The 72,089-nt window shown below is 39.8% G+C and overlaps 2 protein-coding genes across 2 annotated transcripts; one reads left to right on the top strand and one right to left on the bottom strand.

Annotated features, from left to right (window-relative positions):
- Positions 1 to 519: 519 nt before the first annotated feature.
- Positions 520 to 5,127, top strand: LOC104278490 (beta-mannosidase-like; the record flags this gene model as incomplete). Its single annotated transcript, XM_009875482.1, has 3 exons — positions 520 to 662; positions 2,452 to 2,709; positions 4,903 to 5,127. Coding segments are annotated over 3 exons (626 nt in total), but the record flags the coding sequence as incomplete, so codon positions are not given.
- A 9,662-nt stretch (positions 5,128 to 14,789) lies between these two features.
- Positions 14,790 to 60,688, bottom strand: NFKB1 (nuclear factor of kappa light polypeptide gene enhancer in B-cells 1). Its single transcript, XM_009875470.1, has 23 exons — positions 60,639 to 60,688; positions 59,555 to 59,639; positions 51,722 to 51,762; positions 49,171 to 49,269; positions 41,840 to 41,988; positions 40,148 to 40,311; positions 39,252 to 39,410; positions 37,882 to 37,986; positions 35,926 to 36,017; positions 35,206 to 35,344; positions 32,712 to 32,831; positions 31,577 to 31,666; positions 30,462 to 30,656; positions 27,672 to 27,813; positions 24,275 to 24,389; positions 22,736 to 22,937; positions 21,381 to 21,550; positions 20,428 to 20,530; positions 19,041 to 19,168; positions 17,579 to 17,645; positions 17,111 to 17,283; positions 16,796 to 16,973; positions 14,790 to 15,645 (listed from the first exon to the last, which is right to left on the bottom strand). The coding sequence occupies exons 1-23, from the start codon at positions 60,681 to 60,683 to the stop codon at positions 15,458 to 15,460; spliced, it is 2,949 nt and encodes a 982-aa protein (XP_009873772.1). The 5' UTR covers positions 60,684 to 60,688; the 3' UTR covers positions 14,790 to 15,457.
- Between the last annotated feature and the right edge of the window lie 11,401 nt (positions 60,689 to 72,089).

Below are 72,089 nucleotides of genomic sequence, written 5' to 3'. Positions count from 1 at the left end.
TATTGATGTTCCTCTAAGAAAGAACTGAAAGATGAGGACTGAAAAAAGGGAAAGCGAGCACTTTGTACAAGCACCAAAAGTCAGGCTGTGTTGCCTCTCGACAGCGGTGGTAGTTTGTGGCAATGCCCATGTGCTTGTCTGGATTCTCAGCAACACAGATACTCCGGCTGCTTGCTTAGTATGTAGGACACTGTGTCAGTTTTGTTAATGTCACTTGTGCTTAAGGCTTTTTTAAAACTGAGTAACAGCATAGCAATGGTAGGGCCAACAGTTAAAAAATGTGACCTTTTGGTGGAGCTCAAAAAAAAGCTTGAAAGACCATCAGATTCCTTCCAGAGCAGAGCTTTGGCTAGAAGAAAATAAGAGTAACTTCAGTCATTTTTTGCACCTGATAAAGGTGATAAAGAGTGGAGGGGGATATTATATTGCCGTAGCAGGACCAGAGAACACACAGAGGGATTCTGTGCCAAGGCCATCTTGGATTCAGTCTGAACCTTTCTCCCTTTTAACCCTTATCAGAGTATGGTGGCAAGTGGAAACTGCTTCATTATTTTGCCCAGAAATTCTTTGCACCACTGCTGCCTGTGGCCTATGAAGACGAAGGCGTGTTGCACATTTATGGTGTCTCAGATCTTCATGCAGACCACAAGCTGACTTTGAAGGTAAGTGACACCTCTTGCCACATTTGGCTTTGAGGGTAAGTGACACCTCTCTCAGCGCCTTTGTGTGTCTCCCACAAAAATGAGAGAAGCTGGATGAGCACATCTTTGTACAGATAAGCTTCAGTAAGTCCGTGCTTAAACACAGCGAGGTGCAGTTCTTGTCTTGTTAGGAGCAACACTATCCTGTATTATAGTAGTGTGGACTGCTTCATGGAACAAGGAATTAATTGCCTTGCTTATAGCCTGGAGGTATAGGCCTGAAATTAACTATTCTGTGGAAATCTTAAAGGGGTTGATGGTTAAATAGATCAAAGTGTAAAAAATGGTACCTCCTTCCTTAAAAAACCTGTTCACTGGGTGTTAGAACTGAGGAAAAAAAGGAAAAGGGGGGGAAAAAAGGATTCTACCATTTCTGGCCAGTATTCAAACTACACTGCTTTGGGAAAAATAACTAAATTATTTTCAGAAAAATCAACAAAACATCTAAGTGTACTTTAATTGGAAGGTCACCTATGCTATGTCACTGTTTTACAATTGATGCCTTAACTATTTTCTGATAATGCTATAGAAACTGTTAGAAATTCTCAGGCAGTATTTAGGCTGCTGAGTTCGTCTTGTAGAACACCATTTTGCTTTTCAAATTGTCACATTTTGTTAACTGTAGGGCAACCAGATCCCAAATGAATGTTGTACTACAAGATACAATTCCTGATATAAGGAGTGTCCCATGTGAAAACGCTGGGAAGGATAGAAAAATAGACCTGGAATGACTCACTAGTCATTTGGGGACTAATAATATGAATAAGTCAATTCCTAGTTCACTACTTTGTCTGGTGGGCTGCCATGAAATTTCAGATTTATAAGGTTACTTCTATATAGTAATATATAATATAGAAAACAGTTGCAATTTCTGGATAGTCAGTAGGACTGCACTTAATGAAATTTTTTCTTTCCTCTCTGAGTTATTGTAACAATCTTATATTCAGATTTTCTGATAATGTCAGAGAAGCATTGGCAGTAGGGTAGTTCTGACGAACACTATATTTTGCACTTCATGAAAATTTGGAACTTAAAACTTTTGAAAGGAGCTAAGTTCTGTTCCTGACTGCAGACACTCGTTAAGGTCAGAGATAACCTAAATTGTATGAAGAAATAGAATGTTATAATTCTCATTGAATGCCTGTCTTCCAAATTATGGTGTTTGGGGTTTATTTTATTTGTTTGTTTGTTTTAATGTAAGAATGAATTCATAATGCATGTGTGATCTCTGGGAATGTATCTTTTACTGTATTAACTTCCATAATGCCTTTTAGGATGATACAGTTTGCTTCTCTTTTAAGCAGAAGCTCTCTATTAAACAGCTGGGTTATATCAGATAACACAGAGCAATCTCAAGAAAATCCTTTGTGTAACTTTTTTTTAATTAGGGAGAGGAGGAAAAAGAGTCAACAAATTAGTCACTTACTAATTCCATTTCCCAGCACTCCCTTGGCAGGAATTGGCAACCCCCTCCTCTCAAGGAGCCTGGAGAAAACAAAAAGCCTAGCAGATCAAGAAAAACAACATACCCAGCCGGTTTGGAAAAGACTTCTTTTTAGGTTTATATACTCTAATTTTTATGCCATATTGATTGTTTAAATCTTTGTGAAATTTCTTGCGAGGTGGCAATCAGCTGGTTCAGTCAGGAGAACATCTCTTGCAATGAGTATTCTGAAACCTAGGAAGCCGGCCTGTTTTCACAGCTCTAACTCTTGTTCTAAGCTTTGCGCTCTCTCAACATGCTTTGTAGGTCGTTGTGCACACCTGGAGTTCTCTGGAGCCAGTATGCACCCTTGCCAAAGAGGGTGTGACTGTTAAAGCACAAAGTGCTGTCCCCATCTACAAGGAGTCCATACAGGGCTTGCTGGAGAGATGCAGAAACTGTACCAGGAAAAGCTGCGTTATTACTTTCTGTCTTGTGGGAGAAGGTGGCTTCCAGAGTCCTACGAACCATCACTTCCTTTCATCATTAAAGGATGCTGTAGGATTAGAAAAGACCCAGCTTAGTGTAAGCATCAGTCATGCTAAATTACTGTATTTGGGCTTGCTAATCTTACTGTTTTGAGTTGCTTGCCTTCTGTGCGGTGTCTCATTCCACCTAATGTTTTTTCCTTAGCTGTTGCAGTTCTAGCTTCCATGTTGAGTTCAAAATCAGATTTACTTTTTTTTTCCTGTGTCACTGCATGCGTATCTAAATAGTACTGGTGAGTTTTTTGTGGGGTTTTGTTTGTTTACTTAGTTTTAAATAGTGAAGTCTCCGTTTCATTTGATTTGATTGTCTTTCATGTGACTGCTGCAGCATTGCTCCTTTCGTTCTTTGTGTTCCTAGATAGCAAATGGCATCGTGGCAAATGTTCTGGCTTGCCAACAGGACACTATGACAGTACTGGGTGATGCTAGTTCAGTTGTGTGTGGGGTGCATTGCTGTCAGCAGTATTTCCTCTTGAAGTGCTCCCACTGTCAGATCAGTGCACCATTGCTACCAGGCGATATCGCATGCTCCTTTCCTCCCCCTGCAAATCCCTGCCCTCTGGCGAAGGGTTCTGATTTGCATAACAGTGATTATTTCTTAATATCTGATAAGTGTGTCAGTGTTCTGAACAGGCAAAAAAAAGGATCAGCGTTGTGTAACACTGTCATTTAGTCCATTTGCTGCTTTTCCCTAGATTTCTTACACTCCCAGCAAATGTGCTCTGTATAGAGAGAGCAAGCATACTCTGTGTGTATGTGTACACACACGCATTTTGTACTCGCTTCTTAGCATGTAAATCTTACTGCAAAATTCTTAATCAGCAGGTTGGCAGCACAGGGACCCGTGTGTTCTCACATGTGGCTTCCAAACTGCAGCTTTGTGCTTTAGAGCTAAACTAAACAAGGAGGGGAATAGAGGTCTTTAATCTCTTTGAATCTGGACCAGCATAATTGCTTTACAAAAAGAAAATGGGCCAGATTTTCCCCTCTTATCTCTTTCATGGTAGCGTGGTCTGCCTCCTGAGTATACAAAGGAAAGAAATCAGCCTGTTTTTATTTTTTTTTCAGCTGGTGGCACAATCTGGAGTCTGAGTCATGCTGGGTTTTTTTAGGTTGGGGGTTTTTTTTGGTGGATGACATCATCAATAATAAAAGCTCTGCAACTAGAGCATCGGGAAATTTCACTCCTTTTTCCCATGGCTGTATAGTCTCCACAGTACTAACTAATAAGGATAGCTAGCAAGCATGAATGTAAAGTGGTTATTTTAAGAAAGTGTGCAGTTGTGGTTTAAAAAAATATTCTGTTTTGGAGAAGCTGGTGCTTCTATAGGTAGCTACTAGTAAACTAACTAGACTTTCAAATACATTACTAATCCAAGTGCTACTCTTCATAGTATTGCTTTTAAAAAACATGAAGACTTTAGTGTTTCTTCAGAAAACACAAAATGTAAAGGTTGTATGCCTTTCCTTAAAAATGAAGTGTGTTGTCTTCTAAGCAGGGCATGTTTTTTGCACTTAATATAATTTGTCTGCTTTTAATATGTAGTTAATTAGTATTTGAAAATGAGGTAGCATAATATTTTGTGATGGTGAATGGAGAGTGCTGCATGAAAATACATCCTGATTGTGCTTTTAAGCCTCTCAGATTAACTACTGATAGACATTAATATAAAACATTATATCTTGTCCTGATAGTTCACAACACAGCTGCCTTCTAAATGTAATACAAAGACTTCCATTAAGATGATGTGACCTCCAGTCTTACCGTGATTTTTACCATCTTACACTTCTGTGTATTTCTATTACTGATGTAATTGGAAGGGCCAGCTACTCTAGTAGTTGTGAATTTATAGGCTGAGTAAGGTATATTGGTGACAAATTTCTTTCACTGCAGTAAGTATAGGATACCAGTATTAGGTATAAGTCAGATTACCATTTATTCAGTTATTTCCCTAAGAAGGTGGTAGAGGAAATAGCACTTCATGGCAGTTTTCCACAATCCGTAGTATTCTGTAGGAAGTCTATAATAACATCTGCAGGCTTTACACGGTTCTTACATATGAATCCAGTTAGTTTGACCTTTTGTTCCAGAACAGAATATTTATTTTGATCAAATGTGGTTGTTCAGTCTGTTTTACTGATAAAGAGGTCTTTCCCAGTTTGGGTATAACTGGCTGCTTCTTTAACATGTATATGTTGTTTAATTATTTTTTTTAAATTTCTCTTCTAGGCCTCTGTATCTCAACAAGATGACATTTACAAATTTGTTCTTCAGACCACTGCAGTTGCTCCTTTTGTTTCCCTGGACGTAGGGAGTATAAAAGGCAGATTTAGTGATAATGGTTTCCTCATGACCGAAAAAAAGAAAGTAGTTGCATTTTACCCATGGGAGCCTACCAGTGTTGAAGAACTAGAAAAGTCGCTAACCTTGACCTCTCTGGTGGATGTTATCTGAGTATGCTTCATTTCCTTTTGGATAAGGAGTGAAACAGAAGGAGGAAATAAATTTTAAAAAAATTGATTAAAGTTGAAGTGAGATGACTGGAGAACATACTGTCTGTTCCTGTCATGTGAATTTTAACTGCTGGTTCAGTGTAAAATTACCAACAGCAAAACTTGCTTATATTGTATATGGAGTGCTGAAAGTAACGCATTCTCAGGTAATGGAAAAAATATATCGTGTGTATGAAATGTGAGGGGTGACTTGGTTCAAGAGAGCTGCTCTGGGTTCTCCGATTCGCATGAGATTTAAGTTGTGAATTCATCCAAAGAAAGAGGCAACACAAAGCCATATTTTTTCCAGGTTTGGTATGCTGTAAGTGGAAATTCATCTCTGGGAGTAGGGAGAAGGGCAGAGAGTGAAGCTGGGACCAGCTCCATAGATATATCCCCCAAGAGTGGTTTGATCTTACCAGCACCCAAATCGGGGGAGCACTAGTCCTGCTCTTTCAGATCTATGACTGTCACTATGTCAGGTGTTCCACCTGCCTTCTGCAAGGTAGGCTTCCAGATAGACATGAAGCCTGGGCTGTCCAGTCAGACATCAGGCAGATCTGTTCCCCTTCCAAAAGGGAAATTGTGCAGGAGATTGTTTTCTTCTCTCTTCTCATTGAGCTCTCCTTGAGAGCTCTGCATCTAGCTTTGTCTGTTCACAGAGGGCTGCAGGTACAGTCACAAACTTTTGCTGTTGCAAGGGACCCTGTGGAGTATGACAGGTGCCTGGCTGGGGAGAAGAGTTCACCAAAGGTACAAAGTATGGAGAAGAAATTGTTATATAAGAGGACCACAGCGTTGAAACTGATTGCATTTTCTCTAGTGCATCCATAGACATTGCTGCACAGCCATTCTGTTGTCCCCTGGCATTCCTCATGAGTGGCCCTGGCCTCCCCACTGACCATCTTCTCTTTCCAACAAGCAAAACCTCCACACCTTAATTTTGCTTCTTTATGCGTGAGTTCCCCATAGAAGACACCGTTGACTGATTATTACATCTGGCAGTGTACGGAACTCCTTAGTGCATACCAAGTAATGGGGCTTCACCTTCTATTCTGTTTCTGAGTTGTTTGTAAAATGCTTAGGTTTCCCATAGAAATGTCATCTCACTTTGGCATTTGATACAAAGGAAATAAGCTTGCTTCAGCATGAGGGGCTACTCTAGCCTGTGGAGCTGAACGCCTGACAGCTTGGTTGTCAGGAAGTCCAGGCCACTGACCCATGCTGTTGGCAGGCTGCTAAACACTGGGTTTGCCTCTCGGATGTGGTTTGAATTGCAGTTGCGATCTTGCAAAGGATCCTCTCAGAGTCCAAGCAAGTATTATTTTTTTTGCAAAGCGCTTAGCAGAATCAGCACTTTACAGGAGAAGGTGTTTGAAGAAGTTCTACTGGTGATGCCCACCTTTGTCATGAAAGTACCATGGATGTGATGCTTGCTGGGGGTCTGGAGAATGTGTTGGGAGAATGGATGTGTGTTCCACTGGTTGGTTAGAGAACTTGGAACTGGGGATTGCTATTTGCAGTCATCATAGTTTTAATGGGCAAAGAGATGAGCGTGTTGACCAATGCTTGGCAACCTCAAGTGGTTTTTGAACTGGATGTTAACCAAAACTGGCATACCATCAAGCAAGAGGAAAAGCTTGAAGATGAAGGAGAAATAAGTGGAAGTTGCTTACAAATGCTTTATTAGGTCACCAAAGCAGCAAAGTGCAGTTGCACAGGAGGGCATTTCTGATTCAAAACTTGTCGCAGTGGAAAGAAAACATGAAAGCGATCACGGTACGTATGTGTCAATGTTTATGTAAAATAAATAGGTAAAATGATAGTCATCTATAAAACTTAAGAGTTAGAAAATGCAGGCATTGATAAAGGAATTTAAAAGTTACCTGAGAGGCATCCCTGGCCAACAATACAAGAAAAATCTGTTATTTTTTTCAGTGCCGTGGAATACAAGTGAAATGAAAGAAGCAATGGAGTACGTATAAGGTAAGGATGAAAAAAATGTGGAGAAAATGTGGAATAAATACGAATAATAAATATTGCTGCAGTGCATTAGGAAAAGGGCAGGTTGGTTGGTGATGTCTTTCTCTTACAATGATGTAAAAATGTCTCTTGCAGCAACTTTTAGAAAGGATTTCAAGACGGCAATTAATAGTGTTAAATTAATAAAAGTTTGACAGAACTATTTGTTTCAAAGACAGTCAAGAGGACTACCTGAATGTCAGTGACATTTGTTCTTAGTGCATCTCAGAATATTAGTGAAGTTTTAGAGATGTAGAAATGAGCTTTTGGATTGCTAGAAGCCATAAATCATGATTTTGGAGAACTATGACCTTGTTTAGCCTGTCATGAATTTTAGGCAAAATCATGAAAGAAATGATGTGGTAAATGATCAATAATTGATGAAGTGGCTGTACTATTAATGCCTATCAGTGCTGTTACACAATTGTTTTCTGCATGTCCTGGTTTCATCTAAATGGAACCAGTTCTGTGCAGTGATTTTACTGTTCAGCTGAGCCTCTTCTAAGAGACTGCACTTTCTGAAGTTAACAGCATGCTTTTGCAGACAGTGTCTCCTTCTAGAAGGGAGATAACTCTTGATGTTTATAGTTACTACCAAGGATCACTATGCAGAAAGGCTCGTGCTTATACTTGCTTCTCTGGTAACCAATCACAGAATCATAGAATGGTTTGGGTTGGAAGGGATCTTAAAGATTGCGCCTCCAGGGAGGATCGGACAGGAGAGGTGACCCAAAACTGACCAACAAAGCTATTGCGTTCCATATACCTCATACTCAGTATACATCTGAGGGATCCAGGGGGGTTAAGCCCTCTTCTTCAATTGCCATCCTCCAAGAAGAACACAGTCCATTCTTCTGACCTTGATCCTGATCCATGAGTTCCCAAATGTAGCTCCTGTGTCTGGTTTCCTTCTGCTGCTGAGCCTGGCACTTTGCTGGTGCCTGCCTGCTCTGCAGCATCAGTGGTGATTGGTATCGGGACGGGGTAGTTGGGTTTGATACTGGGTTTGTATATATTTGTATGTATTTCTATTATTTTCATTATTTCCTTATTAGTACTATCATTGTTTCATTCACACTGTTTTAGTTTTCTTTTCCAATCCCTAAGTAAGTCCCTTTATTCCCTTTACCCTTCCTTTTTGGGAAGGGAGAGGAGTTAGAGAGGATCTGTTACTTGTTTAGTGACCAGACCAGCCCTAACCCTTGACACTGCAGTTACAAGATTGGCATAAAAAGGCTCAGACAATTTTTAAATTATTGTTATTTTTGAAGGTCAGAAGCTCCTTTAAGAATGGGTCCATTCTTTCTCACTGGAAAGCTTTAGTTGAGCACTAGGTGCTATTGTGAAGGATTAGCAATTGCTTAAGCCAAATGTTTGAGCTCAAAACAGAATTCAGTGGGGGAGGTTCACTTCCGTTATTGTCCTGATATCTTTATTATGTTCTTTTGGCTTCCTGGTGTTGTAATAGGTACATACTTATAGATGCTATTTTCTTCTCTCTGCTGTGCAGCAGTGGCTGTAACATGCACCTTGCTTAACCATTTCCCCTTGCGTATTGAGCTCTACTTGGTTGAGTTGTTCTGCCTTTGTCTTAGGTCAGGGCGAAGATAGGAATGCAACAGTGAAGACATCTTCGGAGTATCCATCGCTCCTATTCACACATCCATCTGTAGCCAGCTGTGTTGTTGCAGCTACTTGGCAGCACCTTGATTTCCAGTTGTACCAGATGGGCTGGGGATCATCAGCAGGAGCATTTGGTAAGTACCATGGTCACTGTCATCAAATTGTTGGTGGCAACAGTAGAAGTGAATAGCCTCATCAGTATTTTTTCAGGGTGCAGCCTTGCAAGGTTCTGTTTGAGGGCTCACTGGGTTTGCTTGTGCTGATGGCTTTTGCTTCCAGGCTCCCAGCTAGGTTCTTCTCCACAGGTAAAAAAAGCAGCAGCGTTCCCCTCGTCAGGAGCCATGACAAATGCTCTACCAGAACAGAACTTGAGAGCAGGCTTTGGGAGAAATCTGTATGGCATTGGCTAATTTGTTGTCCTAAAACTGGACTCTGGCAGAGATTTGGCTCTGAACACATTCAGGACCTGCAGAGACCATTAGAGGGCACTTCTTAGTTGCTCCTTTCTGCCACACAAGGAAGAGTTATTTTGCTCCAGTTTACTCTAGTACTCCCTTTGAAGCTTTTCCAAGTTCTACATCTTTTTCCAGAAAAGCAGCAAGTGAATGTACCTGAAGTGCTTCTCTAAGAAAGTGTTCATAACTCTTTGTCAGTCTTTGTTGTTACCTGCTGTTTACATACCTTGGGGCATGGATAATTTTTCTGCCTCAGAGTCGTGTCTTTTTTCAGTACTTTTACTTCTATTAGTTCCCTTTTGTTTTTGGAGACATGCAGCAGAGACCACTTCAGCAACCTGTAGCTGTGCCAGGTGCAGAGGAACAGGACAGCTTCTTATTCTCAGTAAAGGACAGTTTGGTTTTGTAGCTTACAAGCCAGCCTGTATGTTGTCAGAATTGCAGTTTTCTTTCTTATCCTCCAGGGGGGTAAGCTGAGTCATCCAGGAACTTGTGGTTTGAATGTTTAAGGACATGTTCTAGTCAAAGAACCAGGTTTACATAACTGTTTTCCAGTCAGATGTTACAAGATAGAAAAATGAAGGCCTCAGTTCTGTTAAATTAGGGTAGAAAACAAATCTTAAGTGAAAAATACAGGACCTTAATATTGCTTGGGTTTTGCCTCTGCTAACATTGAGGAAAGGTCATTTTATTGTGGGAAGTAAAGTCAGTTAGTAAAGACCTATAAATGTCAGTTTTGATTATTAGTGTGCATCATAGTCAAAATAGAGGTGTCCTTGGTCTAGGCCATCACAGCAAAAGAAATGTGCTGCAGCATGAACTGAAACAACACCCTGAGGACTAGTCAGGAGGAAGGTGCTGAGTCTAGTTGCTTGCCGGGACCTGTTCTTGGGGGTCTGCTTTTGGAAGTTGATCTTGAGATTTCCTGATGGGGTCTCTAAGTGCAAAGTGGCTCAATATTGCTCTTTCTTTGCATAGTTTTTAATTTTGCTGCTGCTGGGGACCTGGTTGACTCTGTCAAGGGGAATGGCTGTGGCAGAAGGGGCTTCACCTCTGTGTATTAGAACCACTGGCCTGTGGATTGAGCTAGGCTCTATGCCCAAGTGAGGAGTTGGGTAATCCAGAGCAGGAGCTCTAAATATGAGACCCAACTGTCCAGCTAGTGGCCAGGTGGGGAAGCATGCCATTGTCAGGTGCAGGAGCTGAAAGTTTCAATCCTTTTCCATGGTGGTGAAAAATCAAAACCTTAAATGCGGCCGTCTGATATCTCTTTGCAAACGTTGGGATTGCCAGGCTTTTTCTTGTTTCCTTTGCCTGTTGTAAACAAGCTAGATAGTAATACTCTGGCATGCTGGCCCTGTGATTTTCTTACCAACTAGTATGTGATACAGCAGGATTTAAGCATTCAGCACTGCAGGCTTCAGCTCACTTCCCCAGCAAGTGTAAAGGAGTGATGGTGTGAGCTGGCCCTCGGGTGGTTTCCTGTGAAAGTTTGATCTCTTAATAATAAGAGTTCCATGGTACTGGTAGGATGGTAGGAAGATGTAGTTGGGCTGCCCAGCCTGAGCACTGTTGAGGAGCTGAGGATAGCAGAGGAGCTTCCATGAAGACATAGACCCTGTGTTTAGGACAGTGACATGCTTTGTATATCCAGCCATCTGCTACCCATCTGGAAGGGCTCTGACCACAGCTTTTGGTTTGTACTGGAGCCAAATGTAGTGTTTGTTGCCTGAGATGCTGAAAACAAGAAGATACTGAGGTGATTACACATCGGAAAGAGCAGTGAGGCACTGATCATGCTCCTGTCTTCCTGGCCAAACGTCATTGTATTAGCTAGCCCAGAGGGCATGATATATTCTGTGTGCGCACACGAGTGTATGTGTGTGCTGACTCAGCTGGAACATTGGCAAGTGCTGCTGCAGGGTACAGGTTAACCGATGTTAAGTCAGTAACAAATGTTTTTTCCCTCGCAGTGCATAATGAATTTCACTGATCTGCTGCTACTGCTCTTCTGTACCATGAAAACAGCAAGGGCAAATGGATGGCTGAAAAACTTCTACAGCCATTAGTTTTAAATGAGTCCATGGGGAAACCTCTGCAGGCTTTGCATAATGTACATACTAGAGCCTCGCCCTAAGTGGGGCATCAGACTTCTTTATAATGCTGCATACAGAAAAGCAACTCCTAGGTAACTAACTTGAGCTGTCTTTTGCTTGTAGCTGTAAGAATCCTTTGAAGCCAGCAACAGTTCAGACCATGCCTTTGGCAATTATTCCAGAACTGCTCCTGAAGAGCCAAAAGCTGTAGGTGGTTCGTAAGTTCTGACCATTGCACCCTAAGCTAATGAATGGGCACCACCATTCCTGTCACTTGATTGGGACGAGGAGAGTTGCTCTTTTTCCTTAAACACAGGAAAACAACATTTAACTTTCCCAGAGAAGGGTAAAAGACACTTCATACACCACTACGTACAGGTACAATTTTTATCATTCCTGCAATCCATAAAATCTCTGAATGTAATACTGTCTAGAAGTTCCCACTATCACATTGATTTCCAAGTCTATAAATGCATCCCAAGTTGACATCAGAAACTCAGAGCTGTGGGAGCAAATCTAAAATCAAGGGCAGTTTAATTTTCTGACCAATCTGTTTCATATTGTGTATAGGGAAGATGTGTAGTGTTCTGTTGTCACAACTTTTGCTGCGTTCCACAAGTTTCTGGTGTTTATTACTGCAGTATAGTATCACAATAATGTAGCAAGTTTAAATTACTGCAAGTGCAGATTAAGTTTAGAATTATTTCAGATCTTGATCCTCACTGTAATTAGTTTAAATTGTAATATTAAACTTGACTGAGGATGCCCAAAAGGTTACACTTCCCTATGTTCCAGGGAAAAAAGCTTAATTAGATCACCTTTCTTACTTTAATAATGATCCATATGATTATTGCAAGTGTTTCCAGATAAATCTGTGCTCACAGGGACCAAGAAGGCCAAACCCATTAAATCAGCTTTTAAGGATCAGTTTGAGGTGGTTGGTTGATGCTTTTTCACCAAACCTCCAGCCTCAGTGCTTTCATTGCTAATGGAAATACACACCAGGCTTCCTGCAGTTTGATGAGAAGCGTTAGAAGAGCGTGCCATGGTGTGGGCCTAGTCACTACTTCTGTTCATCCAGCCCCAGTGCAGAGATGCCCTGCTCCAAGTAAATAAAAGCTTGACAGCTTGCTGAGGAAGTTTTAGGAAAACTTCTGATGGAAAAAGCCTATGTCCAGAAACTCTGTTCTTGCTGTTCATGCCTCACAAGTTAATCCTAACTTTAGAGAATTTAGTGAATAATACCCTTTTCAGTTTTCCTCAGAGGTAATATGGAATAGAATGGGGACAATACCTTATGCTGCAAGGTGTAGTGAGGTCCACATGCTAATTTACTGTGCTGAATGAAAATGTAAGACTGAATTAGTTACACCGTTATTACCCTCTTCTAGCAGTTAAGTTCTCTTTATAAGTCAGGTGTACTGCTGTAGTGAATTCCTTGGTTCCTGCAGGACTAGTTTTTAGTTTATTCCATCACATCTGTGGAACAGGAGTAGCATGTCCTTTCTGGGCAAGGATAAATCCATATCTGAGCTGAGCAAATACAATGCTGAGGCACGTAAATATATTTTGACAGTTACCTGTTAGAAAGAATACACCTGCTTTAAATGTTTCTGTTAAAACTTGTCTGCATCATGCTTTCTCTTCCTGAGCCAGGTTTCTCTGTATCCAGCCTTCATCCTCACACCTGCAAGGAGCCTGGCCTTTCCCCAGGTGCCATCAGTACAAGACAGTGTACATCCCTGTACAGAATGACCACCTACTCAAAAGGAAAAAGGTAAAGCGGACAGAGTAAAGCTGTGTTTTTCTTTTCATTGAACTGCTTAAGGTAAACACTAGGCTCTCCCTCTGCCAGCTGAGAACCATGCAAGAAGACAAAAATGGCTCTTACTAGCTGTTGTGCCCCTTTCTGTAGTGTGTTCTACTGTCACCTAGTTCTGACAAACTGTGTGGCATGCCTGCAACACATAGTTAAGATGCTAATGGTTAATACAGATGGGAAAAATTGTCCGATTATGTGACTTGACTGTAAAAACTTAAGTGTTCCTGTTTGAATTAGTGAGAATATTTCAAAAATATTGAGGGGGAAAGAAAAGGAGTAGTACCAAAGTCTCTTTTGCTAAATGGACTGAAACTGAGGAGCTGCAAGGAAAGATGCTGCCAGACTGCCCTTTAAAAGCACTTGAATACACAGGGCCTAGGGCAGATGTCCTGCTGTTCATTGCATGATCACTGACCTGATGAATGGCTATTATGCAGCATTTGATCATGAAACACTTAAGGAAATACACCCAGGTGTCTTTTGGTGGTTTAAAAGCAGAATTGGTCAAAAATAAGGCTCAAAGTGTGAATCAACAGCCAGGGTGCCGTGGTGACCTGCAGGATTGTAGAAACCTCAGTCTCTGGGAGCCCCTTGAGCTGTGCTGGAAATTCTGTGGCTGCAGAAGGTGCATTGGACTTGGAGAGCAGGATCTGCTGGAGCTCGGAAAGCTCCTCTGGCCCCAGAATATGAGAACCTTTGCCTGTTGCTGTTGCAGCTAGAATGCAAAGAGAACACTGGACAAATACATTAGTGGAACAAAAAATCCATATGCCTTTGACACTGTAAGTTATATACACAAAAAAGTGAAAGAATGGCATTTTTATTATTAGGCATTTATTTCTCTGGAAGTAATTAACACACTCCGTAACTCAGCTGCATGTAAAATTATTTCACGAATGTTTCTTTCATTATTCATAATTCAATGGATTCCAGTAACTACTGCTCCAAATGTAACAATTCTCAGGGATTATCTTTATTCGTTTCCTCAGGAGTGACGCCCAGGTTGCTGAAGACTGAGCTGAGCCAAGAACAATGCTGTGAGGCTCCGTTTTTGTGCCAAGAGAACTGGCTGCAAGCGAGCCACAACGGTAAGATGCTGCTCTCAGGTTTTTTGTTGTCATGAAATTTGATACCTGCTCCATATAAGACTTAGTAGGACCAACATCTGTAACAGTTACACTCACCAGCTCAGAACTGACATGAAGAAACACTTGCTCAGGAACAATTACTAGAGGAGTTTCTATATAGCTCAAGGGAGAGCTGTCTCATCAGAGTTCTGCTGAGATGCTGAACTGTTGGTTTCAGTGTAAATGATTCTCTGCTGCCATGATTAAGAGAAGGAACAAAGAGACCATGAATAAGAGGCTTTTAGTTCTAGAGCACAGACACAGCAAGACCTGCTCAGCAGTACCTGATGTTCCTGGTCTCCCCCCATAAAAGATACTTAAGTTTTAAGACAGGTGGCTTGCAACCCTTTATTTATTTTAGTACTTGGAAATCAGCAGGATCTTGTATCAATGCCTAAAACTGAAATGATAAATTTCCAATAAAGCTACTTGAAAGTTATGTAAAAATTTCAACAAGCTTAGACAAGAGATTTCATTTTTGGGTTTTTATTATAAAAGTAAAATAAAAATAAGCATTTAAAAAGCACATTTTTTTAAAAAGGAACAGGTATTAAAAAAAACTATTTACAAATAGGAAAATGCCAAACTTGATTTTTTTTTTTTTGAATAAGAGACACCAAGGTTAAGTTTAAATACATTATGTGAAATATACAAGATTTTTTTTTTTTAGGATTTTCTTTTCTCTGAGTTGTCATGGTTGTGATTAAAGTAATGATTGTTCTTTGCCAGCTATTTTATGAGCTTTTTCATGCAACTGTGCTCCAACAATTATGAAGAGAGCAGCTAGAAACTGTTTTTTATTGCTCTGTGTGCCTTACCACTTTTTAAGTGAGTTGATAATACACGTTAACAAGGAGTGATTTTCATCTCTAAAGAAAATCCTCACAAACCAGAAAAGCTCAGTCAGTCCCAGTGTCCAGTCCTGTGTATTAATATGGTGGTAGAACCCTGGTTATTGTATATGGCTTGTAAATGAGTAAAATTAAGTGTACTTGTGGAAGGAAGCAATGGCTGAAGTTGTTGGTTTGGGTTCGCGTGCAGTTCCTTCAGCGTGCTTTTGGTTGGGAACTTGCTTTCCTCTGGCCAGGATGACACTGATGTTCATTTTAAATGTCACACTTGTTCCTGTAACTGCAGGTTGCTGTTACTAGTTGGCTATGTAATTGCTTTGCACTGAGCTTTCATGTCCATAGCCCAAGGTCACTTTGTTAAGTCTTACTGATGACTTGCTGTTCAGAGAGTCTGAGTAACTAAAGCTCAGTTTGCGGAAGGAGGTCTCCACACCACTGTCACACGTGCTTTCGTTGTCTTGAAATTTGCTATTATAAAACTCACCTGAGGGAGAGAGAAAAGGGAAATATATTATTGTTTTATATGTTGCTTCAGTCATGTTGCTTTCAGAAAAACCTAAGGAATGGAAATGAGTAGAGTTAAAACTCTTCTATAGGAAAATAGCTCTAACTTCAGATATTATAATGAGAAAAGCTGCACTGAATGGTTTCAGTTGACCAAAGCAGGTGATCTGCTCCCAGAGATCGACTGCAGCTGGAGCTTGGATTGTCTGAGAAGCCCAGAGCTTTGCTGACACACGTGCTGACAACGCACCAAGTCAGGATTTGGCCCCAGTGTGGTAGTACCAGGGTAAAAGATTGTCAGATTCACAGACTCTGTGGAAGTATACAGCTCCAGGATGATGCTCCTTCAACAGTGCATCAGAAAAAAACAATGCTTTTTGTTACTTAACACAGCCACGCAGCGACTGAACATCCCTGATGACTTACTGCCTTCTCACAGCGTCTCTTTTTCTGTTAGTAGAGTCCTCTACCCAAAACTACCATAGGACCTCCATCACTGAAGACTGGACATCAACTGGACCTGACATAGGCAACCTCATGTAATAGTACATTGGGTCTACTCTGAGGAGGCAGTTGGACAAGCACGACTGTTGGAGGTCCCTTGTAACCTAAACCATCCCTGACTGCTCTGCCTATAGAACACTAGCTCATTCCAAGGTGCCCCACATTGCGGAAGGAGAAATTTAATATTAAAGTCTTACTGAGAAATTTATGACCCCAAATAACTTCTGGTTTATCTGAGGGGAGGAAAAAAAAACATCAAAAGGTAATGGTACTAGTACAGGCCTGGGTGATCCTTGCCTAGTTTATCTTTTGAAACTTATCCCCAATATATTGAAGCAGTTACCATCAGTAAATAATGGCCATGTTTTAGAAGAGAGAGGCGGTATCATCAATGCTGTAATGTAGGGCTACTGATTCAAATGGTCCATTTTTTTCCCCCTTCTTCTGGGCATAGCATATGTCTATGACATGAAAGTCACGCTGCAGTAAAACACTCCTGAAGCAGGTAAGCAGCTCAGGCATTGTGTGTAAGAAACTATGCAATCTATCAGTTGCCCAAGGTGGGGGGTGGAGGAATTTTAAAAACATCTTAAATAGAGCTCTTGATATGTTCCTGTCAATTTTACCTGTCTCTCCATCTGCAAAGGCAGGTGGTGATGATGATGGAAGAGCTTTTGCTGCGTTGCCCTTCAGGTGGGATGGGCTTTGTGAGATGGATAGCGCTTTCTGAATGACTTCAATGGCTTCTGTGTGATCCATCTGTCTCAAAGCAGTGATCAGCTCTTGAACCGTACCACCAGAAACCTAAGAGAGAAGACACCAAATGCTCGCCATCGTCCAGGCTGGCTAAAACCAAAGGGCTGCACTGTCTCGCTGTGCAGGGGGACAGCTTTCTCTACATGTCTCTGAGGGTTCTTTATAACTTGTTACAGCCACAGTACCTCATAGTTATCTAGCAGAGTTTTCGATGGAGAAGGGCTCAACCTGAAGGCATTATTAAGTATGCCAAGACCGAGTTTTTGTGCCAAAGTGAACCAGTTTTTGTTTGGACTGGGCAATTCCAGTAGTTTGTAAAGCTGCATCTTGGAACTTTCATTCAGCTCCCTCAAATGTCCTGGGGAACAGAGAAAGATGTCAGTTTATTATTTATACAAAACATGCATGAGTTCATTTCTAAGCAGAAACACAGCCAAATTAAAGAGTATTTTATGGTCCATAAATCCCTATGTTTAATAATATATTGCAGTAATATTGAAAATGTACTCATTCTATGAATGAGAGGGTGGGAGGGTGCCTCTTCTCCCTCCCCATGTCAGCTACAAGCTCTTACAAGGCAATGTCTTCTGCAAGTACAATTCTAGTGCTCTGTTACTAGAGAGGTATTGTCAAGTTGTTTTTATAGATGTTACCTTGTGCCAGGAAGTCCTCCGAAACCACTGCTGACTTGTAGGGTTTGCCATTTAGTATGTCATACACCTAAGAGAATACATTAAAGTCAGTATTTGGCAGAAACCTGGTGTCCTGGTTTCAGCTGGGATAGAATTAATTTTCTTTCTCGTGGCTGTTACAGTGCTGTGTTTACATTTAGTGCGAGAATGATGTTGGTATCACACTGATGTTTTAGTTGTTGCCACGTAGCTCTTATTCTAAATGAAGGCCTTTTGAGTTTCTCAGGCTCTGCCAGTGGGCAGGTGCACAAGAAGCTGGGGAGGTATAACCAGGATGGCTGACCTGAACTAGCCCGAGGGCCAGTCCCTGCTGTACCCCTGAGCATGATGCTCAGTACGTATAAACTGGGAGGAAGGTTGGCTGGGAGGGGTGGATCACTGCTCAGTCAGCAGGTGGTGAGCAATTGCATTGTTTATCACCTGTCTTGTCTTGGGGTTTATTTAGCTGTCTCTTGTGTTTTGTTAAATTAATTTTCATTCCTGTTACCTATTTTATTTTAGTTATTAAACCACTCTTATCTCAACTCAGGAGTTCTGCTTTTTATTTTTTCTATTCTCCTCCCTATTCCATTGGGAAGGCAGAAGGAGGGAGGGAGCAGCAAACATGACACCTGGTTAGGGTTCATTATCTTGACAAGTCTCAGTAGTATTGAATAAAGCCCTAATTCATCTGTAAATGGGCAATATTTTTAGTCATACTGATCCTAGGACAGAAAAAAACATGAAGACATGTGCAAAGCTTGAGGGAGAAATCTTGAGAAGTTAATCTCCCTTGCCTGTTTGCTATGGCATCTGGCAGCTCTGTTCAATATACAGAGGAAATCTTTGCAGTAAATAAGTGGCTGTAGCAGTGGCTAAAGTGAAGAACTGCCTGTCTGCAACTAGTAATTTAAAACAAAGCCTGGGTTAGATGTTTCACTTGAGGCAAGTACCATTCTCCAGCTCCATGTGATGAGAGACACTGACTGCTTGTACCACACCTCTCCATCCCAGACCAACTGCACATAATTGGCAACTAAAGCATGGATGATGCAGCCTAATGTCTGGGAAGGACACAAGAGTGTATTTTCACTACATGCAGTCTGCAATTTGGAAGAACAGGCAGCAACACAACCCCCTTGAGTGTCTCTGAGGCTGAGCCCTCAACCACATGCTGCACAACAAGCTAAATACTTTTTCTTACTGAAGAGTGTAGTACCACTATTTCAAGAAGTGCCTGGTCAGTCCTAGTTAGCAGAAATAGTCTGTTAAGTGGAGATTTCTTCCAGTGCTATTTCACTGGGGAAGAGGGGAGCTGTGGCTGAATTAGTTTAATTTTTAATGGCAAAGTAGTAGTTTGTCATCATTGAAGTAACTGTGGATGCAGTGAAAGGGGTAAAAAAACCCAGCAGAAACAAACCCAAAACCAATAAAGACCACATACCTCACAGGTGGCTGCCATATCCAGTGGTGTCGTTCCAGGCACAATCCCTTCATCATCATCGTCATTATCATCTTTCACATCTTCTAGATCAAACAATGGCTCAAAGTTCTCAATGTGAGGATTTGCACCTGGAAAACAGGTATGCAAAAAAATTCCTAAAAAGACCGCTTCAAATTGCTTTTCAACAATATTTAAAATATGTATGCTAACTAAGTCCTGAATGGCAAATCTGCTAATTCAGAATCACAGAATCATTATGGTTGGAAAGGACCTCCAGGGTCATCAAGTCCAACCTTTTTCCCAGCATTTCTCTAACCACTACACCATATCCTCAAGTGTCACATCTATTCGTTCTTTAAACACCTCCAGGGATGGCGACTCCCTGGGCAGCCTGTTCCAGTGCCTAACTACCCTGTCAGTGAAGAATTTCTTCCTAATATCTAATCTAAACCTCCCCTGGCGCAACTTGAGGCCATTCCCCCTCATCCTATCATTACTAATTTTAGAGAAGAGACCAACACCAGCCTCACTACAGCCTCCTTTTAGGTAGTTGTAGAGGGCAATAAGGTCTCCTCTCAGCCTCCTCTTCTCTAGGCTAAACAAACGCAGTTCCCTCAGCCGCTCTTCATAGGGCATGCTTTCAATTGAGCTACTCAGGCTGAATTACATTTTATATAAAGTCATCAAGTAACATTATCACCTAAAGTTAAATACTGGCACATCACTGTATAATGCTGCTCTTCATTATAAAGGGAAAAAATGAGAAGCAAAGTAAGTATTAGGGCCATAAGAACAAGCTCTGATTCATATCAGCATAGCATGTATGTGATGAAGCAATGGTGTGGTGCTTCTTTTTATGGTGTCAGAGGAAGTGTGAGCATTATTAAAAGACCAGCAACAGTGCCAGAGCAATGGGAGGCTTGAATTTCTCTTTCAAAGGAAAAAAAAGCAGGTTTAAATACAAGTGAAAAGATGTTCTGATAAATATTCAAAACTAACTTCCACAGTGATGTGAAATAGGAGACACTAATAAGCTCATGTTTCAGTGACCTATTTTTTTTGTTTTTTAAAGGAGTCCAACACTTATCCCAACTATGTAATGAGGCCTCTTCTCTGCTTCTTCAGCTATAAAAAACCACCAAACCTACAAAAGCGCCAAGAGTGCTCGAGATATTTTTTTCTTAACATAATTTGCTTTTTTAGCCATTAGATGGTGCTAAAACATAGCGCAGCACCTGAAAGTAGCCTTTCCCGAGGAGAAACAAACTCTTACGCTTTTAACATTGGTTTCTTCTGCTCATTAAGCAAGTTCATGGGCACATTCTTCTCTGCTTGCAGCCTTCTAACCTGACCTGTCACTGCAAAAGTAAAATATCTGTTTTCATACCTGCTGCTTTGAGAACTGCTGCCAATTTTGTAGAGCCCCTTCCAGCTGCTATGTGAAGAGGAGTGGTCCCATCATAGGTAGTGCTGTCCACATCTGCATCACCCTAATTTTTTGTCGAACAACAAAAAAAGAAAAGCATTATTAGTCTATACAAACCAGCTGCAGAGAGCCATGCCTGCAGAAACATTGCTACTGTGCAAATAAGCACCCTTCTACACCCATTTGCCTAAAAAGTTTTATCATTGCCTGGAAACAAGGAATTAGTAACTACAGCTGTCTGCCAGCAGGAACAGATGGTGGTTGTGTGCCGCAGTGCTACAGCAGGAGGCACAGGGTATCAACCCAAATCGGTCAGGTAGATAAAAGCCCCGTTGCAGCCCACGTAACAGTTCTGCCATCCGACTGCCTGCTGCGGTTGCAGGCTGACCTGGCGTGCGCGCAACTGCCTTCCTGCTGCTCCTCAGGAGAGAGAGCAGGTGGGTTGGCGACACGCTCCCGCACGGCCAGCGAAAAAACCTACTGCGAGCTGCAGGAATGTACAATGGAGCACACGAGGATCGAGGTGCTAAAGCGATAAGACAAGTGTTTATAGCTGTACGCAACTATGTCTTTACGCACATTGGTACACACATTCTGCTTCACACCGATGAAGTGATTGACTTGTTTGTGAGCAGTTTCCCTGGCTCCTGAGATTACTCAGTGCACATCAAACACGGTCTAAGCAGTCAGGTCAGGGTCACAAACTGTAAATGCCTCAACTTGGGCTAAAGGTTCACCAGCAGTGCTGAGCAAGTAATAAGTAACAGCAGCAATGATTTTGCTGTTATACTAATTTAAATAATCAGGTCAATGAACAGGAAAACTCCTTCTGTTCCTCTGAAGCACTTAATGATTTTAAAGAGTTTTAAAATATACAAGTGAAAAGACCCAGGAGAAAGAAGTTCTGCCCTTACCTCAAGCAAAAGGCAGCCTGCCAAAGGGATGTTCTCTTGTTCAACAGCTAAATGCAATGCAGTTCGTCCAGATTTTTGTTCCTGAGCATTGACATTAACTCCAGAAGCAATCAGCTGCTTGAGGCAGGACATGCTATTTGCCATCACCACCATGTGAATTGCACTGAGACCTACACAAAACCAAACCCATCAGTGATGTGCATTAATACTTGAAAAATACAGAAATGTCAGAGTAATGAGTTTTGAAGTGGCCACATCTATGAAAATTGTAAAATGAGTGAGAGTTACTGTAGTTATCTGAGCAGAAGTGACTTATTTTGTCTACTTATACACTAAAGGTGATGATAATAAAAATGTTCTTTATGCATAAATTGAACTAGTTGTGTTATTAACGGCAAGTCAAAGCCATGCATAAAAAAACCACCCTAAATCAGCCGTCTGCAAGGTGGGACAGAAGGCGGGAACTGAAAAGCTCACCTAGAGCATCTCTGCCTCAAAGGAGAGTAGGCTTACAAAGAAAATCTGCATCTTGGTACTAATCAAGTAGGTACCCTGCTACTGAACATCTCTTCTGGAAACAGTCTGGAGAATAATTGGTGTATTTCAATATCAGCCTCCTGTAAGATCATCAGCACACTGCCCTATCACCTCAAGATTACCTGCACCAGCTCAAAAAGAGAAGAATAAGGCCTTGCATTTAAAAAATCAGACAAACAAAAAACAACCCCAAATCAACAACAACAAAAAAATCCCTCTCTCCGTGGAGCTTAACACAGTTTTTTGGAGTGCCATAGTGATATTTTTAGGTGAGGCGTTTTACAATTTACCAGAGCAGAAGCACTAAATTTAAATGATCCCTGCCACTGAAAAATGGAAGTCGTGTCTTTATGGCTATTTTATAGGCTCCAATTCTCTGTGGCCACAAAATACCAGAAACTCAACACTGGTCTGGAAATTATTTAATTCACTAGATTTTAATTCACTAGAGAGGATTTAATTCACTAGAGATGAGGAACAAACATTTTCTTCCGGGGGTATTTTTTAAAAAAACAGTCGTTGCATAGGGTGTCTTAGGAAGAGCACAGTGCTTGAAGTTCTATGAGATTTAAGAGAATATACAGTAAGAAAAATGGACATCCACACCGTGTTATGCCATTACCAATCGTTATGTTCTGTGTAACCAGAAAACCTACATGTCTTGTGTTCTCTCATCTGTGGCTGTAAGGATATAAAAGCCAAGGACAACACACGCAAAATGGGTCTGCGTCTGCCTGAGCAGAAACATCGTGTTGGCAGGAACTGAGGCGTGCTTGCCCAGTAGATCAGTGTAAAATGCAACCATTATCTTTCCATACCTTCACCATTGGAAAGGTCGACCATTGGAGATATCTTCTTATGCTTGAGGAGCAGACTCAAAATCTTGTCGTCTCCTTCGGTAGCAGCTAAATGTAAGACAGAATTACCGTGGCGATCCAGAAGGCTGACATCTGCTCCAGCCATCAGCAAGTCTTCAACTACCTCTGCCTGCTTAGTGATTACTGCCAGGTGCAAGGGGGTCTAGAAGGGAGAGAAGCGAGCCGTGAGAAGAGAAGCAACAGCCACATCACTGCCACGGAGATCTCTTAAATCCAGAAAAGCTCCTGGCGTGAGAAGACGCTGCTCTGCTTCAAAGCTAACAGAAATGAAAAGCCTGCATACGTGCACATTTTTTTCCTACTGTGTGCTACACATAGGGTTTCTACTTACTGGAAATAAAAGCTGCCTTGCCAGTGTCAGCGGTTGGACTTTGGGAGGAACAAAGATGTTGCCTACTTTATAAGCTGACCTGGCTATTCAAGTATTGCAAGGGACTTGGGAAATTAGATAATCCCTGCACACTCCAGATGCTGTAACCCTGCTCCCAGCTGCCCCGTAGCCACGTTCATGCCACAGAGGAAGCACACACACTTTCCAGGGCTGCTCAGATCTGCCTTTGCCACTGAACTATGCTCTAGTTTTTCTCCCGAATAGGAGGTCTGCAGCCATGAGTTTAGGATTTCCCTCAAAGTGACTGCACAGAAAAGAAGAAAAAACTGCTGTTCTGTGCCTTTACACAGCCTGGGTTTAGCTAGCTGATTCTATCCGCACCTTCTCCATTTTTGTGCAAAGACACCTGCAGCACTGAGAGGCTCTTGAGCTGAGCAGTTACAAGTATTTCCAAAGGCTGACTGTATACTGTGTTCTTGACAGTCTTGCCAGCGAACAGCATCATGCAGCACATACTCAGAAATGTATGTATTTAAACAGTAAGCATCTGGAAAAGACTCTGTCCTCAGTGAAGACAGAATTGCACCTGGCATTTAAGAGATCTTTTCCTACTAGGTAAAAGACATGAGGCTGGGCTTTTTTTTTTTTGTTTTGCTGTAATGTAAATCTAGAAATGAAAGCAAAATTTTGGTGCTCATATGATGGGTGCAAACATCATCTGGGCTACAGGAAGAACATAGTTTGGTAAAACTTCCATGTGCTTACAGATAACTGATGACATAGCAACTGACTCATGACCCCGAGTTATCCTGCGATAGAAGAGTCAAAAGAGCCCAGAGCTGGCACGCTGTAATCAACCCCGCTGGCTTAGTAACAGAGGAGCTGAATAATGAAGACGTGACGAATTTTGTGTTTTCGGCCTGGTCTATAATTAACCCATGGAAACGTTTCTGTTAACACTAAGGGGAGTTATGAACTAAAACAGTGAAAACATGCTCTTACTCTTCCACCAGCTTACAATATACCTTTGTGCTTCTAAACTTGTTTGAATTACAGTCTGATATGGGTGCAAAAGAGAGGGTAAGCTGTGCCATTTCTTTTTTATTGCCTGAAAAATCAACCATGCTTATACCACCAAAACTTCGCACCTGATAAAGGTCATTTCTCATGTTAATGATGTCATTATAATTCAAATCAGGCATCACTTGCAAGAGGTTTTTCACCAGCTCAGTATGAAGGTGGATTATTGCTAAATGAAGGACACTGAAACAAAACAGAAAACAGATTAACAAGTTCACACTATTTTCAAATTTATTATAACAATTTTAAGGTTTTTCTGTAGATCTGATTGAATTCTAACTGAAATAAACACTGGACTATTAGAGGACATAATTTCAGCACTAAATGCCATTACCTAAAATAAATCCAAACATTAAAAGCAGCTAGGCAGAAGTTAACTGTGTTTAACCCTTTAATCACAGAAGCTGACTCAGGATGCTCATCCTGATCACAACTTCACTACTAGTCTAATAAATACAAATTTTGTAGCACAAAGTAATTGTTTCAAAACTTGTTGAAATCCCCAGCTTCTTTGCTGGTTTGTTTTTTCATGAATTATGCAGCACACGAAAATCTCTTCCTGTTAAAACCTTCCTTCAGAATTTCCACAGGCATCTCTGCCACTGAGGCAGATTTTCCCTTGGGGGTTTCCCCAGATCTGTGGGTTTTTCTTTTCTTCATTTTCAAAGAGGAAAATGACCAAGGACTCAAGCCCGGTGACTAACAGCCACAGGATTTGCTGCAGTGGCTAGAGACGTCATGCCAAAGGAAAAACCTGTTTGGGACAGGAGTGACTGCAGAGCAAGACACTTCACCACCTCTACTGGGTTAATCCAGTGCCTTTCCTGTGCTCTTCTCCAGAGCCAGGTTCTTCGCACCAGCCAGAGCAGCAGACTCCAAACGACACCAGGAAGCAAGCAAGTCGTGAATCCCATCGCCCCTCTCCAAATTTATCTTGTTCCCTCGAGACTTACTTCAAAGTCCCTCCCTTGGTTTTGAAATATATCTTGCCAAGCTCTCCCTGAACAGAAGCTGGGCAACTCCTGCACTCACCTCTTTCGCATGTTGCTGCTGACACACACCATGAACACAGGAGACGCTGTGTGTTTGTTACGCTGCTCCAGAAATCCCTGAATATAGATCTACACTTTCATCAGAAAAATAAGAAGTTCCTTGCCATTTGAGGCGTAGAGTTGTCTTGAAATTGAGACTGAGAGTACTCAAACCCAGAAGATACTTTAAAAAGGGGAAAAAAAAGTGATTTCTAAACCAAACTCGCCCTCAAAGGGCCTGTTTTATTGGCTCTGGACACCGCTACAGGCAGTACCATGGCACCTTCTCTCCTTCACCTCTCCTGTGCTGTTCAACAGTCCCACCACTATGGCAAAAGAGCTGTTTGCTCTCTGGTAGATGCTTCTTATTATGCTCTGTCATGCTGACATTTTATTTCCAAATCTCAATTCAGAAATGATTTTGCTCTTCTACTGCCTTTAGGTCTCTTTCGTGTATTTTAATTTTAGCCTGCCGCTACATGTGATGATGTTGTAAAGACATACTAAACAGACCATGAAAGTTCAGCCAATTCCACTTCCCAAGCAGTCCTACATTTTTTTAAAAAAAAAAAAAAAAAAAAAAAAAAGTGCCTTTTGGAACTGCTGTGGAGGGGAAGTGCTGTAATTCTCGAGAGCAGCGGTACCGGTATAAATGCAGTAAGAGCCAGTGTTACGGAGTGACCACTGTAAATATACACTAACCACATATTAACATATTTTGTCTCGAAGTCATAGAACACCATACAGGGTCCCATTAAAGGTATTTTCATTCCCTACATACCGATTTGATGAAAGACAGGCAAAACTGTTGACAGCAACATTTCTTTAAAGGCTTAAAGCAAAATTTTTTAGGTTTTGCCATATAATTTTAATGATGAAAGTGAAAATTAGGAAAATTGATTTATGAGGGTTTTTTGTTGGTTTGTTTTTTGGTTGTTTTTTTTTTTTTAACAGCTCCTGGGAGAGAGCTAGAAGACAGACACCAAAACTTTGTTCTGCTAAAAAGCTGCAGAGTGATTTAGATGCATTAGATGCTCACAGACTAAAATCCATCCCAGGAGAAAAGCAACACGAGCTTGAGCCTCACATACTTGTGGGCAATACTTGATTCAGGAAGAAAACAACTATTCACCATCACTCTGAAAAGTATTTTGACTTTTTTGAAATGTCCTGCAAGTCCAGATCTGAGGGGTATGTTATTGATATATAAATGCAGGTCCTGCTTGCTCAATACTCCTCTACTGCATCCTTTTTTTAAAAAAACCAACACAGAAGCTGTATTATCCAAAGTGCTACCCAATTTTGTTGCTAGCTCCTGCCTTGTTCATACTCCTGCTTTCCTCAAAGCAGGCATTAGGTTGCCAACTGGAAAGCAAAGTAGGTAGAGCAGCCACCTCTGATCTTGTAGTCCTTAATGTACGCTGTTTATCAGTAATCTGAGACCTATTTTTACAGAAATAGGAGTGTAATCAAACAGCAAGATAGCGCGTCTCAGTTGCTTGGTAATCTTCCATCTAGCTGGACACCTTGAGGCATATTTGGCTTCTACTGTACAAAATACTGCAATTTAAGGAAATGTAAGTAATTGTGTGAGGCCTGCCCAAAGCCCGCCGGCTAAAAAGTGAGGATGTGATAAATGTCACATGCTTTTTCAAGAGATTATCTTTGCATGTGTTCAGAGCCACTTCCACTGAATTTGCTTTTAAGTAACTCCTCATCATTAGTTCCTCACCGTATTTCACACTCTGAATCCCACAGAATCTACACAGCTGTAGAGGGGCAAAATGGATTTCTACTCCAGCTCACACTATTGAAGGGCTGATGAGCAAGTATTAGCAGGCAAGTCTGCCATAAACATCCGTGCGACCTCTTAGAAGACAACAATACAGCACAGACGTAAGCAAGAGCAAAACACTCTGAGAACAATTTGGTGTCACTGGAAGAAAACCAGTATGGACGCACCAGCTATTGTTTCTACCATCTCCTGGTGCATCTGAAACTTAAAGCTTCTACGAAGACTTAAGGACTTGAAGAGATCCAAGAGCAGGGCACTCCCCTCTGGCACAAAGCTGAGGATCCCCATCAACTGTGTGTCATGCCCAAGCACAGCACTTAATGGTCAGTCAAGATTTTGACAGACAGACCAACTCATAACAAGTTCAACATACCCTCAATGACCAGATTACTTTCTGATAGGTACTGGATCAATGAACTTTGTGGAGTGAGTGACCTTTTCTGCAAATCCAACAAAAATTTGTAAATCGCAGCTGTATCTCTACCCAAACAGCCCGAAGGAGAACAGTATTTACCTGATTAAGACAGTGCTGAAACTCATGACCGGCACCCACAGGGGACAGAACAAACTGACTACACCATTCTGCCATCAAAAACATGACTTTCAAGCCAGCAAGTAATGGCCTCACAGAAAACTTACTTGTCTCCATTGTCATCCTGGACAACAGTGAGATGGCGCTGAACAGCCAGCAGCATCTTCACATCTCCAGTTATGGCATAATCGAAGAGAGCGTTGCAGTGACGCTTGGCAAGCTGCATGGCCTTTTCCAGGAACAGACCATCTGCAACACAAAGTTTTGTCTTCATCAGTTCGGCTGTCTTCCTTGCAGCACCACCTTCTTTGAACAGGCATTTGTGTTGCCAAAGAAATACGAAGTGCAGAACACCAAGCGTTATTTACTGATTCACTGAAACAGGTTGCTAATTACTCCTGAGAGGTAAGGATAGAGGGAAATGAGTCCTCTGGAAATAAAACGAGGTGCACACTGAGCATTTTTTTTCCTGAGAGCAGTCAAACTGTGGAAGCTACCTTTGGCATCAAATTAATTCTATTAAGGCACACTTGTGTGTAATCAGAAAAAAGAGCAGCAACTTGGATTTACTTTAGACAGAAGCAGCATCTCAAGACTCTTGTCCATAGAGCACTTAAAAGAACCTCCCTTGCGGTTCTGAGTTGTTCAGTCTTGAGGAAACTGAGGCACAAGAAGCCTAAGTAACCTGTTGAATACTGCACAGAAACTCACAGAAAAGCTACAGAATAAATGCGGGGCTTTGTGCCCCCTCTCCGACTCAAATCATGCAGTCTCTCCTGCTTTACAGCACCAGCGCAGAGAGTCTGTTCACCTGTTTAAATTTCAGTGTTTACAATGCTTAGTATTTGTAGTACCTTAATTTTAGATTTATAAGATCTACACTGAAACTTCAAAAAGGAAAATTTGTCGTGGAAGAGAGGCAGAAGAGAGAAAGGGGAGGAAAGAAACTCATTTGTGGAAAAAAGTCACTCTAGCTGCTCTGTGGATACCTTTGTGGTTCTATATCAGTGAGAAACTAGCAAAAATGAAACAGATGAACTTTCAAACCACAGTCATCATTCTGGGAAGCAGTATCATCTGAAACCAGCCTGTATTTTGAACAGTTTCCTGTTTCTATAAAACCTTGTAAGGTTAGAAATTATTAAGAGCAAACATGTAAAACAGATTTTGGCATTTAAAGCACATATCAGCAGAGAAAACCCAGGACTTCCAGCTACACAAAACCAGGATTTTAGGCTGGGTCAGAAGTGTGTCCCTGAGGAACATGAACACATCCTTTCTGTAAGCCAAAGACTTACTCAGCTATCCACAAAGCTTATTCTTCTAGCCAATACATCGCCATGGTGTTCCTATGCTATATGCCCAGGCCAATACATTTATATTTGCTATCTCCCTCTTGACACTAAATAATAGCATTAAATGGATGTTATGTTCAGGATATATATCTGAGGTAAAGCAATTCAGTCTTTTCTCACTATTGACATTTCCAGAGACCAAAAAACTGGATGCTGAATCTCCCTGGTTTCCCATAGCAAGCACATCCTTTACTATACCACTAGCAAGCCTTTACTATACTACAGGATACCATCCTTTAGTCCAGTGTTCTAAACTGCAGTAGCTATTTCATGAAGACTGTTCTGCATCTATTCTGCTTGGAATTGTCTATTTTCATGTCATTATAACAGAAAAAGAAAAGAAATAGTCAACTTCCTCCCTACAACGTTCATTACTCGGCAACCAGGACAACAATTTAGGCCACTCCTTGGTAATCGTTAAATGGACATTATTATTTCTTCATATGTTGGCAAAAGATTTTGCTCTCTGAATCAGGCACAGGATTTATTGCAACCAGAACTGCAAACAGTGAGTTTTTTAGCTTTCCTCAGGAGCACTGTCTCTTTCTCAGGTCACAGGAAGCCACACCTTGGAGGTTTTCACAGCTACAGTCCATCTACTACACAACTTTGGTTTCCCAGGCCACAGTTCCTAGTGCTGTTAACAGCAAGTGTCACACAGGGCTGATAGGCACGAGACAACTGTGCCCTCTCCCTGACCAGGAAGGGAACAACAAAAGTGGTCTAGATCACTTTGTGCTTCAGAAAAGCCAAAACAAAAAAATTCCTTCCTGCTCAATTCCTACCACTAACATGTTTCTCTAGCCCAGATTTTTTTTTCTTAATTTTATGAGAAGCATGATTACTCAAATCCTTTAAAAAGCGACCACCAACTCCTTTAAAAAACAATCCAGGTAAAGGAAGTCTCATTATCTGGGGAAGGGTGATTTGTAGTCTTCATGTATTTTACAACTCCAATGGCTGAACCATTTCCACCGACTACTCTTGCCTTCCTCCTCTTTTGTTTGATGAATAAGACTTTGCTATCCAACAGTGTTATTTGACTGGGTATTTGTCACATGGGAACAGATACATTTACATTTTAAATTCAAGCCTTTAACGCTACTTTGCCTGCAATTTAACAGTAAAATTGCAGAGAAGAACTACTGCAACCATCACAGCAACATCCTTTTACTCATCCATTAAGGCCCTTCAAGTATCAAAAGCCAACTGCTGGACTGTATTCCACGTACCTTCACTGTTGTCAGTGTTCCTCATACAGGTTTATTGTAACGCAGCTTTAAATGTGCCCAGCTGGCTAAGCTATCTCTTCTCCTTTCGTGACAAGCAGAAGCTCAGTTGCCCAGTGGAAGATTATCTACAGAACTGTGGGTGGGGAGGGACCTTAGATTTGGGTGAATGGAATCCCTCCTGTTTCCTCCAGGAAGCATTATATATTCTGAGAACAGCAAGCTGAAGTTTATGGAGTTTCCAGGCCTTTAACAGCAGCTCTGCCTGTACTGCAGCTTGATCTATCCTAAACGCCTTTACTTGTTCACTTACCTGGCCACCTGCAATCTGCTTCATTTACTTCAGTTTTACAGGACAAAACAGCATCCTTCTCCTCCTCATTATCACCAGAGGTTCTGCACTCACTCCTCTCCATAGTTTCTGCTTTCACATCATGTTTCACGTCCCACTTGTCACTTTGTACATCAGAGCTCTTGCCATCTTGTCCAGCTGTGCTATTTGATAGTCCTTCAAACAAAAATTAGTATTGTTAGTATCCAATACTCTTGATTTTTTTATGCAAGTGATAAAGCTCAACTAGCCAAAACCATAAAGAACTCAATACAAAAATTTACTTGGACAGAGATGTTATCCTTAAACACTCGTGAATCATAACACTCCAGATGCCAACACACACGGGCAGACATAGCAATATAACTTGCTCCAAAGTGATGTTATGTTTCTGACAGTGTCTGCTTTAAAGATGAACTTTTATATGTATCGACAGATATACCTCTCTCTTTACGGTTACAAGACTGCAAGTATTCTCTGGAAATCTAGCAGAATTATTCAGACTTAGTTTTCTGACAAAAAATTCATCCCTGATACTTTGCAAATAACTACAGAGTACTCAACACAATCTTAAGAGGAATTTTCTAACCTTAATGATTCTATGAAGATTTGAAATTACTTTCCCATTTTAGGGAACCAAGAATGTCCTTATTCTTAATTTTTTCCACTGGCTTTTATGTTATTTCTCTGGGCTACTGTGTAGCACCAGACTGTGGCAACAAAGAAAGATACCTTTTTTCTGGTGTAGTCCTTGGCTCAGCACATTCAAGCAACTGAAGGGGCTGTTGCTTGAAACATAAACCAAAGCACATGAAGGGGTTTTAGGGACTACTTCTCCGGAGGCAGCAGTGTAAAGGAACACACACAACTTTTAATGTAGACTCAGAGAGAATAAAAGAGAAGCAGGGCAGTGTAACCTACACAAACCCCTTTGCTGCCAGAAGTTCTACAAAAAAGACTGATTCTAGGGAAAAAAAAAAAAGCCCTTCCCAGCACACTTAGCTAGACCTGTGTAACACTTCAGCTTATATTGTAGAAGAAAATAAAGCTGGTCAAACTCCATTCAACTGTTGCAAGAACGACATTTTTACTGTTACCATGTTTCATTCCAGCATTGGACTTTGTTGTGCCAGGGTGGAAATGCATCCCTCCAAAAGTAGAGTATCCGTATGAAGGATAACTGAACCCTAAAGAAAACAAAAAGATTAAGAATTAATGCAATTACACTCTAAAGCAATGAAAACACCATCTGGAAAAACACTGAATCTGAAGAACTGAAATTTTGTTTCCTACATACCTTCTTGCTTTATTCCATTGATTAAAAGAAAATTTCTAGACTGAAGGGAAACTCTCCCTGACACCTTCAAAAATCCAAAGAAATTCTAGATGGTTGGCTAATGACACTCCCTGTCTCAACATCCATAAGACCACACAAATGTAGTAGCACTAGTGTGCGTCATCTAAAACTCGTCTGTGATTTCAAAAGCTACCTCTACACTTTCAAAACATGATTACAACCGATTTGGACGCTGGTGTTATGTTAAAGAAATAAGGCTAGCAACACACACAATAATTTGAAAACTGCTGCTCTGTCCTCCGCTCTATTAAAAAAAAAAAAGAAGTTTGCAAAGAAAGGTACTGGGGTTGAGATGACATTCGCTGCTCTACAGGTTTTTAATGCTCTGCTTCAAGAATCACAGGAATGCTCTTATAATCCTTATGCAGATATGCTCCAGCTTCAACATATGGAACACAGTAGAAAGCTACTCTCTTCGCACTAACATGGTTAATTTGCCAAATTCCAACCCTGGTCCCAGAAACAGCTAAGAACTTCTTGAATTTTAAACACCCAAGATGGTACTTAGCTGAGCTGTCTCATGAATTTCAGTGCCCTTGAGGCCCTAGGAAGCAACAAAGCTGTGATGGACTCCTCACACAGACTCCCTCAACTAGCAAGGTGTTACCTGTGACTTAAAGCTTCAAGGAAGGAAAAACGTCACCTAGAGCCTTATATCCAAGTAGGAAGGCAAAGAGCTGATGAAATTTTTAGAAAATAAGGAGATGTTTGACTGAAATAAGTAAAACGAGGACCAAAGACAGGAGTGTTAGGTCAGTCATGTCTTGTGTACCCAGGAGATGAAATTCTCATCACGTTTTAAAAATCATATTTAATATCTGTCCTGCTCTCAAAGTAGAACCCCTTCCCCTCTTTGCCCAAAACTGCTGCCTTACCAGAGCCAGCACCACCACCTCCTGCTCCGTACATGCCGCCGCCTCCTGCACCACTGCCACCATAGCCATCAGAGAAGTTTGGCATGAGCTTCTGTCGTTTCCTTTGCACTTCTTCTTTATCTGAATTAGAAGGAATAGGCAGGATAAGGAGTCACTCTTACTGGCAACCACACAGAGAAGAGGATGTGCATGCAGACAGCATTACTGAAGGTTCCTAGTTTGTAAAGGAACATGCAAAGGGCTGTGGAAGAGTCAACTGTCTTCAAGCTCCAAATAACAGAACAAACTTCTACATGACGGAGCAGCAAGAATTCCTGTGAGAAACAAGGTAGTGCCAAGTCCCCGATGAGACCACCAGCATCGCTTAGGCCTGCGTGGTCCCTTCAGTTACATCAGCTCCCTTGTGCTCAGACTTGGAAGGAAATGTGCACAGATGTCTTAGGGAGCTCAGCGTTTCCTTCACTAGTGTCTCAGGTACTTAGAGCCCTGGAATTCAGTGGTCCCCAAATTCTTCCATGTCTAAGCCAAGTCATGAACCAGCATAAGTGCCCTGAACCACAAAGTTGTTCAGGAAAATTTGCCTTTGTGGAACATAAGCACAGGCTCTTCTACAAAGCAAATCTACTTCAGAAATGGACCTTTATCGAAGGGTCAGCAAATCATAAGGCACTTTGACTTCTGACAGTGCGGAGTACCTGCAGTGCCCTTTGAACTTCTGTGTAAAGGGAAGGATGGTAAGAAATGGTGAAAAAAATGTTTAGTTGAAATGATTTACCTAACTTATTAGAAAAGTCAGAAGAATAAAGACAGATTATTTTCAGGCAGGCCATAATACTGTCAAACCATGCTGAGCAGCAGCAGAAAAACAGTCTAAATGTTTTATAGTCTAAGTACAAAATAATACTTAGCCCTCTAAGAAGCAAAACATTAAGATTTAAAAGAAATATCCCAGTGGCTGAGGAAAGGGAAAATGTCATGACAGAAGCTACAGAAACAAGGATACAAACATTACACGAGTTAAAATCCAGTAGAACTGTCAAAGAAAGAACAAAATATCCTTCCATCATCAAACAATCTAATAGTTTTCAACAGCCATATGACAAACAAAATTTCATGCACAAGGCACATCAGTCACTGAATCAAATGACATAGCTGAATACATGAAACAGTACGCTAAAAAGTACAAGTGCATTATTTCCAGGCATATGTGATCTGTAAGTACACATGCATGCATGGGCCAGGCATACTCACACTGAGGAGGAGAGAAAATTCTAGAGAGCAATCTAGTCAGAGAAACAAACAAAAAATCCACATACACGTGTCTAAGTTTGTATGAACACTTGCAACAAGTGAAAAAACCAGTCCCTAAATGGTAATTTCATGACCTGGTTGTATAGGGGATTTGTCAATGCACCTAACAACATCGAATTAATTTTACTCCGTTAAGAGGCACAAAAGAGGTTTGCGTCAAATCTGGCAACTTTGCTCTGCAGTTGCACACTTCATTTTCCATAAAACACGTGCAAGAGGATCCTGAGATCATTACTCATACAAAATCCTTAAGCAACTCTGGAAGTTTTTATGAATGTATGCTTTCAGCTATTTTATTACAATTGGCGTAAAGTAGATTCACTTGGACGTCAACCACCACCTCTCTCCTCTATCTCCTCAGCTGTCCTTAGTCCATTACCACGGAAGGAAGCACATGTATTTTAAGGAGTTTAAGAGGGTATTGATTTCAACACAGCACTAAGTTAGGCACTGAAAACATGCAAGATTAGGGCTTAATAGTGTAATTTATAGCAGGTAAACTGTTAAACAGAGATTATTGTTTTAGAACAATGAAACATCAATTCTGACTTGCACTACAAGGCTTTTCCATATCATTAACACTGATACTTAAAACCAAGATTGCTGCTGCCATTCATGTCAAACATTTCAAATGTAGACTTTAAAGGGCTTTAAAGATCTGCTACCTAAACTTCTTTTCACAAACAACGAGGCTTGATGGTAGATGGAAAGAACTGCAAATTACTTTTTCCACCCGAAACCAACCAGTGTTTCGTTTAAGATTTCATACAGGAGTACTGTCAGTAAAATGTCCTCAGATATTATTTTGCAGAAACTCAGAGGAAGAGAGTGCCATCTACTGTAAGGACAGGCATGTGTGCACATAGGGTGATCCTGCTCTGGCAAGGGGGGTTGGACTAGATCTTTCAAGGTCCCTTCCAACCCCTGACATTCCGTGAGTCTGTGAACTTGCCTCAGTAGGGGAATGCTCACAGATTACAGCCTACCAGTCCAACAAAAACCCTCCAAATCCATTACAGAGCTACCACTTTTCATATTAGCTCTGCCTGAAACGAGGTAAATACACCATTTTCTAAAAATAACAGCGACCAAAAAAATCCAACAATTTCTATCTCATTATAAAGCATTTCTAGGGACTCTGAAGCTTCTGTTTCCAATAAGTAAAACAGGTTTAATTAATTACCTTTGATTTCTGGATAGTAGAGAAAAGGCTTTGGTTCACTTGTTTCTAGATCAGATTTCCGACGCAGTTGTACAAACACAGATGCCGGCTTTGTGATATTGACATCTCGATACTTGGGTGTTTTGAACACAATAGCAAACTGTGAAGGAAACAGCGATATGGACGTGGAGCATGGGTTTTTGACAACTTTGCTTTTACATTTGTTTTATTTTGTAGGAGTGAGTTCACAGCTTGGGAGGTAAAAATTCTTTGCAAAAGGCTGCTACAACAGTAAACTTCATTTTTAGTTTTCAGTTGTACTTTCTGAGTTCGAGTCCTAAAGCCTTTTGGGAAAGACAGAACTTCCACTCAGAGTATCACTGCACCACATGTTAGTGCTGCTTGTTTGTCCCCTCATCGTTTAGCACCTTTTCTGTGGCTCTCCCAGCATGTTCACAGGTGACAGCTTTTTATATAGCTTATCCCAATTTATACTGGTCTATGTTAAAGCAATGAGTATCTATCTCCCAGTTTCCTTCCACTGCATTCCTAACCTGCCTAGTTACCTGATGTATGTATTTAAAGAACAGTTAAGGATGTATTATTATAATCAGGAAGTAACCAAACAAAGAATAAGGTAGTACAGGATACAGATGCTTTCACTTAATTTACTAATTATAATATAATCCTAGTTTACAGAGATGAGAAAATCATTAACAAATGACAAATGCTGTTACTCACCTGCCTATGTACATCTGTAGGAGAAAAGTCTCCAAAGCCTTCCCACATACCTCCATTCTCATCCTCTTCATAGAAACGTATCTGAATATCATCTGCAAGGAGTGAAAGAAACACTCTTTGGGATGTCTGGGCATTTGTTTAACCTTTGACTAAGTTTATTTCAGATAAAAATCAACACGGTTACATTTTGGCAGTACGACATTATATGAATAATACATGAATTATCTTTTATCTATTTTATGAAAACATCATAAATAACTCATTTTTTTACATCAGTTTTAGATAAGCCTAATTCTGGTGACTTCACTGCACTTGCACTTTATTTACTGAGCAGTAAACGGAGAACTAGGTTCACTACCTCATCCTATTCTAGGGCTATAAAACATCCCAGAGGAGCTTTATTTGGAACAAACACGTAGGGAGGGGAGAACTTGAAGTGTGAAACGTAGAAACCACCCTCTCTCCTCCAACAGTTTCAGTTCAAAAAACTGTAGCAAAACCTGAAGTGCCACAGTTCAAGTTCCGCTTGCTGCTGGCAGAGTGCCACTCTGGAGCTGTGGCTCAGAGACACGGCAAGGGCGTGAGTGAGCAGCACGTCAGCAGTGATTCCTCATCCCCCAAACACAGCACAGGCCATAACCATGAGAGTTGGCTTCTGCTCCTCCAAACAAGTTTTCCTTCACTCGCTTTCTGTTTATTTATTTATATTTTTAGGAGAGGCTGGGAAATATCATGCTAGCATACTCCTTCCCCAGCAATCCTGGCGAGAAAAAACTAGAAAAAAACCCATTTTGTCTTAGGGCGGCTGACGCAGGACAGGCTTTTGGAGCAGACAGACAGACCGCTGCCTCTGATCCACCACCTGCTAGTCTCGAGACTCTGAACCACCACTTCCACTCCTGCTGTCCTGCATCAGTTCGTTCTGGCAGGAGGTTTCTGACAGCAATGAGGTCAGGGGAAACCCCAAACTGGCTGAGGGGAAACCCCATCTCAGGACTTCCACTGAGTCAGACACTTATTTATTTATTTTAAGTAAAAGAGTTGTGTTTCGTCTCAGTCCTCCCAAGAGCAGAGGGTATATACACTACTAAATGAAAACATTTTTCTTAAAGACCCTAAGAGCCCCCCAAACTCTCTTCTTTTTCCTAAGTGGTAGAAGAACTAAGAGGTGGAAAACAAAAACTTGTATTAACACAAAAATCAGTACGATTTTGACAACATGTGCAGAGACTGATCCCAAACAGGTGAGAACTGGGTACCAGCTCCACCATGCAGTCTACACAAGGGAGTCCCAGATACTACCTATAGCTGAAAATTGTGAAGGATTTCCCCTCACTCCCAGTTTTTAATTTTCAGTTCAGCCCAACCAACCACATTAACCATTATCTTCCTATCCAAAACAAAGCACCCAAATCCACACTGCCCAGTCTTGACACATTCATAGTCATGAGCCAAGATGAGTCTGTGAGACGTACCTGTTTACACTGACTAATCTCTACCATTCAAATATACATAAAAATGAAGTTACTAGCAACAGTGCCAAATACATTCAGTTCCCAGCCATAGTTAATAGTGAATGCTCACATTTAGTCTTTATAATTCAGAACTTCATAATAAACCAGAGACTTTAGAATAATCCAGAGTAGGTGTTAAGGAAGGGGAACACTACCCAGGATTCCCCACCCACAAAAATACCCAGAACATGGGCAAGGGCACAAATTTGAGAAGAACAAAAATGATCAGATGGTCTCTGAGGCAACGCCAGCTGAATCTGCTTTGCAACAGACTGTTTCAATTTATTCCTTTTCTGGACTGCTGTACTGACTTCCAGGAAGGCTGAGTGCTTACAAATCCTACTGCGCTGTCGGAGCAGGAGAATACTAAGGCAGCACAGCAGGCTTCACATATACTCCAGATGAGCACCCTGGTGTGCCTTATAGTACTCAAGACTCTTACCTTTCTGAACCTTGTCGCAGAGAAGGTAAATCTCTTCCCCTCCTGTTACACACCCTGCTGTTCTGTCCATTCTTACGATTTTCAAGTTGGAAGCATTGGGAGCTTCTATTGAAAGAAAAGATGAAAAAAATGCTTACTTTTGTAACAGTTTCAGATTTCAAAAAATCCCAGGACAACACACAGGAATGCAACACAAAGACAAGCCTCCATACAATCTATCTAAATTTGTCTGTTTATTTTTTTAATCCTGAATAAATCAACAGTTTTTCAACTGAAAGGCATAATCTTGTATTCTTTCTTGATGCTTTGTCCCCCGTCTCTTTGCTTTACAAATACTCATTATACAGGTGTGAGATAAAGTAATAGAACAAATAGAATCTGTATTTTTTTCTAACAAAAACGAAGATTCCTTAAAGATGCTGCTTGGAAAATCACCTGAGGCTCCAGACGAAAAGGCTGTGTTTTGTCATCCAGAAAATGCAGGTCACGTGTGCCGTAAGAACAGCAGACACAACGTTTTTCACTCAGTGATTATGTGCAAAATGGCTGTACCACATCACTACATTCCCCAATTAATAGCAATCAACAGCCTATATATTAGAACAGTTGCATTTAATACTTTTTCATCTAGACTTTGTCCTTAAAAAAATGATACTATAGACATGACTCTGACAAAGGAAAAAAAAAAAAAGGTACTTTTTCTGAGTCATTACAGAATGACTGCCAGGAACATGGTAATCCACAGCTACAGGGGGGAAAACTCAGGCAGCAGAAACGGTTCAGGTAAGATGAGTAAGTCTAATTGAGAAGCACAAGGGAAAACAAGAAATTAAAAGATTCATCTAGCAAAAAGGGGGATGTAACAGAAGTATAAAAAGTACTGACAGGTCTAAAGGAAATGCATTGAGAACTCTGGTTTTATTAGTCTCACAAAACGAGGACAAGCAGATGTCCATAAAAACTGAAAGGTGTCAAATGCTCAACAGGGCTGAAGTAAAAAAAATATCTTTTTCTCACGTCCTGCATGACAAGGCTTTGTCATAAAAAGCCACTGAAAAGTTTGCAAAATTCAAGCGCTTCTTATTAATATAACAAGAAATAAAATATAAAGGGCAGGATTAAACATGCTAATAGCAAAACAAACCATTCCTTTATGGCTTACATCACCATCTATTAAAAACCAGAATGACACCAACATGTGCTCAATAGACATGGTGCCAATTATCCACGGGCTACTTATTTGTTATTGATCAAATAACAGGCAAGCAGCAGCGCTAGATGAGTCTACGTGTAGCAGCATCTACGTATCACTTTTGTATGTACAAAAATTTGCCCCTTATTAAAAAGTAATTAAAGCCTAATATACTTACTGCTGTCATATATTGCATCTGATATAACAGGATCAAGCTTCCGTGTGAAACTGCCATTGCTGTCAGGGAGAAAGGCTGTAAACATGAGACGCACCACGCTGAGATCCATTTCTTTAGTCTGCTGTACAGCTGCCTGACGAATGATTTCTCTCTCGCGTTCTGCAATCGGTAAGTAGACAGATGACTTAACAAAACACAGAAAGCATTTTCCAAGCATGACTATCAAAAGGCACCAATAATGAGGAAATGTTTTCGTTCAGTATCCGTCAGCTTCTCTTTTTAAGCAGAGAGGAGCCGATATTCACAAGATACTGCATTTATCTTGCAGTTTAAGCATCAGATGTTATTTAAGATAATGTATATAATTAAGAGACACGCAGAAAATTACTATTTTCTGCTCTCAGTTTATAGAGGTTGTGCAAAGGCCAAAGGCCACCACGAAGGACATTGGAATTCCTGATACTAGACTGATAAAGTGAAGGCTGACCACTGAAAGCAATGCCAATCACAGGTTCTACAGGGATGGGTGAAACGCAGCTGAATGAAACAGTATTCTCAAAAGAAGGTCCCCAAGTTATTAAGGATATTGTGTCTCGCAGCAATAGTGCAAAATGACTCTATTTATCAGCTTATCAAACAGGATAAGATCAATGGAATTTAGATGCAGAGGTTGCTACAGGCAGCTATAGAAGGAAACTGCTTCATTCTCATGTGTGTGTTGACAGCAAAGACTCTTTCAGATTCCCTAACACATGGCAACAACACACCATTCAAAGCACATAGCCATAGGCTGTTTTCGTACTCAAGGCTTTTTTCTGGTTAAGGATCTGTGTTTTCAGAAGCTAAACCTGTTTTTAGTAAAAGACCTAGGAAAACCAGCCATCATTTCCACCTACCAGTTAGCTGTCTGTCTCCGCATCCTTCTGCCTGCAGATAGCCAAGTTCAGGATGCACCAGGAGCCCGGGGTTGTAACCTTTTTTGCAAGCATCTATCATGCGCATTTCCAGAGTTTCAAACACTTTCTTCTTTGTGACATGAAGTATTCCAAGATTTGCGAACCTGCCGAATTTTGATCGAGGGAAATATTTTTTCTTAGATCTTTGTCCCAAACCCGCCGCAGGCAGTCTCCCTCTTACCAGAGGCAGCCACACATCCACAGTCGATGGAAGGACTCTATAGGCGTACTTAGGCACTATTAATTCTTGAGGGGATATTTTCCAGCAAGAAGAATTCTGCCAAGCTTACAACGCACATAAAATGTGCACCATTATATGGCAGCAACTGGGATTTTCCCATGCCGTAAGCAGCATTTCTCTATCTGGTTTCAGACTTAACACTGTGCAAGCAACTTACAAAACATTCAAAAATCTGGCTGTTGCACTTTGTTTGCTCTGTTTAGGCAATGACATTTAATATGCCATTCTATGTGGTACGGAGAGCAACTGCTCAGAATAAGCCCCATTCATCCAAAAATGATTTGGAGAGCAAGCTAAGAAGCTAAAACCAGTGCAAAATGTTTTAAGCAAGGCTCTGGACATTCAGCAAGGCCCTTCAGGCATCTATTTGAATGAAAACTTCCATAATACAAGATGTGCTTTTGTAAAAATCTCCTGGCACATTTAAAAAACAATTATATCTGGAAGTATGAAAACAAGACAATAACTCAATTTTCATGTGGGTCAACTGAGGATAAGAAAGCTGTTTCTAAACATCTGATGAAAAACAAGACAGGTTAGAAAATGAGCCAAACTTTTCAAGATGAAAAGGAGCATTTCAAATAAAGCTATTTAAATTGTTGTGCTTGGTAAAGTTAGTGCACTGGGCTTGGACATCAAAAGTTACAGTTTAAAAGAATCTCTCCCTCTCCCAACCTTCTCAGCTTTTTAAACTCCATCATCTTCACCAACAAAGACATTCTTGAGATCACAGAACTAAAACTCACAGCCAGCATGAAACCTGATCTAAGCCTGAAAACGTAGACAGCAGCCTCAACCCCATTTACTGATATAAACAATTATTCTTTTAAATTAAACACGAACAGACCAACTACAATTTCACTACAATCTTAGTGCTTTAAACTTAAAAAGTTCGACTCATTTAGTATTTTCATGTTTATACGTGTCTTGCATTAATTTCAAATTTACTAACCCCATTTTCTTAACGCTTTTCTCTTGACTATATTGCTATTGCCAGATTTCAGCAAAAGTAAAATATTTACCAAAATGGTAACAAAAACTTCTCTTCAGGAATGTTACAGTCCCTTCTCTTTGATTGAAATGACTTACATTTTAAAGAATGGGTTTAGAATACAAATTTGGACTGCACACCAAGAGATGGAAAGTCTACAAATTCTAAGTGAAAATTATTTGCTTAAACCTATTCAGCTTGCTTAGAGTAAATACTACAGCAGTAAGCAGAAACCCCATTTATTTTTCTATTTAAGACACAAACAAAACACGCAGAACAGAGCATGAAGACTAGTGCTCCACTTAGCTGCCTCTTAGTAGTATTTTTGTACTGCTTCTGACAGTGTCTACTTGATTCTCTCTCCCTCAGCCAAGCTTTACAACTGAGTTGACAAACTTACCCTACAACCATATCTTTAGGTCCTGCATTAACTGTGCACACTCCATCTTCACAAAATTTACCCACCAAGCTGTGAGCATGTAAGTGGACGTATTTCCCATTAGTAACTAACTGGACAATTACTTTTGCGGGTCCAACATAATTGCAGATCTGTAAATAAATACAAAAAAAAAGTGGGTTTGTTTGTTTGTTTATTTGTGGGTGTTTTTAATTCCATCTGGGTATTTTCTGTTAGCTAAGTACAGTTGAGCTTATAGGAGGAATCTGTATGCAATTCCTCGTGAAATACAAATGACAAACTAACCGTACCGCATCATCACAAAGCCAACACTTGTTTCATAATGTTATGTGGCATACAAATGGCAAGAGTAGTGACCAAAAAAATTAAGAAGTAAAGCAAAGCTGAAGGAAAGCAACACTTTGTTTCCCAAATCGTGAATCTCAGTTTTACATTCTGGCCAGTGACTCCACATTTCTCTTCTTAAATTTCCGTTAGTACACTAAATTCACAATAAACATTGTTACATGCTAAGAAGCATGCAGAAAATGTTCACATTGAAAAAAAAAAACAACCCCGAAACACTCAACCTTGCATTCCTTCGCCTAATTTTAAAACACTTATTTTAAATATTATGATTGTTTTAAAACATTTTGGCCTTGCTACAATGACTCTTCAGATAGAGATTTTAAAGTGAATTAATTCTCCATTCCTAAGTATTTTGTTAGTTCCATATGCTACATCAACACATATTACCCAGTTCAGTAAATAATTCCCTTAGAGGTACATGAGGATATGTCCTAAACCCTCATCTAGGATGTTGCAGGACTGGAAGTGTGATAAACTGGGTGCCTTAATATAGCCAACTCTGGAGGACTACAAAGGTTTTTTTCCCCTGTTATAGTTTCCAATCCCCATACACTCTTTAATAGCTTTTAAAGTTGTGATGTCAAGTAATGCCTCAAAACCAAACCTAAAATTACTAATAATATACCATATTGTTAAGCTATTTGCTTTACATATATTTAGAACTTTATTTTCCTTCTTCACAAGTAACTCTCTTCAAGACAGTTATCGGATACGCACAACTTTCAAATTATGTTGCATATAAAATTATCCAACCTTAAAAAAAGCAAACATTACCTTCCCTTCCAATTCACTTAATTAACCCTTTTATCAATGTTGGGGTTTTTTCCCTCCTCTTCTAATTTTTCTTCTAATTTCCCTTGGGCAAAGTTCTTTGTATTACAGCATCTTATAGATCTAATCAACCAAGGAATTAAAGGATCACGATAAACATTAAAGTGATGAATCAGTGATGAACTGAATACTTAAGGTTATATTGTTGATAAAATGCTGATAACCGGGGATTGCCGCGATTTTACCATATTACTAAGTCCTGCTCGCTTCCTTCACTCCAGTTAACCCCTCTCTTGAACCCATTCCATCACAGCTGAAACACTCTGCATAAGTACAACGTGTGCCCTCCCCGCCTTCCTGTTCACCGCTAAAAGCAAAAAAAATAATCCCAAATATGAAAAAGCTGTTCCAAGATGAACAGGTGTGCAAAAGCTCTAATTACTCACTGTCTGCTAGTTAACTGCATAATACCGTATTGATGTGTATTTTACAAGCAGCAGTTTCTAAAATACTAAACATGGGGGACTCATGCTTCCCTCCTGCTTCCAAACTGTAATCCTTCCCGGACTGAAGCAATATGGAGATGCAGAATAACCACTGCCTCACCACTTCTGCCATTTACCAGCAGTGCCAAAATGCAGGGATCCCTATGTAACTTCCAGAAAGTCATCTGAAAATAAAAAGGATTGTGCTCCATGCTACATGCCACCACCGCTACTACAATTAACTATACAAGAGGCGAACTTAAAAAAAAAATAAAAATTCATTTTTGATCCCTCACAAAACAAACCTATCCCTGCCATAAAGTTCTCAGTGCATCTACAGTGTTATATTCGCTATGAGTAACAGGCATGTTCTAGTATCGCATCAGGAAAGTTCAAAACAATCCCTCATCAGCTGTAGAAACCACCGTGAAACTGTAGGTAGGACTGCTCCCCGTCAAGGACTTTCCAGGCTCTGAAAGCAGAACATGTAACTGCAGTGGTAACCAGATTGCAATCTCGCCCTGTTACTCAGCTCAGCATGATCTTTGTAGTCTCTCTCAGGGGAAAGAACCAAGAGAGTTCTTAAAACGTACTACCTTATGTAGGTCATAAGGCAAGAAAGGACTATTTTTGTCATCCAGTTGGATGTTCAATGCTGCAAAGGCTCCAGAATGTCCCTGAACTGCTTCCTACCCATATTTCTTATGGACTTCCCCACTTGATTTTGAGATAGCCAGGTTATCTCAGTGTCCAGCAACGTAGCCTCAGTGGTTAAATATTCTCATGTACCATATATTAAGTCTGAAATAATTTTTCAGCATCTTTGAATCATCGATGCTACAATTTCAGAATAATGAAAAATATATTCTGGCACTAAGATATACAACCAACCACCATCTTCTACACAAGAAGTTAGAGACCACTGTCAAAGGCCTTAAAAGCTTAACTGTGTATTATAACGGTACACATCGACAGAAACCTAAAGATGACAGTGTGGACACAAAAACATATATCCAATATGAGAGGGAGGTAGCATGTGGGTGCCATACTGCTCAAAATCAGAGCTCTGATCTGAAAAAAATAGCTGCTGAACTTCAAATTAAAGATAGGGGAGAAAACAGAAAATACGGAGTTCCTGGGAAGAGCATAGCTGTAACACTTGATTACATCCTGTATCGAAGCAGCAATTCCATTGATCTAATCTGATGAAGTAAAAACGCTGTAGGCTCACATTTATCTGCTGTTTCTGTTTGAGAGATTTGTCTGAGAGATTAAAAGGACCCTGTGTACTTGAATCAATTTCAAAACAAGAGCTGAACGTTTTTTCAGTTATTTCACATCCTCCTGCAACGCAGACCCCAGCCAACTTGTTATAGTTTCTGTAACTTTACAAAACCTTTGTAAAGCAAGTTTTCCTACTTCAAAGATGTTTTTTCCAGTTACTCTTAAAAGCAAGAAGTGAAACCAACTGGTCAACGACAAAAAGCAAATGATGGAAAAGATCACGTCGAACCTACAAAGCCAGCAACTACAAAAATATCTATTTCTCTTTCTAATCACTTTGTTGTAGCAACCACAGCCCCAATCCTGCCTAACCTTCAGAGCGTGGCCAGTGCTGTCCTCGACGCACACGTGCAAGAAGCACTTACCATGAGGCATCGCTCACTCTTTATGAACAGTATGTATTCACAGAATGGCATCTTTTTCTTTTTCTTTTTTTCAGTTGCTAGCTTACAACAAAATATTTCAGATGTGGTACAAACCATTTAGGCAGCTGAATACTTAGAGGTCCAAGAATAAGCAACACAAAGTGATTTAAATCAATGGGAGCTGAAGATGTCCTGATCCTCTGCATGTGAGGTCACTTTCATGAAAAAAATAGAGTCATGTGCTCTGCTTCAGGAGCCCAACTAAAAGGGACTTGGTGCCCCATATTCAGCCAAATTAACCTTAACAGTAAAAAGCACAAATGTCCCCAAATTTCGCTTTGGCTGAAGGGTTCAGTACAAGTTTTTAGGAGGGGTATACAGATTTGTAACAAAAGGTCTACTCATTCTTGTTTCATGCTTTTTCCTTAATTCAGCTGTTAAATGAATTTTTAACTTGCAATCAGTGAGCTATCACTCTACAATTTAAGTCCTATGGGGTAGGCAAGCAAATATGCTGCTCCCTTCTTCACTGCGAAGGCTCACCAAAGTAACTTGACTAACTTTCCATAAATTCCCCTCCTGACCTAGAAGTAAGTGCCAAAATCCCCAGTTTCAATGAGAATGCTTATCTCCTAATCGAGGTATAATTTAGGATAGCCCCAGGACATGACTGCATGGGCAGTTCTCCTGTTCGGTGTGCCTAACTGGTGCATGGCTTCGATTCTCAAGCTGAACCACACAACGAACCGACCGCACAATGAACCAGCCACACAACCACCACTCTTTGGTGGAGTGATGGTGCTCGGTAGCTTGGGTGCAGCTCTGAGCCATTGGTTACTCAAGTCTCTGGGCTGGAGATGATTTACATCCAGCTCAGAGAGAATAGGCAGCTCGAGTTTGCAGCCACCCACGTAGATTTGCCCCCAAGGAGATGAAAATTCAGGACATTTCCTTCACACCACTATTTTCAGTAAATTCTTTTCACACCCAAAACTGGATCAAGTATTTCAGTGTAAAATATGAATATGCCTACACTAACATCGGTAGGCAAGATCAGGACACACGTGGTAAACACGTAAGAAGGCCAGTGGAAATTTTCTGGGCAAGTTTTCTCACAGTTTTTCAAATACATAAAACCAAGCAAATTATAAATAAAAAAAAAATTAGAACGTTAAGTAAGCTGATGATAGTATTAGACAATCCAGCTTTATTCTTTCTTCTTATACCATTGATGGCGTTGTACCCTGGACAAAAAGCTAATGATGAATAAGCAGCTCAGAAGCTTTGACTTCAACTGTTCTATAGATAGCCAAATTTTCCAGCATTGCATTGCTTACACTAAGCAGATGAAAATGAAATTTAAATGAAGAATTTTAGATGGCTTCCTACTGTGATCATGAAATTTGTCATTAAATGTAACTTCATTATAACACGTTTAGTATCTAATTCTGTGCTTTCCGTGACTATATGCATTTATATAGAATCCTCTGAAAATGTAAGATGTTTTGTACGTGTTATTAGAATTACTATTAGCAATGACAGTTAAACAAAGAATATAATTCCAGAAACCATAAAGATTAACTAATCTCATTTTTTATATTAATAGAAAAATACTACTGTTATGTAGACTCCATTTGCCATGACTATTTTAAATCAATTCCACCTTGCTGGCCAATGCAGATTTGCCTCAATTGTAAAGACTGGCACTGCAGAACTCCTACATTAACTCCTGACCTACACCATCTCCCAATATACTATACAGGAGGCAGTTAAATATGTAATTAACTGCCAAAACATCTTGCTTAGAGACACAGCACTCCAGCCTTTGAATGAAAGATAGATCTTGATGCGTTCCAGCTCAGCTACAAGTTAAGAACTGGGTGGAAGAAAAAAAAAAACAACAAAAAAAGGTGAGGTTTAACAGTTCACATTATACAAGAGGTCACATCAGATAAATGTGTTTTCTTTTGGCCTTCAATCTGTAATCCTACCAAAAGGGAATAGATAGACTGCAATACTTTTTTGTGCACTGAAGATGTCTTATTTTCAGGATATGCCATGGTAGCTACTGGTAAATTCTACAGCTTTCTGTGCAGAGTTGGCCAAGCAGAAGAAAGATCCCAATGTGCACTGCACTGTCCACACCATGGCCAAGGTTTAAAGATCTGTCACAAAAACTCCTTTTTACTATACGGACAAAGCACAATGCTACTGTCCTTTCACAGAACCGTCATCAACCAATGGAGGTTTTATGGTGAAAGCCTTGGCAGAAGAGTGAAAAAAAAATATCAAAAATCTCAAAACAAAACAAAAAAAACCCCAATGCAATAAAAAAGTAACAATCTTCAATTGTGCTCATCTCAGTTACGACAAGGTGAGCACCCTTTGACAAAACACTGAAGAGGCTTACAGGAAAAGGTGTGAAACACTTCTGTCTTTACTGGCACCACTTCAATCAAGAACAGGCACTAACAAGCAATGGCCTTGAGGAATTTACTTGTTGTGTTCCTTTGCCAGCCTCTCCCAGCAGGTGTTGCCATGTGGGGATTTGTACTATAAAAACTCCAGATGCACACAGTAGCACAAGAGGGAGGGAGGGGAAGGGACACACGTGTGTGTGTGTGTGTGTGTGTAAGCTTTAGATGAAATTAAAATTTGATGATCAATGAAAACAGAAGGTTTGATGGAAAGCCAAAGAACATTTTACTCTCTAGTTTACTCAGAGAAATTCCATTTCCTTCATAACTCCTCACTGAGCATGTCCTTGTCATGCTACTGTGCGACCTCTAACACCTTTATGAAGTGTCACTTGTATTATTATCAATACAGATTGGTCCGGAATCCAAAGATCAATTGAGGTAAATTATTTTATATCTGAACATACCAGTGAAATTTCATTCATTAGTTCATCATTACTGTCACAACAGGAAAGGGAAAAGCAAGCCGATCCTTTGCCTGGGCTAGTAATTTTTCATCAGAGTTTTGCAAGGGTACACGAAATCGGCTTTCCCAGCCTCATCTCAATTCGCGAGACTAATCCCCTAGGGTATCTCAGCCGATGCTGATTATTTTCCACTGAGTCATGCTCATTCTGGTTCATTAAGAAGATGCAACTGTTCCAAGCTCCAGCCTTTCTCAGGAACTGCGGAGAAAGCTGAGGAATGGCAAACACCACGACAGAGGCTGACTGCATTTCACTCTTCCCTCCCCTCCTCTCTGTAAAGATGGGAGTAAGAGGCAAAACCAGAATTAAAATACATCAGCTCTGCTTCTCATGAGACAATCTCTAGTGCAGTAGTTCAAAGAGGTGATGCAATACCAAGACTAAGACTTTGATTAAGTTAAAAAAAAATCCTGAAAAGACACAGTGTACGTTTTCCCCACTTCCCTGGAAAAAGACTTTGCTGCGAGAACAACAGGCAAAGGCAGTTCTTCTCTAATCCTAGAATGATTAATCACCACCGTTAAAATCTTCATATTGTGCTAGCACAGAATGTCTCTTTGATTAACATCCTTGATTTTTTTCCAGGGAAAAAAGCCCCAAAAAGCATTCATCAAACACCTGAACATAATGCTGCTCTTATTAAAATGAGAACTTTAGCTTCCTTTGACTTTAAACAAATTAAGTCCTTAAGAACTGCCTATCCTAGAGATATCGAATAAGGAGTAACACAAACAAAAAAAGAAGGAAAATTGGTAAACAGCATTTTAGAGTGAAGTGGAATAGCTGACCAGATTCATGTTTTGCAGTATGCTAGAAGTGGAGTAATTGGGCAGCTTATGCCTTGTTTTGTGCTAAATCTGCACCTTAAAGGCAACGAGGTGGTAGGTGCAGGAAAGCTTACTGCTCAACTGCTCCAGATAAATCCAGGGCCAGAATAACTCCACAAATCTGAAGACAACTTCCTTCTCAAAATCAATTACATTCTGAAAGTTGGGATTGAAATGCAGTCAGTCTTAAGTAATTTCATACAAATTTCTGTTGATATGCAGTAAGGTTCCATACACATACATACCATGCACGCACTCAGTTTGCAAAATTAATGATTTGTGTACCTACTTTCACCTGAGGGTATGATTTTTTGTTCTTTTCACTAGAAGCACCAGGAAGTCCACCATGTGAGGGCCCTTCACATACATATCGGAAACGAAACCCCCTCTGTGGAAATAAAGGTAAAGAAACTTGAAAGCTGTTTAGAAACAAAACTAAAAAATAAAACAAGAAACCCCAGCACACACACACACGTGACCATGCACACACACAGACTGAAAAGTTACAGCTGTTCATCCCTGAAATGCTGTCTGAGTGCTAGTTAACAAAGCACCACTGAACTCGAGCCCTGGAGAAACTGTTCTATTTTCACTCTTACCCACAGCTGCAACCTCAAATTTTTCTTTCAGTAGGTGAACACAGTTTGAAGCAGAGATCTATTTATACCCTCAAAACAAGACAGAAATTAAAGCACAGACAATGCAAGAACAGATACTCTCTCCCATGACTGCTGCTAGGTAAGTTGAAGCCAATAATAATGAAGAGAATCCAAAGCATCATAAAGAAAAGAACCGGGACAAAACAGAAATACTTCTTCCTTCGGGGAAGAGAATGTGAAAGCGGTATCTCAGAGAGGAGTCCAGAAACAGCACAAAAGCTTCAGGGGACTTTGAACAGCTGGATTTTTGTCTCAGCTACATAGATGTCTGAAAAGGGAACTGCATCTAAGGAACTGCAGGATATTAGCAATCACTTTAAGAGTACAGCTGTCCATTTATTTTGTTTTTATTTATAGGAAATAATACCCCCTTTCCAGAGTAGTCTATAAAGCACAAAAGATGCAAGTCTTAAGGAAATGTAACTCTACTTAAGAACATTACTTCATGTGGCCCCCAACTTTGAATACTTTCAGATCTGCTCTCCAGTCCTGCAATTTCTGGCAAAATCTCCATCTTACACAGGCTCCCCGTGTCTGTCCAAGCAGCACCGGCTCATGTTGTATCCTCCGTCAATAGTCATTCAGCTTCTTTCTAATAGTCAACAGTTCTGAATTCAAAGTCTCTATGAGCTGACAGTGAACAACACAGTTCAAAAATTAAATGTAAATGTACATTTGTTCAGACACTGATCGGACAATGTAACTGATCCTTAAGCATATATTTCCCTTCCTATGGAGAACTGAGTGACCAACTAAGTGCCCAGCTATGATGAGCCTGAACTCAAGTTGTCCAAAAGGCAAAGCAACCTCTGCAGTCACAACACATGAGACAACCCAGCCTCTCTTTACCTCTGTGCCTTCGACCTAACAGAGCCAGCAGCCATCTGTGTGGCCTTCCCCAGTCTCTTGCCCTTGCTATCCTAGCTATGTTCTCACACATCCAGTCTTACTCCCCCCCAGCTGTCTCTCTGCTCAGAAATGATCACAAGCACAGCACTCTGCTGATGGATCACCCTCATCACCCTTTTATGAAACATTTCTCATCTTGCCACATGGGTACTCCACCACAAGAGCTGCTTGCTGAGAAGTCACACATGGAAACAACGATTTCTCCTTAGGTGCTGCACACTGTAGGCACCACCATGCAAGGACAGAGCCTGATTTCGGATGAACTAAAACAAGGGAGTCCTATAGCCAACAAGTGTGTCTCTATTCCTGGGAGGGATGCTTGAGCACAAAAATGTCTTTGGTGTGTGGTTGAAACAAATGCTCTCTCCTGTCTCCTACCAGGAAGACTGGATTGCTACAGGCTTCTGCAGAAGACCAAGAACAGGATGTGCAGCTGCTAGCAACCCTCTCCCCCCATCTACTTAACAGTTCCATAAAGTAGGACTTTATGCACCTGATTGGGAGAGGCAGGAACGGGATCTCCTGTGCTTCAGGAGGAAGACTTGTAATTGCTGACGCCACCAGCTAAAGGGGAACAATCCCCTGGCATACTTCAGGGCAATCAACACCCAGCAATTACTTTGCCCATCAGTTGCATGAAAACTAACCAGGGCATTGGGGTGACTTCCACACTGTCAGAGAAGCCTAAGGGAGTGTTTGCAACACAGTCACAAAAACAGTTAGATTCCAGTATTTATCTTCATTTTTCTTGGGTTATTCACGATAGCCAAATGTGATGAAAAGAACCTCAAAGAACCACAGAATTTCTTTACGATGACAAAACGCAAGTGAAAAGTTCCTGTAACTTGGGAATGGAAAGAAACGTTTTTATTTTTTCTTTCATGTGTTTCAGAAACACGAAACAAATTATAAAAATCTTCCATGTGTGCTTTAACCATTTAAGTTTCAAAATACTGTAAAAGTATAAAAGTCACTTCTAAGATGAAGAGTCTATACTTAACAAGACATTTTATTAAAAGCCTCAGGGTTCTTCTGTCTTATGACGATTCCGGAGAGACATAAAGATGAAAACAGAAGGAAACCCAAACCCCGAACAGGAAATGAATTAACTACAAAAGTGCGAGGAAAAACTGCTCATGGTTTAGTGCCATATTTGTTATGAGAATTCAACCTCTCCAACACTTTTTTTTCTCATCTTAAGTGATAATTTAATTCAAAGCTGGATATAGTGACATAGTTACTTTAAAGATTTTCAAAACATAGTGTTCTCACCTGTTTTGGCTGTTCTATGATCTGAAGATATGGTCCATCTGCTAAAGTAAAAGAAAGAAAAGTCATAATAGAAATTATATTTCTACTGCTATGACATGTATGTTGCAGGGGTAAAACGGATGTCCTTAAACGTCTTGAAATAAAATTTGTGAAAGCACCTAAGCATCTTCAAACTTAAATTTTAATAAGTAATTTAATCACATGGCAGTCTGTCATTTTCAACATTCCCTAAGACCAGTGGAGTGAGAAGGGAAGGATTAACTAAAAAAAGTTAATTTTAGCTCAGAGGACCTAGATGAGCAACTCTGATCATTCAGCTAAGACTTGTAAGGGTGGGTAAGCACAGGATCCTCCCCTTGCCACTGACAAGCAGCCTGGCCTTTCTGAGCCAAGGTTAACTTTTGTATTTAAAGCCCTTGGGCTCTAAAGACTATACTCACAAGTTTTGGCCTAGGGCTTCCTACTGAATAGGTGGTTTTGAAAGTCTAGAGACAGCCAATGGGAAGCTCTGAGGTATGAGAATACAGAAGGAATTTGAGCTGTCTCAACATGCCCTAACAGTCAGAACTGCTTTTAGAAAAAAAAAACTGGAATTGAGAAGACTAAACAATTTACATTCTTTTAATAATTTCAGTTACACTTTTGAATACACTTCTGCTGTGCCTCTAAAAACAGTGCATGTTTGACTACAGATGCAGACTCTATAATAAGACGCACCTTTGAGCATGATGCTAATACATAGGATTACTTTCAACTAAAATTCTACTTGTGTCTTTCAAATAAGGCTTCCTTAAACAACTTTGTCTTGCACCACTCCCTGAATGGTGTCTAACTTCATACCATAAACCTCATTCTAAATTAAGCAGTCTAAATAGCCTTTGAGCAGGTGCTAAATCCAAAAAGAACTCAGTACCACTCAAGTTAAGAACTCACCACCTGATCAAAGCTCAGCTCCAACTCTGTTCGTTTAGAGTATTTACATCAAGAAGGAAAGCTCTCTAGGTAGATAGCTATGAAATACCTCTTAACATGCAAGCCACTCCTGAGTCTGAAAATGACAGTTTTGAGAGCTATTATTTCTTCCCTGCCTCTCGTTTAGCAGGGAAGATTCAGATTTCAACATTAAAAACTCGAAATGTTATCAAAGCAGACCCCAAATGACAGCTTCACTGTGACTACCTACACAATATTTTGCCAGTTACGTTCCCACTGGAATTATGTAACATCACTTACACTCTATTAAAGGTATCGATGCTAAATGTATCCAGCAAGCTCACTGGGACACGTGAAACCTCCAAAGCAGACAAGCCACAGCTACGTGGCAGAGCCCGCAAGTCTGTAAAACAAACCATGCCCTGCCAGCATCCAGGGGGGATCTGCCTCCAAACAACTGCACCGTCTGCAAGCGCCACGCCAGCCAGCTACCTCAGCTAGGTACTTGGCTTCAGCATAGAACTACATACTTACATTAACTTTAATTTGCCCATAGGCCAAATATTCACTGATAATTAACGAATGGCAGAGAGTTTATTAATTCATAGCTTGTAGGATGACTACACGCACCCTTCTCAGCTCCTCAGTACAACTTCGCTTTAATAAACCTTCAAGTCGGCAGTCACCACAGGCCTTAACCGAACTGGCTGCTCTCAAAATGAAAGTTGTGATAAATAGATGGGATTAGTATTTCGCTGTTGAAGCTGGCTGACTCAGCAACTGAATTAACTTCATGCCAAAGTTATATTGCAAATGCCAGTCACAACAGCTTCACATATGAAGAGCCCTTATTTCCCAAGTCCGATGCTCTTGCTGTGAAAAAGTAAACAGTGTTACAGCTGCTGAAGTCACGCAAAACAATTGTCTCAATACTATACACACATCATCTTATGTTAGAAAACACAAAAAATGGTTTGGACTTCAGAAACTTTAAAAGATGTAGAGTAATATTTAGCTTTGGTGTGGTTTTATGTTTCAGGCTTTGTGTGTAACGCAGAGTCAAGATGAGTCCAGTTGAGTTTAAGCATTATATCAGCACTTAAAATTTAAGACTTCTGTTTGCAGTCCTCTAACCCTCCTCATGCTTTAGGCATCTAAAATTTTATAATTTAACAGTCCAGAAGCCTTGTATTTTCTAGTCATTGGCAGAAATAATGCACTTAAACAACTGTGTAGTTCAACTTTCAACTAAGTCTCCAGGGCAGGATTTGCCAAGTAAGTGTTCTTTGGCTGTTCTCCCCTTGGGAATTAATTTTCAAGGCACATACATTGAGTTAGCATCATCACAAAATACTACTGCTTTCTCTTAAACATAAGCCAGAAAAGGAAATGCTCTTTTACCCAACAGCTAAGTGGCTGCAGCAGTCCCCCAGCGTGCAGCAGACCCAGTTTCCAATGTTTTCTCAACATAAGGAAGTTCAAATTCTTAAGAGAGGGATACACACTATACTGGCATATCGGAAAGCTCAAGAAGAATACTTTGTACAGATGCAATGGTTTCACTTTGCATGGCACTTGTGAAAACTCAGGAAAATTGAAAACCTAAGACTGTGGTTCTTAAGCCCCCTTGAAAAAAAGAAGCTTATAAAAAGCCTACAAATATATCAGTACAAAAAAAATCAAAATATGTTAAACACTAATACTAGGAAAACACAAAAAAGGTGCAGTGTAAATGTACAAAGGTAAATTAGATATCTGCTATGATTAATCCAGGCGATATAAATCATATGCCAATTTATTTAAAGCAAACTTTTGTGAGGTCTTATCTTAACCTTTGGAGTTTCTAACTAAACATTTTCTTTTTCACAATGACTCAGTAACTTTGGTATAGCATCTGAACCAGATCCAAACAGCAGTACAGAGAAGGCACTCTAATGCAATTTAAAAATAAAGCAGCAATATTCAAAGTACCTTCCTAGCATAAATGGCATACAACTTTGACTACAAAGTGGATTTTACTTAGTGAAAGGTCTCATACAGCTGTCTTCACTAAACTCTGAATACATCCCGGAATTACATTGTACAGACAGCCTAACATTGGCTACATGTGGTTCCTTCTTTCTGTCTATCATCCTTTCCCATTGGGAAAAGAAAAGATGTGTGGTGTTTTTGCACAGGAAGTTTTTAATATTTTGTTTGGATTAGTAGGCATATCTAGCCTGAACAGACAGACAGCAGGAGCCTGAAGATGTACACCTTGTCAGAGGAACTAATACTGATGAGATTTGTGATGATCTTCTGCACCTCTGTTCTGGGCTGGGAAGTTCGTTGCTTCGAAGTCTTGTTTAAGGAGCAACCCCCTTTTAAGCATTAAACAGCCACAGAAAGGAATGCTACTTCATGCAGAACTTAAGCTCTACTTCTGCCCTACAGACAGGCTGAAGCAGCACAGAGTCACGGAGCCGGCGTCTACAGAGGGATGACTTTCACGGTTGCCAAAAGCCAAGTTTTGACACGAGCACTGCTCTTGATTTGCCTGGTGCCGCTGCAGTCAGGAGGGCTAAGAACTGCCACTAAAACATGCAGTCCTCCAGCCTGGAGGGGGTCTGGCACAGACTGAGACATCCTGGGCACGCTTCAGTGCTTCCTTTTCTGTCCTCTCGCCTCGGTTGCCACAGACCAACTTGCATCCCACTGCACACCCTCTGGCCTGAGTCACAGCCCCACTTCCCCACCTCTTCTTCATCTGCTACATTTCTTCATTTTCCTTCCTGCCTGAGTCAGAGGCCCTCCTGCATCTTGACACTCCCACCAGTTACATTCTTTCTTCCTCTTGACAGGTCTCACCCTGCACACATGCTTCCCAAAGAAGTCCTATCTTAGGCTTCCACTTGGTTCCTTCTACCCATCATAGCAAAGTCAAGAAAAAGGGCGATCTGTGAGGTTGGTGGGATATCCCTGCAAGCCTGACAGCACCACGGGTCTAAGGGGTTCCTTTAAGTAACAGATTACCTAGTACTTGAATCATTCAATTCAACCTGGAACCAGCTGTGGTCAAATCCCCCCTTCACCCTTTCTCTGTTAGTGGGTCCCCCAGAACAGGCATCTCAGCCTTGTAATTGTGTGCTGGTTCACTCTGTGGACAAGGACAAAAGCACTCAGAGCCTCTAGGTTTTAGTTGTCAAATCTAACCCTCTTGTGTCAATCCTGGCAGTGGTATCTTGCTGCTAGGAAGCTTAAACTCTAGGTCTAGTGTTTTATCCCCCTGAAAGTTGCAGCATTGTGTCCTCCTGCTCAGTGATTCACTCACAGGAATACTCTTGCATCTCAGCTCTGCAGTGCCAAAGCCTGATGTTTAAAGCAAGCAGCACAAAGGCTTTGCTTAACCTTTCTCTTCCCTCAGCTCACTCTTCAAAACACAAACATGGAAGACCTAGGCAAAACCACCAGAAGCAGCATTCAAGTCTGCTCATGCTTCTGAGGATTAGGGCCACTGCTATGTGGCAGGAAAAAATGAACACTCCTCTTATTTTTGGTGATGGTCAGGTGTCCTTGAATCTCCTAACATTCTCTCTCTGACAAATTATGAAATAATTTTTTTTAAGTGTCTTTTTTTTTAAGTGTTTTTAAGCGTCTCCTTTTTCTGTCGATGCCCTTCTCATTTCTCAACAGCACACATCACAGAGGGCTGGGCAGAGGAGGTTAAAGAAATGCCAGAAAACTAATTTTAGCAGCCTCCAGGCAATGTTCTTCAGCAGCTTATGGCCCTGCTTCAACTTCACAGGCTTAAAAACACACCACCCTAATGCCAATAGCTAGTTAGACCAGAGCCTCTAAAATCCCAAACAATGAACCAGTTCCCCAAATCATCTCTAACTGGCACGCAGATTGCTACGTTATCTGGTTGTAGACAGCCTTGTATCATCAGGAGGAAGTAAGAAACACCCAAAATCATAAAACACAATGCTCAGACCAATGCCCATTTCCTCTCCAATTTTAGGCATCACTTTACTCACCCACTACACAGTGGACATCCCACTGACGTGTATCTGTTTTTACAATGCCTAAATACACGCCATGGACAATGCTCCCGTCATCCCTGATGCCCCTGAGGATTAGCAGCTGACTCTCAAAGGCAGGGAACTTCCCAGCAGGCCAAAGAAGAGGCTGACTGTGACACACTGCCTTTTAAACACACAGCTCAGTCCTGCACTTTGTGCTGCTATGTCATTTGTCACAGACACATCCTTTTGTCACCAAAGGCATGCAAGACTACTTCCCTTTCTAGATTTCAATATAAATGTAGAACTTCAACCACGTAACCATCTACTACAGCTTTTGAGACAAAATAACCAAGCCTGATTTTTACTTACAACTGACATATGTGAGAGAGAAAAAAAGAGCAAAGACACTTGAGCACTGATGACGTCATTGAGAAAATTCTCGTCCAGACATCTCAAAGGTTTTCTACTATTACTGTAAATATTAACATAACAGCAGAACGTGTACAATCAGAAAGTCCCCAAATTCTCCAGCTATTTGTTGACTCAGCTAAGCTGGCACGATACAACAACCCGCAGTTATATATTATGCCTGCCTGCCAATATAGTTAAGTTTAACATTGTACGTTTATGAGTGCCCAGACTGAAGGATGTAGGCACCACACTAAATCATGAGGAACAATTAATTTCTTTCTGTTTAAATCATCCAACTGTCCTAGAGAAAAATTCTTTTCAGAACACTGATTGCACACTCTCCATACCTCAGCTAGAAGTACTTTCGGAAACTCCTGCACACATCTTTAACCGGCCTTGCTATGTAGAAAGAAATCATTAATTCCTGCTTGGAAACAACTAAAGCATAATATATAAATTACTATATTCCCTTAGAACTGAAGAGCTAGCTCATAGTAACAACACAACACAGTCTCAAGCAGGGGAAGAGGCAAGCGTTACATTAGTACTACTCAAGAAACAAAATAAATATGGCATCATTAGATGCCACTGAAATGATCAACCTCTTCTCCAGTTTATGATTAACTTTTTTTTGGTGATAACTTGAAATTCAGGAACCTTTATAAAATCCCATTTTGTGCACAGGGAACTTACCACTTCTAGTACAGCAGTAGACAAGAGCAGCACCACTTAAAAAAAAAAAAAAAGGCCTTTTCTAAGCAAATTAAGGCTAGAACTAAGCCTTGGTAGGAGGTTTTTGTGACTGCAGAACTTGGTGAGTTCTTGACTCCCCTTCATGGTTTTAAAAAACGCTGTTTTCTAGTTTAGACAGGACATAGGTATCTGAAAATCAGCTTTATATTTCTGAATAATTTGTGTGGAGTGAGTCTGGCATGAGGTGTACAGAGTAAGCTTAAAAGTACACATAAGAGAGATCATTAAGGGGAAATAAAAATTCCAGTAATCTTATTTGTTCCACAGACTGGGAGAACAGTGAAAAAAATCCTTGGTGTCCAATGAATAAGCCCTTTAATCCTACACAGATGAGTTTTACCGAACATTTTTATCTGCCTTAATAAAAACACACAGTAAGAAAATTATTTCAACCTTAGTTGGTTGGACGCTTGTCCATATTTATCAAGACTTTCGCTCATCAGAACATTTTATCTTGAAACAAAATTATCTGTACCATATGTGTTTCTTGATTTTCCCTTGCTACTATTCGGTCAAGAAAAATGAAGTATGGATTGAACCAGGAAACACCCAAACAGTAAGCATGCCTTAATTTTTCAAATTTATTGTTGCTGCATTTATTGTTACTTTAGGGTGGAATTTTACCTATTAAGTAAGAAGGTAATTGCTTATTTTACCCTTCACACTTTCACTACTGTCAAGCACAGCAAATATTGCAAAAAGTTATTTGCATTTTCAACAAAAGAATGCAATCTGCAATACAGAATTTTGACTACCTCAAAGGCCCCCTGTGCATTGCCACAAGATATACAAAAGATACAGAAGGTATCAGCTACATCCTGATACAACTGAGTCAAACAGATCAACAATAGAAAGTTGTCATGCTAAAAGACATAAATAGCTATATTAGAAACATCTTATTGGAGATATATATTGAGAAAAATCTCATATCCTTGAAGAAATTTTTATTTCCTTTCTCCTTTCACATCAGCTACTCTAACAAGCTAAGCAGGAGAAACAGAATTTTCTAAATTCAAGCAAGAAGTAATACTTATAAAGAAATTTAATAAGCAAAACCAGCCCAAGGTTGATCAGGTAGCTAATACTGGCTGAGATATACTTTGGTTTGATACTCCTTTTCTGGAACAATACTGGAAGAATTGCATATCTGACCTATGCAGAATACTCTTTGCTTATTTTCAGTGGTTGGCTGTAAAATCTGACTCCGAGCTTTCAAACTAGCACTATCGTTCAGGAAACTGTCAGGTACTTTTAATACCATGCTGCCACTTCACAGGAAACAGAGAAGTCACTGAGAAGGAAGAAAAATAAATTCGAATGATACAGGAAGTTGAATATACTCTACATTTTATTAGTGAAAAACAAGCACCTTAAGAATTCTAACAGATAAAACACTCTTAAAAAGAAAACACATTGCAGAGCAAAGTGGCAATACAAAATAATTGACAAAACGAGGTCACTCAAAGCTCTCTGGTCACTCAAATCATTTAACTAATTGGAACTTTGAATTTCTCTAAAGCGAAGAAGAAAATCAGATTTGCCTCACTGGTCAAAGTTTCACGAGAGTTAAGAAAGAGATGCATAATGGTGCAATAAAAAGTCTAGTAGACAACTTCGAGATCTAGTATTACGAAATACAAGAGTGTAAATAAAAAAGCCTCTGTGGAGAACTTAACAAATATAACAAACTGGAAGAAACAGCAGGACAATAGCAAATAGCAACAATTCCTACCTGTTCGTAATGGTAAGTCTGAGGTGATGTAATTTGTATTATTAAATAATGCATTCATTCCCATGAGCTGATCCATTGCAAACATCTATATTGAAAGACAATATATATACTCTTCATTACTATATACACACATAATTTCATAAAGCATCTACCCACAAAGAATTTCAAAGTTCTCTGCAAATATTGAAACTGCAAGCACCCCAGTGCAGTTTGTAAATACTTTATTTTATTCTTGCTGGCAGCTGCAGTGCAAGCATAGCTGGTAGTACTGACCAAGTTTCACCAGTATCATGAGACTGCACTGTGGTCAGCACAGTTTCTAAGCACAGATTTTGTTTATATACACTAACAACTACATATTCAAAATAGCCTGTATGGTAAATTCTGAAAATCTGACCCCAGATGCCTCACCCAAGGCTGATGTCTCACCCCTTGCTAAGAAGTGATGAGCTTTCATTTTCACTTCCGAGATTAAACCCCTTCAAGTATAAAGCTATCTTCTTCCAACATGGGGCAAGCATTACAGAGAAAATAGTTTCTTTTTAGAAATTGAGTAGAAATGATCTGTTCTTCACTCAAACTTTTCACTCAAGCATCATTTTCACAATTCAAATGAATCATGAGATCAGGAAGAGCTAGGACTACTGACCTGTGTGAGTGAAGGAACATTTTAATCATTAATGTCAATGCAAATTTCACCAAGAAAATTGTACAAAGGGGCCTTTTAAGGGCATAAGGGGCTTTATTTTCAGATAAAGTCCAATGTCCACATCCAAAGAAACTTCAGAGAAAGTGTCACAGGCCGACACAGCATAAAAATGAGTATTTTTTCAACTGCTTCTTTCAGCAGGTCTAGCTTTCCTTTTCATTTCAGCCTCTTTGCCAGTGGCGACTGATCACATAAAAAACACCTCAGAGAAGAAAACTCCGAAACATTCTACCTACTGGCCGAAATCAGGTTTGGGGAAATGCTTCTTATCTCCATGTTCTTAAGCCTAGGAAATTACAGGACAATAAGAGAGGACACCAAAACAGACAGCTAGGAGAGAATATAGGGACACCCAAAATACACAAATGCACTTACCTGGGGATCAGACACTCCCATAATATAGGAATCTTCTCCTGCCATTTTAAGTCCTGAAACATAAAACCATGATCAGAACTCTCATTTTTTTAAATGCACGGCAACATAAAAACTTGGAAAACATATATAACCTTCTTATTTCATACATGCTAATGATTCCTGAAACTTAAAATTCCTCAGTATTTACAAGGGGCAGGGTAAGGACAGAATAGGCTACAGTTAAGATTTTCCATTCGTCTGCTCCCAAGCAACCTAAAATTACAACCAAAGTCCTGAAAACAAAATTTATTAAAATGAGGAAATAATTTGTTTCTGTCTTTCCTCTGTCTATTCTGCCATTAGAGCTTCATCAAAATCATAATCACAGTTTAGCACTAGCAAGACTCCGCATTTTTGTACAATAAAATGACTTCTGTGCATTCATGAATTAACCCTTACAGTTTTCTTGTTAAGCATTACTAAATGCAAGACAAAGATGCCTTTAAATAAAAGCAGGAGTCAAGCATTGACTGATTTTGGACACCTTTATTTCCTCAGGAGCTGACGGTGAAAACTATGGATGTACAATGCATCTAAACCTCTCTCAAAGGTCTATCTGTAAATGCTGGACACTGGAAAAGTTTAGCCAGGCTTAGTTAGCCTGGAGATTTTCTTACTAATTTATTAGATCTAATATAAAAGATCACTGTTATTTCCTTTTGTGTAGACATTATTGAAAGATTTACAATTTCATTATGTTGAACTTACTAAAAAAGGCTCTCCAAGGGAACGTCTGAAAATAACTGTAGTGACTATTTCAAGAGACTTTATGTCCACATACAAACATGAAGTTTAAATAAAGTTAATAACTAATAGAAGATAGAAACATGTCACTGGCCCTCATATTTCATCACAAAGAACATGAGCCATGTTTTCCAGCAAAACAAAGTGAACTGTAAAAATCTACAGCCCTACGGATGAGAGTGGCAAGCCATCAGTAAGCCAGTAAAGAATATACCCAGAGGACTTCCAGGTAAAAGAGGTCTTTAACCTAGAAGTATTCACCTGTTTGAAATACAGTTTTAGAGATAAATATTTACTGGGTAATATTTATTTGTAGTATATAAGCAAATACCAAATAACTAGTCATAAGATTCCAACCAAAACCAAGTAATAGATACAACAAGCAGTCACGGTCACCTGTGCTGTACTTGATCACCTAATACATCAAGATTTCAGCAATATAAAAAAAACCCTGTGGGTTAGCTTTTTTGTGAATACTTCCCAGTTAAAGGTCGAGATATGACAGAAAGCAATCTGAAAAGCTCAACAACCAATATTTTTTAGGAAGTGGCAGAGAATATCCATCCTGCACACTGATTAGGTAACTGAGTGCACATGCCAGATTTCCTCTGTATAAACAGAATAAAAAATGGTCCTAGAAGTCTTGGTTTGTGATATATTTAATTACTATTTCATTTGTCACATATGAAAACACGTGTTCCAAAATACCTAAAGTACCCAGAGAAGATGGGAAACATGCTTTTCAGGAAAAAAAAAAAGAGATTCTGAGGAGCTAATATGAGAGCATCTGCCCACTTGCCTGTTTGCTAAATGCATACTTCTTCACAAAGCTTTCAAACAAAGCATCTCACAGCTTTTTCTGTAAGCCAAATAGGATAAATTTAGCAGCATGTCTTTGCCCTATTCTAGTTTTTCCAACTGCATCACTCTCACTCCAGCAGAACTCTGGGGGAGAAGAGCAGTTCTCACACCTGCTGAGCTTCCTGATCATACCTACAGGTCTACAACCGTGACTTCAACAAAGCGGAAAAATACCACAGCGACAGTATTTCTAAAAGGTTGTCAGTACTTTGATATAAAAATTAGAATCCACGCAGAAATAAAACCTACATCTACCTGAATCAATCTTTCAATTTCACCTGAGCAAAATGGTCATTTCTGGCTGATGCAATGAACAACGAGCAGAAGAGCAGTCCAGTGCTTACAGGTGAACGTTACTCTCGGCAGCAGCACGGTAACTGCCCCCACGCTGCACGGCTGGCGTAGGTACGTACTCGTGAATTTTGAGCCAGGTATTAAGCACAATCTCTCTCATAAAGGTGTCTCTTCCTTTTGCGTTCAGATCAGCTGCAGTGCTTGTGGGAGAGGTTAAAGACATTCTCTCTGGCTTGAATGTCAAGCCAGTTTATTATAAACACACAATGATGTACATGTGCAAACATATGCCTTTGTGTATGTAAACTGAAACTTGATTGCCTTTTCAGGGGCTAGAGAAAAATTAACTCAGCAGTTTAAAATGACCCCTCTAAATGACTGAAAACATTTTCATTTCACTATATGTTTTGTCCTCTTTCAAAGCCAAACAAACAACAAAAAATGCTCCAGGAGCCCTGCCTCCCAAAGAAAATCTGTTTCCTTTATGATTTATTTAGTTAACAAATCCCTAAACTTCCTCTTCGTACACAAAAATTGGGGCAAATCCAAGGAGTCAATAACATGATTAAAGCACAAAAAGACATTTGTAGAAAAACAGATTCGAGCATTAATTGTATGACTTTTAATTGGCCTCTTCCCTTATTGCTTGAGTTTCTAAGCACCCTTCCTACATGCATTAAGTGGTAAGATTAGCATCTACCACGAGCAGCCTTGTTAATTCTCTCCTTATGCGAGCTGTATTTTAGGGCAGAGATTGTTTTTATCCAGGCTGTATTTGCTATATGCATCTCAGAGAAGTCAAAATTACCTCTCTCTCATTTGAAAATGACTGGGATTAAAATTGTTTTGTGGAAGTTTGTGTTACCGTATGCATTTGCTTCCCACATAATCTCCGGTTCCCACAAACTCTACTGCAAAATTCTACCTACAATTAAAAAATACCCCGACATCTGCACAGCACAACCAACCACAACAGGCTGTGCTGTGAAGATCACTTGAAGCTTTTCAGATAATGGGGCACAGGAAACTAAGCATTGCAACCCACAGTATTTTTTACTGTGAAAATTCAAAGGCGAGTGAAGGAACGTCACTCAGCCCCTAGTGCAATGGGAAAATGTAAAACCCATTCAAACTTGTCCAAAACCACGCAGCTGGGCCTACTGAGGGACTGTAAGTGTGTGCATGTGTGTGCAGTATTCTCCCCACAGCAGTTGTTACCATTGTGAAAAAGGTTAAAAAAAAGTAGTAAAAGGAAAAAATACCTAGGAATATATATTTACACAGATACACACACATGTGTGTATATATATATATATAGGTAGATGATGGGGTTGCACCAACCAAACATATATAATGGCAGTTCCTTTGCATCATTACTCCTCCTTAATAACCAAATAATATCAGGTACGAGTAGGGACAGCTGGAAGAACACGATTTCATTCATTGTATTCCGAATATTTGTTTTAAAACTTCAAAATGATCAGGCATTTAAAATGGAAACAACGTAACTAATGTAGGAATGCTCTCATTCAGGAACAAAAATTCTCATTTCTGTTTATCTTGATCATTTGATTTCAGCTCTCTCTCCTGCTGTTCTCTAATACCCACTGTATCTAAGTACCTTTTAAAAACCAAGATATGTTTCTCCAAGCAACTTTTCCTTTAGTGCCCTTGTCTCTCGGAGTCCAGATCCTTCTCTCTACTGTTCCTCTTCAACTTTCTGGCCTGAATCGTAGAAATGAAGTAAACCATTTTCCTCTTTGATACCACTATCTAACCCAACACCTACAAACTGGGAATGGGACTTCTTCCTATTACCTTTCCATAGACAAGCATAAGCCAATGCAAATTCCATCATCTACGTGGAATCAAGCATCAACATTTGATTCAGGTACTAACAGTGCAGTTATTTCTGAAAACACTTAGAAGAGTCCAGTTATTCTGAAAACATTTACAGCTGTCTCACCTAGCAGCTGCTTACCTTTTAAAAAAAATAAGACTTTAAACTTGATTCTTTTTCTTTCTAGCTTTGTTTTCATACTGGCCTGCCTAAAAACCTGAACAGTTATATACTAACAAATTAGGTAGGCTTCTTATTCCTCCAAGCAGGAAGTAAAATCATTTGAATATTACTCTAAACAGTTGCACAATTATCCACAAAAAAAAATTTAAAATTGAACTTTAATACCCCAGATCTATTTATTCATGTTTTAAAGTGCTCCAGTGCACTTACTGATGAAGCTACCATTTCACATAGTACCAGAGAAAAAAACAACACAACACAAACCATGACATATACTTCCTTTCCCAGACCTTCAAAGAGAGACATGGTAAGCAGGTCTCTACTTTTAATTTATGTTCCTTGAATGTAAATGCATTTTTCTAAATCAATGTGAAGAGATGAAGGATGAACAGTATCACAAACTTCTCTACCACACAAAGACCTGCCTCATCATAAAAAAGCATGATGCCCAGTGGAACCTCCTATCAGCCACTCATTCTTAAACTTTCTGCACTTTGAGCCAACCAAACAAAATAAAAGCATAAAAACTGATGTGACAGGATGCCCATTATATCCTCAGAAAATTAATACAAAAGAGTAGTATCAGGGTACCTGCCTGCTGTTGTGTTTTAAAATACAGAGAATCAACTCATCTTTAATAAAGCTTATCTGTTGGTTTTGTGGTTTGTTTTTTTTTTAATTAACTCAATACAAAGACTTAATTTGGGTCAGGTTAATATTTTACTAAGAAAGTTTGGTTATAGGACAGATCAGTTTAACAGGATAAAAATTAAGGCATATTCTATAAAAGGCACACTGAAGATATGTGTGCTACTGAATCACGATCTTTATTACTGAGAGTTCATTATACTTGTGAACTGGAATTAGTTTGATAGTTTAAATAAACCTTCTACGTTGAAGGACATCCATCACTTTATGAGACATTTTACATCAAACTGTTCTCACCTTTCAAGGCTGGGATTCAGAAAGCAAGCCTCAGGATGAGAAACTCAACTGCTACACTTCAGCTGACTTGGTATGTTGAAAGCATGGCTCTTCCTGCCAGTTTTCTAGCAGTGTTTTTTTTCTTTTTAATTTGTCTTTCATTGGAATTTTCCTGGTAAAAATAAACTACTTCAACTGGACACTGAATGAAAGTAATGAAATTCACTGTGTTTACACTCTTCACCTGTTTATTTGCTTGTTAAAAATAAAGAGGGATAAGGATGAAAGAGCAGCAAAGACCTTTGTGTTTTATATGTTATAGTCTATTTTTGCTACAGCAGGGCTATAAAACACGGCAGACCCTCTGATTACAGAGAACTACGTTTTTAGGAACAGCAGAGAGTTCTCTGAAATCCCACAGCAGCTACGAAATACAGAGGCAGAAACAGTAACTGTTGCACTACACCGTCTCCACAATGTGTATCTGATATTGTTTCCTTCTTTCAGTGGCAACTATCCATCCTTGAGCCTCACTTTTCTATCCTTTGCAAAGTAAAATCTCTGTCTGTATAGAGACAACTCTTTGAGAGATCAGCATTTCCCAAACAAGAGATGCTGGGAAATGTCTTGTGCAATAGACACTGCGAGGTCAGGGCAAGAAGCTGAAGCGGGACAGCTCTGGCCAGAGAGCCAAGCAGGCTGCTCCAACAGAACAAAGCTATCGATCCAACAGGTTTAGTCTCGAGCCTTCATCGCTGTAGTGATTTTTTTCCCAAAAGGCTGGGAAGTACAGCCCCTAAACTAAACAGCTAAACCCTCTGGTGCAGAATATATTCTTAGAGAAGCACAGGGAGAGGGGAAAACAAGGTTTGAGAACTGCTATTTTCTCTCTCTGTACAGGATAGCAGGCCCTTCATATACAGAGGCCAAGGTCTTCTGATGCTTCAGAGAACACACAAATTGGGTCATGAACCTACAGCAGTTACATGGACAACCCTTAGTCTAAGCTGTACATATCCTCCTAATCACTTTATCTTTTTTAAGGCTGAAAAAAAAAGTTTTTCTTAAGAAAAATAAATTCGATTTTTTGTTAAAAGCAACGTAATAACAGTGGGAATACCGCACAGGCAGGATTCCGAACAGTTGCTGGCATTTGGAACACATATTGTCCAGGTCTACACAACAAACCTTAAGAGCTGTTAGCTACCAGCACCTCGTACTTCCATTCCTGTTGCTATTAAGGAAGCTGCTGCAAAAGAAAAACTTCTGGACACAGGAGGAGGAGAGACATCCCCCTCCCAAATACTAATCAAGCAAAATCTTAACACAGAAAAAGTTTTACCAGCGGTTATTTTATTACATTGTTCTCAACTACTCATTTTGATTGCATCCCTTTTAATAAAGAATACTGTTTCTGAAGTCCCCAGACAAAGGTTCAGACTGGACCAAGTATTTATTATTTAGATGAACACTGTCCTGATGCACAGTCTGAAAAAAGACTGGGAAAAATGCAAACTGGACATACATAGACACACATTTTTCTTTTTAAAACATCTTACAGATAGCAAATCCCTGGATTATTGAAAATAAGAGGCAATAAACAGCTATAATATTCTGAAATAAAGTAAGTTGCACCAAAATATTAAGGGAAGATCATGCATACTTTCACTCATATTATAGGCATAGGTCTCTAGTACAAGAAATGGGAGATGATTACTAACTCACGCTGACAAGGAGCCCCATCAACCATATTTTTCTGAAGTGATTTTTAACTCAGTGATGGAACAAACCTGAAATTTGAAGTTTGCCTTTAAATATTAAAAGTTTACTAATATTTCTTCTCTCATCTATGACTTTGCTACTAAAGGGTGTAGGGGATTGTTTTAAGGAACTTGTATTCTCAACATGAAACTCAAGAGTGGTCAATTTCTGCAAAAGTAGCATATGCAGGTTGTATTTTCTGCTTTGCTTCAGCTATTATTAACACATGTAATCTCTGAACAAAGATTTGAGTATAATTTCTCAGTATACAAGTTGGAAAAGGTTTGCGCAGAGAGGCATTTTTTCCAACAGATACTACTTTTCTCTGTAGACTTTCTCATCCATAGACTGTTGCAGCTGCAACAATAGTACATAACCCTATGCAACACTGTTTGTTTTTTTAATATCACAACACAAATTGCCTCCTCTTATTACTAATTGTCTGATTAGTATTTCCTGTTGGGTGGGACCTCAGAGCTCTGGCTTATGTATTTTTAAAATTAAAAAACTGATCAAGTTAAAATTTTCAAATATTTTCAATAATGAGCAGATGTATTACTGGACAACAGTATATAAAAGGACCAAACATTTAGGAAGTTAATTTAATCAAAGTATTAGAGAGATTTCAAAAGTGCAATGCTCTGAATCAGAATTGTTGAGTGCAGAATTATTGTAGGAAATTAGACTCAAATTTATTGTATCAAATAACTATTAAATTTGAAGAAAAATTAACAGCATGAGACAATCAACTTGGTAAAGATTAACTGGACTACACGAACAGTTACTTTATTAAGTACCTTTACACACAGAATTTTTGTTTTATTCCTTTCCCAAATGTCAGAGCAGTGAACTAATATGACAAAAGGAAACACTAAGATGCCATAAACATATAAACTGTTTTTCCGGGGTATTGTTAGAAAAAAGTTTTTGTTAAAAGCACATTCCAAGCAACAAAGGAATAACAATATTCAAATATATGGCAAACATACTCCGGTATACGTGTAACTACGTATATCTAAAAAATACTGAGGTTCTACACAGCAAAACAACTCTAGTAACTACACCGTAATTTAGCCACGTGGAGTGGCAGTGCTACCTGAACCAACCCAAGTATCAGGTTAAAACGCTGTTCGTTTTTCCTATACATTAAAAAGTATCACTGAACGTTCTTTACAAATCATTCAAGTTCCTACCAGATACTAATTGTCCAGAAAGTCAGATTTTAACTTAAAAAGGCACACATACCCATTTATGAACCTTAGGTGTAATGAATCACCAATATTAAACAGCAAACCTTTTCCTTTTGGGGCAGGGCAGGGGAGAAGGGAGGAAGAACAGCATTTCTGAGAAGTCAAATAACAAGCAAACCCAGGATTTCACAAGTCCAGTTCACATAAGGCTTGCTCTATTACCAGGTACTTTCACACAGGGTCTGGGGTCTTACTGGTTCATTTCATGAACCAGAGCAGCAGAAAAGGGAGGAGAAAACAGCAAGGGCTGGTAGCCCTGCAATCACAGAAGTGAGCTAAGGGATTCTCCGTGTCTTTTTGGTTTTGACCAGCCACTGAAAATGTAACAGGACATGACAATCAGTTAAATAACTTCATTACTTGGAACCAAGCAGGCAGAACTGAGTCTAGCACCACTACAGTTATATTCTAGGTTTCAAATCTAAAGGTGCAAAGTGGTTCCTAAGGCTTTTTATTTTTTTATTTTTCCCAAAGAAACAGTAAAACTCCTGCAGCCTCATTTTCCTACAGTTACCTATAACACATTAAAAAACTTAGCCGAGACACCCAAAACATCTGCTCATTTAGTTTTTACTTCATTTGTATGTTGAAATCTGTCCGTGTTTAAACTGATAGAAATACGATCTTTAAAAGAAACAAAAACTCCAACAGCACAGAACTCAGACTTCCTTTGCTCTTGATCTGCTGATACCAGTACAGTGTGCTCTGAGGAGGCAAGAAATAAAGAGCTATTTCAGTGTAGCTAATTCTGCATTTTAAATGAAGAAAAGAAAATGTATCTGGCACTGCTTTTCTAAAGAACACAGAATTTGAAAGGGGGATTGAATATTAATAGTAGCAATAGTAGCTTCCTCTCCACACACGGTCTGTCAGCTCTACCTAGATCCTAAATAAAGGATTTTACCTTGAAACCAGAATACATTGAAACATTTTTAAGGCCTTAGTTCTGCAACTCTCAACAGTGCTTCAACAAAACATATATGTTTAAATGAAAGCACTAGAATACTCAGGGGGTAACTTCTGCGTTCAAAATTAGATGCAAACTTAGTGACTGACTGACCTAAGGGTGCAGTTAATGACAACTGTAATTATGATCTCACCAATCTAAACTTCATAAAAGGTTCACAGCTCATTTCAAGGACATCGGATTACAGCTTCCACTTCTAAAATACCTATGTCGGAGCAAAAAGTGACCAAGACTCAGAATTTCTTTTTCATTATTTGCTATTATTTACATAATAGCTGTGTTATTGTGTGTTTGACAACCAAAGAAAACCTATCAACATGCTGGAATAAGATTTTTTTATCCCAAATTTAGAGTTTTCGTTAGTTGCTTAGGGATATGCGTAACAATTTTCTTTGAGACTAATAATTCAGAATTTTAGAATTCCAAACATTTACAGCTTTGAAAGGTGAAAAGATTTTAGCAAGCATTTTAGCATTTTTGAAGCTTTCTGTGAAAACAGAGTAATTAACTAGAGTCTCTGAAGACTATGGAATTTTCTCATCACTAGCTACATCAGAAAGTCAACTCTAGTTTGGTAGAAAATACACTGTCTTTCACTGTACTTTTGCAACTTCAAAACAATGTTTATATTGTATGCATTTAACTACAGAGAGACCTGAACTTTCTAATTGGCATGGGGCATGCTTGGTAGTAATGACTCAGAGGCCTTCAAACTTGGTTCCTGTCCTTCCAGTCTCAATGATAACCATGATAACTCATGATAACCATGAATTCCTAACTGTACTTATTTCTGGAGTTTGCATGTATTCAAGAGCCAGTGGCACAGAAAAATTTTGAGAAAAGACAATGATGAAAAGTATTGTGTTTGTGAAAACTCCCAGGTATGCAAGTAGTAAGTATCCATTACTGAATTTCAATAACGCCACCTCAATGAAAAAAGGAAGTTTAAATTTATTATTAGAATTTATTTTAGAAGTCCAAAGACAGTAGACAACCAATTAAATTGCGGTGTCAATAAATGGAGGAAGTTTTTGAAAGTGTGTATAAATGAAGTATCACTGTTTGCTTTCCATACCCTCCCAAGATACCCTTGTCCTCTCCCAGCACACTTATTTTTTATCCCAGCAAGCTTTTTTGATTTCACAATATATACTACAAAAACATTGCCAAGGTGTTGACTGAACTAAGTGAATACAGCTATGAAGTTTACCTGCTACAACATTTTTTTAAACACACAGCACAAAGCCATTCTCAGTTTTACAACCTTAACTCTACTTAAAGTGTATTCACTATTTGCATGATGAAATAATTTAATTTTTCATTACTCTACCACTGACTGACATTTCTTTCTTTAAAAAAAAAGATAAAGGGTGGAAAGAAAAGGCCTCTTTCCTTTATGTTTAATACTTCAGATTATTTAACAGATGTTGCACACATTTCAGCACTGAGTTTCCTTGAAATACTAACAGTCTATAGCAGATCCTTACAGTAACATTTCAGCGTAACTGCCACTGAAATTCTTGAGCCACAGACGTTTTACAGAGCCTCTGTGTTGTTACCGGGTGCTTCTTCCTCTTTCGTTTTCTCAGTTAAACTGTAGTCATTTCTGCAGATTACAAAATACTGCAAACAGGATGACGTCTTAGAATGACGTCCTGGTTAATGCTTTCCTAGAATGGGCAGCTACATTCTCTTCCCAAAGAGTAAAAAGGTTTTGACTGAGATACTTTTTCAAAAGTTGACACTTTGCAGTACACAGGGCAGAGATTCTAGACGCGAATAAATAAATGCCAAGTGCTGTATTTTCAACCCCGTTGTGTCGGCTTGACAGTGGCAGTGTAGCACCTCACAGCATGTAAGGCACGAGGCGATAGGACAGAGTTCACCCACCTAGTACCAACTTACTCTGTGAACAGAACAAATGACAAGAGGACCCCTGAAGCACAGAACATGCCAAATATGATGGGTACTTAAAATCCATCAAAAAACTACAGAAAGCCTGTGTTGCCTTTAAATGTTATTCTTTGGCAAACGTTTTAAGCCCTTCAAAACAAGAAGTTGAAACGCAGCAGAGCATTCCTTGCCTACAAAGCCTTATTCTGTAAATGCTTACAGTCACTCATATTTACTTATTTTAATGAAATTGCATAGCAGCACACAGCATTATGATGAAGGCCAAATGACACACAGCTCACCAGTACTACAGTTCAAAAATTATACTCAGTTTGATGTTTACATGAAATTAAGTCAATAGTACTTTCTTTATCAGTGTTCCCAAAACAGAAAGCCTCAATAGGTTAAAAAAAAAAACAGTCATGATGAAAAGTTGAATATTCTTGCTTTTAAGGTCAAACTTGACAGAACAGTCAGCCCAAGGATATTCTTTGCCATTGCAAGAACTTCTCAGTTTCGCCACTTACTACTAAACTGCCTTTAAAAACCTATTCACTACCCTGGAAAGCAGCCTTTATGCACACCGCTCGTGACACTCACCAAGCCCATTTCAAGACAAGGACATTAAAAGGCTGCGAGCAGCTGTCTGCGAGGTAACAGCCCGTTTTTTCAAGGCCAGGCGTCGATTTACCGCA

The sequence above is a fragment of the Apaloderma vittatum genome, unplaced genomic scaffold (genome assembly GCF_000703405.1).
Source record: "Apaloderma vittatum isolate BGI_N311 unplaced genomic scaffold, ASM70340v1 scaffold22770, whole genome shotgun sequence".
Classification (NCBI taxonomy): domain Eukaryota; kingdom Metazoa; phylum Chordata; class Aves; order Trogoniformes; family Trogonidae; genus Apaloderma; species Apaloderma vittatum.
Note: the sequence above shows the minus strand (reverse complement) of the source record. Positions and strands in the feature narration are given on the sequence as shown.

What these genes read in the sequence shown, in the direction of transcription:
- NFKB1 (XM_009875470.1), bottom strand. Translation starts at nt 60,683, where the DNA reads ATGGCAGGAGAAGATTCCTATATTATGGGAGTGTCTGATCCCCAG. An exon ending in AGACTTACCATTACGAACAG is followed by an intron (nt 51,763 to 59,554) that starts GTAGGAATTGTT and finishes CTTTTACTTTAG; the next exon opens with CAGATGGACCATATCTTCAG. An exon ending in CAATGCTGGAATGAAACATG is followed by an intron (nt 30,657 to 31,576) that starts GTAACAGTAAAA and finishes TTTTGTTTGAAG; the next exon opens with GACTATCAAATAGCACAGCT.